This window comes from Cinclus cinclus, chromosome 16, assembly GCF_963662255.1.
Source record: "Cinclus cinclus chromosome 16, bCinCin1.1, whole genome shotgun sequence".
Taxonomy (NCBI): domain Eukaryota; kingdom Metazoa; phylum Chordata; class Aves; order Passeriformes; family Cinclidae; genus Cinclus; species Cinclus cinclus.
The window spans coordinates 2,461,204-2,531,975 of record NC_085061.1 but is presented as its reverse complement, the minus strand read 5'-3'; positions in this window follow the sequence as shown (position 1 = coordinate 2,531,975).

Below are 70,772 nucleotides of genomic sequence, written 5' to 3'. Positions count from 1 at the left end.
TGGGACTGATATGGTGAGTGACCCAAACTATCCCCCACTGTGGGGAATGGGCAAATGGCGTCTCCTGCTACTCTCCAGCAACCCACATCTGTCAAATTTGCAGGAAATTGGTCTCCCCGTGATGCCAAACCCCTGCCAGAGCCAGAGGAATCCAGGCAAGTGGCTCAGAAATTAATGAAAGTGGGGGCCATGTGAGTAGTCAGACACAGATGAGCTTAATTCCCTTAAACAAATTAAAAATACATCACTCCTCACCACCATGAGCCCAGAGCCACAGCAGCAGGAGGGGAGCATGAGCTGTGAGTGCTTTGGCCCTTGGACTCCCCCCACAAACAGAGTAACCAGAATTTCTGTCTGAAATGATCCTCCCATAGGCAGACTGGGAGCTGGGTGCCATTACTGGGTGATGGTTCAACTCATTTCAACAAAAAGAAACTGCTGGAGCCAAATTTTTGCTTCTCTTCCTTCACCTTTTCAGCCCAAACCGCTCTTTGATTGTATAAAATGGCATGAAGCAGAAGTTCTGAGGTTTCCCCATCCAAGCCAAAGCAGACTGCTCACCTTGTTTCAGGTTTAAGATGTTTAATCCCCTTAAGTGTTAAAGAAAGATGCTGTCCCCATTCCCTCCTTCATGCATCTCCCCTTCCCACACCCACCTGGAAACTCCAACAAACCAAACAAACTCCAGACATTCCCTTTGCCAGGGTTCCTGCCTGTAGCATCACCCACTTTTCAAGAACTGGGTTATTTTTACAGATTCCCATAAAAAAGGGAAGCAGCTGGGATGTGGGTCACTGCCCAGGCAGGGATGTGGGGGCTCCCTGCCAGCCCTGTCTGTTGGGATGGATGTTTGCTGCTGTGGTTTGTTTCTGCTGGTAGAGAGCCCCTGGGACCCTGTTTGGACATCAGCTAACAGGGAGAAATTGAATCCAAAGGTCAGGGAAGAAAGGGGGAAGAGGCTGGAGTGAAGCTGGGAGCATGTGGTGGCCCCAAGACCCACTGGCCACAATCCCACAGCAGAGTGTGGGATGTGGGAGGAGGAAAGCCCAACTGGAAGTGCAGCTGGAGCAAGAATGAGGAGGCTTCACCAGCAGATGGGTTTAGTGGGGGCTGCCGTGAGTTCTTTAATGTGGACAAAACTTAAAATCATCACAGGCTGCTCCTCTGCATGGTCTGCTCCAGCCCAGATGGGCTGGCATCCAGGGCAGCCTCCTGGCCTGGATTGCACAGGAGGTCATGGCTATCCCTGTAGGATCTGTGAGCTGGAGCCCGGTGAGGATGGGTGCTGGGTGATGGGAAACTACAGCTTGGCTCCCTCAAGCCAGGGCATGGGACCCTCCATGGGTCCCTTCCTGATGTCAAGAATGCTCCAATGGAAAGCAACTGGCCTGGGCTAGGAAAGTCCAGAGTCACTCTGCAGATGGGCTGCCCCTGTACCACCAGAGACCCCGCTGCTGGCACTGACCCTGGTGTTCAGCTGCCTCTCCTCACACCTTGGTGCTGGACCATGTCTGGCTTCGCTCTGGGATCAGTGTTGGGCTGAAAACAAATCTTGGCTGTATGGAGAGCGGCCATGTCCCAAAGCTGGTAGGAACACACAGGACAACCCTAACTGGGGAGAGAAACTCCCTCCATCCCCTTCTGCTCTCCTTAAAGCCAGGCCTGGCAGCATGTTCTCCCAAGTGGGTGCTCAGTGGGGATGGGTGCTCCTCTGGCCAGTGGGAACAGGGGCATCTGTGGGGACAGAGACAGGATCCAGCCACTTTCCAGCACTTCAGTGCAGGACCTGAGAGCGCAGTGGGTGCAGGGATGGGGCTCGGGGCTGCAGCAGCTGTCAAGGAGCATCTTAGGGTTCCATGATCAACCCTAAACCTGTCCCTGCTGAGTTCTTGTGCAGGGAAGCTGCCTGCAATCCATCACCTCTCATGGAGAGGAAAATAGGCTTGGGGGCATGCAGTATGGGTCCAGGGCAAGCTCTCTCTGCTTGGCTAAAATGACACTAATTAAGCCCCTTGCAGTGTGTAAAAGCTATTCCTACAGGGCAGACAATTAACCTTGAAACTTGGCTTTTAGTGCTTGGAGGGGAGCGAATTTTTCATCCTGTTATTTCCCCGTGCTATTAAGCTAATCCTGGAGGCCGTGAGAGAGAAGCCGTGTGACACGTCTGCAGCTCCCAGCCTTGCCAGGAGCACAGCGTGTGGCCAGCAGCCTCCTGCTCCATCATGCTCATATTTTCACCCACGGTCTCCAACAGCATCATCAGTGCTGGGTAACATGGGGAACCAGGGATTGTGACCAAGGGCACACGGCAAGGCTGTGGCATTACACGATTATAATGGTCAGAAGTAAATCCAACTCTCCTCTGAGTGTGCTAGACACAGTGCCAGCCCAGCCTTGGCTTTTCAGGGAGTTCCCTTGGAGGGACAGCATGTCCCCAGCTCTCCAAGGCTATGGCTGCTGGCATGGCATTTCCTTGGCCCAAGCTCTTTGTGAGAAGTTTTATTTTCCTGGAGGAGAAAGGGAAGGATGAGAGAGGTGGAAAAGAGGGGGGAGACTTCATCTGTGAAGGTCAAACTCTGCTGTGGGGCTGGGGATGTCCCCGGGATGCCCTGTGTCCTCCCCAGAGTTCACAATTCCTCTTCCCCCAAGCTCCCCTCTCACTCCCCCCAAACGCAGACAATTACTGTGCTGAGCTTGGGGACACTGGGGAGAGGAGCTGGTGGCTTGGTCTGATCCTGCCATCAGCAGAGGGGAGGGAAAAAGGAGCATGGATAACCCATAAAACCCCTCCATGGGCTGCCACGTGAGCACCAGCGCACACAACGTATTTAAGCACTAAAAACCAGTCTCAGGATATTTGTTACAACAAATACAGGAGTTCCTGCTAAAAGGAACTCAAGTGTTAATAAATCCCTCAGGAAGAGAGCACTGGGAAGGCCCTGTGAGGTGAATAGATGGGAACTGGGGGGGTCTGTGGGTGCCCCCACTGCAGGAATAAGGATGGAGCATCATGGTGATGGTGCTGCCAAGAAGGAAGGGAAGGGGTGGAAGAGGCACTGCTCCTGGCAGCAATGGCACCATGAGCACATAAATCAGCCTTTGGGTGCCCAGCAAATATGGGGGAGACATCCTTCAGAAAGATTTTCCCTTTCTTCAGCAACCCCTTTCCCACTGGTGGGACCTGTAGACACTGACACCAAGCTGAGCATCGGCTGCTCTGAGCCGCACCCCAAAAGAGCAGCAAACCTCCTACCTGAGCACTCCCCTGAGAGCTTTTTCCAGCTCTAATTGGCCTTTCCATGGCAGCAGGGGAGGCTGCAGCACCCCTCAAGGAGCCGTTTTCCATGTGGGAGCTGTTTCTCTGCAATGGCCTGGTTTTAAACTGCTTTCCTCTTTTTTTCTTGAGGGGGTGGTACATTATGGAGGCTGGATAAAGAGACGGAAGGGAGAGCTGTGCTGTAAAAGCCAGTCTGCTGCTAAAGCTGGTGAAAAAAACGATGCTGCAAAGTGCCTTTGCAGTTGTTTAGTCATTTGTTAGCCTGGCTGAGGGGTGATTTGTGTGACCGAGCACCAGCTGCAGAACATCATGTAGGGCAAAATGCCCTGAGTTTGTGCAGAGACCAGAGGAAGGATCAGGAAAGGAGGATGAGAGAGTACTGAGAGATTCTGCTTTTTTCTAGGTGATGTTTTTGGCTTGTCTGCCTCACTCTCCCTTTTACAAAATAACACTCATTTTCTCCAGGGCTCCCATGAAGGCAAATTCAACTCCTATTGCCTCACAGCTCTTCCCTCCCTGAAGAACCATGGCCATGGAAGTCACTTTTCCTGCTGCCCTGTTGTTTCTCACATTAGCTTTACGAAAAAAAATCAAAACAAACCAACAAAAAAAAAAAAAAAAAAAAAAAAGAAAAGAAAAGAGAGAGAATGTGAGTAGGTGCCTGGGATAGCAGATGGGACTGGCTTGTCCTGCCTGCTGTAAATCACAGAGGAGGTTTTACCTTTCTGGGATGCAGCTATCGGGACACTGATCCTGCCAGAGCCAGCCATGGAACAACAGCACAGCTGGCTGCCAGTGCCATCACTTCTCACTGCATCCTTCTCTCCAGGAGGAGAAGGCAAACCAGCCTCCTGCACCTCTTCTGCAGAAGTGGCCAGGTCCTAATGGGATTTCTAAATCATGGCTGAGCTTCAGAGTGTCCTTCTGCTGCCATAAATCAGCCTGGCTGGAATCGCCAGTGCTGTGCTGATTTACACCAGGGAGCAGCAGGGGGAGATGCTGGAGGGTTCATCTGAATGTCCCTGTCCTCTGAGAGGTGGCAGGAGGCCACAAATCATCTGGTGGCCATGGAAATAACTCAGCAGCCTGAGACTAGGCATGAGGGTGAGGCATGTGAGCCCAAAAAGGGTTTCAAGGTGTATGTGGGAATGAAATGTCAAAATATAGAATAGAATGGAAATAGAAATAGAAATGGAAATAGAAATAGAAATAGAAATAGAAATAGAAATAGAAATAGAAATAGAAATAGAAATAGAAATAGAAATAGAACTATTTTAGCTGGGAAGGATCTAAAATGATCCTGTGGTCCCACTGCCTGACCACTTCAGGACTGACCAAAAGCTAAAGCATATTATTAAAAGCATTTTCCAAATGCTTCTTGGACAGGCTTGGGACGTTGAAGGAAGGAGGCCTCTTCCAAGGTTTGACCACTCTCTCCAGAAAGAAAGAATTTCAAATATCCAGTCTAACACCCCCCACAACACAACTTTGCACCATTCAGAAGTTGGACTTGATGATCTTGGAGGTCTTTTCCAACCTCAATCATTCTATGATTCATTCCCACACATTCCATCTCTTGATCCCAGGGAGAAGAGCACCCCTTGGAGACCTTCCAGGCCTGCTGGAGGCTGGGTTTCTCCAGGATTTTGAGGGTGTTTTAGCACATATCTTGTTTATCTAAAAGGAGACAAAGCCGTCCGGAGCTCGGGCAGCGCAAGCACCGGGGCTGTTCACATCGGGCGGATGGTTCCGAGCGGCTGCTGGCTCCAAAATGGGAAAGGGATAAATGTGGAATGGAAAGTGTGCCAGCCAACTCAGCTGTGATAAACCCGCCGTGAGCGCTGGGCTGTGACAAAGCAGCGGCACCGAGGGGCTCACACGTGAGCTGGCGACCGGAGAGCTGGGATGGGATTTATCAGGAATCGCAGCTGCGGAGCGGCTCCGGGCCAGCTCCGGGCAGCGGGGCTGGATGGAACCTGCCGTGCTGCCAGGAGCCACCGTGTCCTTGGCTTTGACCATCAGCTCTACCTGTCCTCAGCCCCCGGGGAAAAAAAACACCTGCAGCCTTGCAGGTTGCGTGTACCCCTGTTGAGGTGCACGTAAATTACAGCCTGCTGTGTCTCACTGATAAAAAAAAGGCTGAGTTAGATTAGATATAAGGGAGATATTTTTACAGTGAGGGTGGTAAAACACTGGCATAAGTTACCCAGAGAATCTGTGGATGCCCCATGCCTGGAAATATTCATGTTCAGGTTGGACAGGGCTCTGAGCAACCTTATCTACTTAGAGATGTCCCTGTTCGTTGCAGGGGGCTGGACTACGTGACCTTTTAAAGGTCCTTTCCCACCTAAATCAGTCTAGAATTCCATTTTATAAAGTCCATGCAGGACTGTACTGCCTACATGTGCTGAGGTGGATTGGGGCTGGGGAGATCCTGACCTCACAAACAGTATTTTGTGCCCCAGTGGTGCAGGACAGGCTGTGGGACCAGCTCAGTGCAGGAGCGAGGGTTCCTGCTCTGCACAGGGATATCTTGGCAAACTGGGTGCAAATCCCAAGGTTAAAATTTGTCATCGTGCCAAGGACAATGCCTGGGATGGCGTAGGGGCTGCCCTGTGCTGTGCTGCCTGTCTCTTTGATCTCCCATGCTGGTTTGAACTGCTGCCTTCCACCAAAACACCCATGATGGTCATTTGACCTATTTTTATTTTACTTTCCTCCCATCTTGTGCTGCAGAAAACCCAGAGCAGCCTTTCCCTGAAGTGTCAGCACTTTATCCAGCACAGGTCCCAACGTGCTTCCCTAGCACGTTGACATGTTGACGTGCACACAAGCAGGATTCAGCTCCCACGACTCATTTCTATCCCTGTGCTTCCTGATAGCACTGCAAATCCCCACAATGGATTCTCAGGTCATAGCAATACCTGCAGCAGAAATACCTCCTTGCCTTAAGCAGCACGTTTTTATCCCAAGACTGTGTTTGTTTAGTGGATTGTGATTCTAATTCAGCAGATGGTACCAACAGCTGCCAACCCGAGCCTTATCTCCCTCCTAGCAGGCAGCACTGACCCGATCTGACCCTGTGCAGGGCTCAGCCTGGTACCCAGGGCTGTGGGGGTGAGGATGTCCCCTGGCAGGACCCTCAGTCTGGTCAGCACTGGGCAGGTCTCGGCCAGCCTGAGAGTGCTGGGAGCCAGAAGATGCTGTAGCCCCTCCCCGAGGATCCTGTAGTCTTCCAGGAGGAGGTTGAAGCCTCTCCTGAAGATGCTGAAACCTCCTTTGAAGATGCTGAAGCCTCCCCGGATGATGCTGAAGCCCACTCTGAGGATGCTGCTGCCCAGACGCTGCTGCCCGGGTGCTGCCAGGGGCTGCCCCAAAGCCGGGCAGAGGCTGCCACTTAGTGTTGGAAGGGAGCACGGCTGCTGCAGGGAGCTGGCAGAGCACTGCAGTTGGGGACAGGCCACTCCTGTGCTCCTTGGAAGGTCCCCAGGCTCCTGCTCAGCCCCTGGGGTGCCCAAGCATCCCTGGGTGTGGGTGGTCCCATCTAACGATGGCTCAGCTGATAATTGCTGATGGGGCTTGTGCTCTTGCATCCCCTGTTTGTCACTTTGGGGTGCTAGCAGAGGTCACCCCCACCAGCCCTGCATCCCCAGACAGCTGATGAAGGTCTTCACCCCTGCCTAGGCACTGCTCAAATCAGTCACATCGTGATTTCTAACACAGAATCACAGAATGGTTTGGATTGGAGGGGACCTTCAAGTCCACCCTATTCCACCCCCTTTCCACTAGACCAGGTTGCTCCAAAACCTGTCCAGCCTGGCCTTGGAAACTTCCAGGGATGGAACAGTCACAGTTTCTCTGGACAGCCTGTGTTCTAAGATCTACCTGGAGCCGTCTGCTCCAGCCACTCTCCTGGATGTGTTACTATTTCAACAATATGATTTAGACACCTTTATCCTAGAGAATGTGGCACCAAGGCACTCAGGGGAGGCAGGATCCTGCTGCTGTCCTTGGCAAGCTCTCCTTTGCCACAGTTTCTCCTGACTTTACAGTAGTTCAGTGAGAAACAAGCCCTTCAACCAGCTCCCCTGACAGTGGAGCAGAGCTCAAGGACCCTTGGCAATGTGGGGAAACTGAGGCAGGGAACAGCCAAGGAGGGCAAGGTGGTCCTGAGCAGCTCCCACCACCCTAAACATTCTGGTTGCTGTCATCTCCAGCTCTTTCCCCTTATTACAGCCTGATTCCCTGGAGACGGTGGCGGCAGAGCGTCCTTCCCGGTGATGTTATATTAGCTTAATAGCATTTTTCCACTCCATTTGAGAGGGGAATTTACAATGATCTCCGATTAGGACTGCCTTAGGAATGTCTCTGATCAGCACCATCCACTCGCTGGCCACCTGGGATCACCCTGCCCCACTCTGGGTCCAAGGACTGTAGGTGCCAGCTGGCCTCTGGCCACTCATCACCCCACAGAGCAGAAGCTTCTCTGGGCAACCTGTGCCAGACCCTCAGCACTCTCACAGGGAAGAATTTCTTCCCAATATCCCATCTAACCCTGCCCTCTGTCAGTAGGAAGCCATTCCCCCTTGCCCTGTCATTTCAGGCCCTTGTCCAAAGACCCCCTCCAGCTTTCCTGGAGCCCCTTTAGGCCCTAGAAAGGGCTCTGAGCTCTCCCTGGAGGCTTCTCTTCTCCAGACTGAACATCCCCAGCTCTCTCATCCTATCTCTAGAGCAGAGATGCTCCAGTCCTTGGCCTCCTTTGGACTTGCTCCAGCAGCTCCACATCCTTCTGATATTGGAGGCCCCAGAGCTGGAGGCAGCTCTGCAGGTGGGGGTCTCACCTGAGCAGAGCAGAGAGCAGAGCAGAGCAGAGCAGAGCAGAAGGGACAATCCTCTCCTCTGACCTGCTGGCCACACTGCTGCTGCTGCTGCTGCTGCTGCTGCTGCACCCCAGGACACAGATGGAACCCAGGAACAGATCCTGCAATCCCTCTCACAGCCCTGCTTGCAGACCCCCCGGCAGTCCAGCAGGAAGCCCCCATGAGGGCAAGCAGACCCCTGCTGTCAGCAGCCCCATCCCTGGCAGCCCCTGCCCTCCAGAGCACCAGGGACTGCTCAGCCCTGGTCCCCTCCTCACCCTGAGCTGCCACTGCTCTTCCCTCACCTCTGCCACAGACGGTTCTGGGATCACTTACCAATTAGTGTGGCCTGCTCATTAAAGCTCATTATCTGCCAGTGTGAACTTGGATGGGATTGTTCGGGCTTGGCGGGGGATCAAAATATTCCTTTTTTCCAATTGCATCCCGCTCAGCCCCAACGCTCCAGGAACAGCCCCACGGCTGCACCAGAAGGTTGGGGGATATGGTGCTGCCTTTTAGAGGGAAAAAAAAAGTTCCCAGCAAATTAAGTCGAGTCCTCCACACAGCAGAGACCGGTTGCTGCTCCACACGGACGCTGTGATGGAGCGGGATGATGCCTGGATTGCTGTCTTCCACGGCTTTCCAGGAATCTGGGGATGTATGGGGGGGAGAGGGGGGCTGTGGAGGGAATGGCAGGACTTTTTGTCCGCTGTAGGATAATGAGCTCAGTCCAGCTCCAGGATACAGAGCTGGCAGTGATGGGAAATATCAGCTGCCAACCACAGAAATTAGGTTTCTTCTCCATGCGGTACATTGCTGGGAGGGGCTGGTTGCAGAGGTGTCTTGGCTACTTCCTGCTTTTAAGTGCAAGGGTAGGGGGGAAAACACAAGACTGACAAAACCAGTCTTCTCCCACTGCCCGGGTGGCTGTTTGAGTCAAACAGGTGACAGAAAACCCAGTAGATTTTACAGCTTGGATGAAATCACCTCCACTCGTGGAAGGAGACTTTGCTCCTTGGCTGTGATCGGAGCTGAAGGGCAAAACCCTGCAAACCCATCCTGAGCCGTTTGTGTGGGACTGGCTCTGCTACCACCACACACACCCCAGCCTCTGCCTGGCTCTGGGACACTGCCTGGGGGCTGACATCTGGGTGGACCCAGATCCTTAGGCAGGGATGAGAATGTTGCTTTGCAGCCACAGGGACTGGTCCTGGGCGTCCTGCAGCTACAAGGCAAACAAGCCAAAATCTTTCTGTGCTGGGAAAATCAATCCCAAATGCAGCCTGGTTTCATAAGAACCAGGAGCATGGGAGTGGGAGCTGTGTCTTTCAAGTGCCTCCTTCCCCTCTTTCCCAAAGTTGTGCTTCCCCAGGGACACACCAGGTCTGGCTTTCATTAGCGAATGAGCCTGTTTTGGTGAATGGCTCTTGTCAATATTGATTAAATTCCATCTTCCCATGTGCAGACAAATCCTCTCGCAGTCCCTTCAGCTCAACCATCCTAAAATAACTCAGTAACAAGGCATGGTTTAACCCTTCCCTTCTCCTCAAAAAAAAAAACCAAAAAAACAAACCCTAAGATGAAATCACCCACTAACTGCTCCTTTGTTCATCTCCTGCATGGAACCACCCAGTAACAAGACAAAAATCCATCAGCCAGTGGAAAGCAGCTGGTCTAAGTTCAAGCCAAAGAGCCTCAGCTTGCATGAGCCAAAGCTTTAGCAGAGGCCAAGCTGGGAAGGCTGCGCCTACATCATTAACAAAATCCCCAGCAAATGCTCCCCGTGGCATCCAACCAGCTCTCCAGGGCTGCAAATTGTGCCCAGGAGCGTATTCTTCCTCAGCTCCTCCTTGCCAGGGTGCCTTTCACTGCAGACATCCCTCTGCCTGCATCCCACGCTGCCCTGGATTAACCGCCTCTTTTATTGCTGCCAATTACTGGCAGCAAACCTGCCTCGGGGATGGAGGATGTGAGATGGGTTACACCTTCCCGGCCTTAATGACGTGAGGATTTGCAGGCTGGAGCAGCAACCTCGGCTCCCCACGGAGCAAGGGATCAGCACACAGACCCCCACACTGCTTCCCTGCATGTCCTCTGTGCCCCACTGCTGGAAGCTGCACAGGGTATTGTGGGGACAGCTGTATCTCCGAGCTCTGGCATGGATCAGGGGGTGGGAAATGCATGGATCAGGGGATGGGAATGCGATGCCCATCCCTGGTGACCCAGAGCTTCCCGCGTGGGTGGGAGCAGAGGCAGTGCAGGGCTGCAGGCAGCAGACCACACTCGACTGCTGCTGAATGCTCCGAGGCTTCACACTGTGAGAAGAATGAGCAGATAATAGGATTTTCCATCTCTTCAAAGGGCACTCGAGCCAGGCCCCGGCGCTGTGCAGAGCCCTGGGAAGAGCTGCCGGGAAGATCCCACACCTCCCAGCCGGCGCCGCAGCCACAGGGATGCTCCCAGCTGCAGAGCAGCCTCCAGCGCACAAATGGGAACTGGGAATCTGGATTCTGGGAGGGCAGAATGCTGGAGAGCACCACGGGAATTATCACAGTGATACCCAGCCAGGCGAGGCAAGAGGAGGCAAAATGCTGGTGATGCCACCTCGGGAGTCAGGGGAAGGTTCATCTGTCCAGACATGGCATGTTTGTCACAGAATCACAGAATGCTTTGAGTTAGAAGGGACCCTAAATCTCATCTCATTCCAGCCCCTGCCATGGGTAGGGACACCTTCCACTATCCCAGGCTGCTCCCAGCCTCATCCAACCTGGCTTTGAACACTACCAGGGATGTGGCATCCACAGCTTCTCTGGGCATCTGTGCCAGTGCCTCACCACCCTCACAGGGAAGAATTCCTTGTTAATATCCAATCCAAACCTCCTCTCTTTCAGCTAAAAGCCAGGAACAGCTGCTGTGCTGCAGAAGTGAGCAGGAAAGCAGACACTGAGCTTTCCACTTGGTGCTTGCAGCAGCCAAGGGCAGGCATGGCACACTCCCACCTCTTTGGGCACACACTGGCACCAGCCCGGGGCAGAGCCCCCAGCCAGCCCTCGGCCCCTCGGTCCCCACCCGCTGCACAGGGGCAGCCGAGGGACCATCTGGAGCCTCATTTGAAGAGCTCCCACGTCCCCGCTCCATTTCTCCTCGGATGGCTTATCAGCAGTGACTTTCCCGACAGCAATCGATAGAAAACATTTTATCACCTTCCCAGGCGGCAGGATCCGTGGAGTGGGTCTGATTTCTGTTTCTATGGTGACATCTTCCGGGCTTGTGAAAGATTTTGCCTTTCTTGGTTGTTGTTGGGTGGTGGAGATGGGGGGGGAGTGTAGGGGGGCTGGTGATATATTTTTTGTTGTTGTAGGTTTTGTTTTTTGTTATTATTTTTTCCTTTTTTTTTTTTTAATACCATCTTCAGCACACCAAGGAAGCCGCCAGCCAGCCAAATGCAATGCTCACAGCGTAGCCACAGCAATGCTGCTTGCTGGGAGGGGCCCCAGGGCAGCTTTCATCCCCAAAATGCCTCTGAAAGCTATTGAAGCTTGAACTGGGGCCATCTTCCTCCTTCCCTTATCCCAGTCCCCCTTCTCACCCCTCCGGGCTTCTCCTGCCAGGCCTGGAAAAAGCCACTCGGCCACACAGCAGGGATGGCCTCAAGCACAAGTGACTGCTTGGGGCGTTTTGTAGTGCAGCTGATTTTGCTCCTCAGCTCTGCTCCCTCCTCCTTCCCCTTCCTTTTTATCTCCCTCCACCTGCTTTGGTGGAGGGGTGGAGGGATAATTTCTTATCTCTGGGACATCTCCTGCATGCAAATGGACCAGTGCTTCTGCTGAGTTACCAGCACCTGAGGATCTCACCGACTGCCTAATTAATATCTGCAGTTTCTCCTCCGTAGAGCTCCCTTTACCCCATGAACCACATTGCTCCTGCCACCTGGCCCTGGCAAAACAGTCCATGTGCTCCTGCTGGGAGATGGATGGATGGATGCATGGATGCATGGATAGATATACTGGAGAAGGACTTCAGACAAGGGCATATAGGAACAGGACAAGGGGGAATGGCCTCCTACTGTTAGAGGGCAGGGTTAGATGGGATATTCGGAAGGAATTCTTCCCTGTGAGGGTGGTGACGGGACTCCCAGAGAAGCTGTGGCTGCTCCATCCCTGGAAGTGTCCAGAGCCAGGTTTAGATGGGGCTTGAAGCAACCTGGGAGAGTGCGAGGTGTCCCTGCCCCTGGCAGGGGTTTGGAACTGGATGGGCTTTTAGGTACCTTCCAGCCCAAACCATTCCGGGATTCAATGAGTCTATAAATGGATAGAGAGAGGGAGGGAGAGAGGGATGACCTCTCATGTCTGAGTTGCTCTGTGCTGATGCATTTAGCAAAGCAGCCACCACCTCTTTGGCCCCTGTGGACTGGGAACCCAAAGGGAAGCCCCTCTCCTCTACTCCTGAGTCCCCAACAGTGCTGAACCCTTGTCCTTACTGCCAAGGGAACAGCTGCACATCCTGGTGTGACACCAGCCGTGCCACCTGGCCTGAGATGTGCTGCAAGAGCAAGTGCAAGGGCAGGGACTGATACTGAGCAGCTGGGAGGGCCAAGGTGCTGCTGACAGCATCAGTCCAGGTTGCCAGAGGGGGGTTTGGAAGGCACTGCCAGCTTGGCAACGATCTCCCAACACCTTTCCCGTAATGATCAAGCCACACTGCTCTATTTAATTAATGTTTCTCAGTGGCACAGCCTTCAGCTACTCAAATAAGTAAATAAAATAAAACAGGGGTTTCTTTTTCTTTTTTTTTTAAATATTTTTCTTTTTCTTTTTTTTTTTTTTAATAATGGGAAACTCCAAAGCTCGTAAAGTTGGAACTGTGTCCTGGCATTAAGTGACAAGAGGGGATCACTCCTTGCTCCGGGCACAGACCCAAAGCACTTAAAAGCAAGGGCAGGAATGGGTAATGCAGGTCTGCCATCCCCTTACCCAGCCAAGAGAAACGCAGTGTCCATGACACAGATCAGCACCCCCTCATATTTCATCTCAACTCAATGCCCTTATCTTTGACCCAAAATAAAAATTATTCCTTGCTCAGCGATCTCAAAATACAAAATTATCTACGCGTGCACTAATGCCACGTATCAATCAACTTCAAATGCAAATCCCCACAGCGTTTAGCCCTAATTTTACCATAAAAGGATGGGTTCACGCCAAGCACCTCGCTCAACATTATTCTAGGGAAGGGCAGCTACCATCAGCAAATCTTCTCCTGGTCATTGACAAATACTTGGATCCTCAGCTTTTCCTAATGGATACAATCTGGCCAGTCCCTGAGAAAGGGGGAAGCATGGAATGAGAGCAGCACATTGTCTTCTCTCCCCCTTTTTCCGGCCTCCGTCCTTAAAAACCTCTTCAGACCTGGAAGCTGGTCCAGAGATGGGTGCTGAGGGAAGGAGAGCAGAGCCAAATGGGAGCAGCCAGACAAACCCCTCTGCTCTCTCTGCAAGGATAATGGGAGGACCAGCATCATCAGCCAAACTGGGGAGAGCCTGCACCCCATCCCTGCTGACAGCAACGCCGCTCAGAGGGAAACCCGTTTGCCTGGATGTGCCATGGGTAATTAAGGATTTGCAAGGCTGGGCAGACTCTGCAAGCCTTTTTCTTCCTTTTTACAGCTATGAGGGAGCGTTGGTGGGAAAAGGCGCTGTGCAAGCGACAGGAAAACACCAGGGAACGCTTGAAGGAATGTCAAAGTGCAGATCAAACCCAGTCTGTATTAAATGTCTTTGCAGGTTGCTGCAAGGCTTGGTGGGGTGCGAGTGGAACAGGCATCAGACATCAGAGCTACTGCAGGTCCACAACAAATACCAGTACGAGCTCTGGAAAGGCTGAAAGTCCCTGGGCACGGGCCATGCCCCAGCTGCAAGGAGCAGGGGAGCCCTCTCAAGGGGGTTGTTCCACTACCACTACCAGTGACCCCTCCACCAGACACAGTGTTCAGTTCCCACTCTGATGCACTTCAGCAGATCCTGGATCCCGCTGAGTCTGGGATCAGTCCCGGCAAATGCCGGGAGCGTGGCACGCAACGGGTCCATCCAAATTTCCGCCCCACATCCTCGAGGAACAATGGCCTGTGTGTCCCTCGGAGGCCCCTCCTGCCACACGCGGCCGCAGCCGCCCTCCAAACACTCTCCCTCTTGTTCGCTTCGGCCGGGAAGCGGCGGAGCAGCAGGTATTTCCTGCCACCGGCTGCCATCCCCGCCTGGCCGGCCCCACGGGGGACGTGCTGCTCCATCTCTCATCCCTGGGATGCCCAAGGGACCTGCCACCCCTCGGGGACGAACACGCACCCGCAGCGCTTGCTGTCCCTCTGCAGGCAGGTGGCCCTGCTCCAAAGGGACACCAGCAGCTCCACGCACACCCCCGCTGTGCACATCCTGCTGGAAAAGATTTCCCTTCTGCTGTTCCAAGTCCCAGCTAAAATGAGGCTCAAAAACGTGCAAAACTCTGGTTTTGCCTCGTTTCCTTTGTGTGTTTCAGTGTGTTCTGCAAACAGGGCACTTCCTCAGAGCTCCGCTTTGGCTCTCACGTTCGGGAATAAGAGAGAGGCTTTTATTTTAATAGGAAAACAGGATTATAAATTAGCAGTCAAGCTGTGAGAGCACAGAATCTTCCTCTTAAAATATCTGCACACGTCGCCTTGGCCAAAGCTGGGTGTCAGCACTGGGGACACAAGCACGGGGGGGTGGTCCTGGATGCCACCCCTCTTGGTGCACAGCAGGTACTGGTGGCCGGTGGCACATCCAAGATGCTCATGAATAACCAGCTGCCACCACCCAGCAGAGAGGGTTTACACCGGATACCTGAAGGAGAGGAAAATCCCAGGCAAACATCAGGCAGCGCTGCTGGCTGAAGCCAATTTTCCTCACTTAATATGTTTCCTGCATTCATCCCCCTCCCTGACCTCGGCTCCTCCTTGGAGCACGTTCAGCCCCAGACGCACCGCTGAGCACAACCAAGGCCAGCGGGACCGCTGCCATTTCATCCCTCCCCTCTGCTCCCTGGTCAGGGCTCCTGTCACACTGCTGCAGACCCCAGCTTCCCCCTGAAGGTCCCCAGGCTACGCAGAGCGGGATAAGTGGGTAATGATGAACAACTCGTGGGGTGATGGTGCTCCCATGGAATGCTCAGAGAGCAGGGGGTGGAAAGACTACATCCATCCTTTGTGAAAGATGCATGTCCCAGACTCCCATCCAGATGAGGATCTGAATCCAGCTCCAAAGGCAGGTCCAGATGTGGATCCAAATTCAGTTCCAAATACAAATCCAGATGTAGATCAGAATCCAGTTCCAAATCCTGATCTAAATCCAGACGCAGACCCGAATGCAGACCCACACGTGGTGCAGTCCTGATCCAAATGTGGTTTCGAGCCCAGAGACAGCTCCAGCTCCAAACCTGGACCCAGGGCCTGATGTTCGTCTGCAGGGACCTCATCCTGCCCAGTGCCGGCACCTGTTAGATTCTGCCCAGTGGGATGCCCAGCAGCGGGCACTCTCCAGTCCCCAGTCCCAGCACCTGGCAGGTCCTACCTGGGGGGTTCCCTGCACCCAGCACCGCTACCAGTGAATGGTCCCCGATGCCCATTGCCTGCACCCATCAGGGTGCCCGGTACCCAACACCACTTCCACCCTCCACTGTCTGGTCCCCGCTGCCCAGCTCAGCATCTGCCATACAGTTCCTGCTGCTGGCACTCAGGACCCGCTGCCCTGCGTGGAGCACCTCGGTGCTCGGTGTGCCGTGTCCCGGTGCCCGCTGTGCCACGTCCCGGATTCCCCGCTATGCCACGGCCAGCGCCCGCCCCATTGCTCCCTACGCCCGCGTGCCGTGCCCCGCTGCCCGCAGCTCCCGCTGCCGCCGCCGCCGTTCCCGGTGTCACCGGCGGCGCTGCCGGCAGGTGTCGCCGCGGTCGCGGGCAGGCGGCGGGCGCGCGTGCACTTCCGACGGCGCTCGGTCATGCCCCCGCCGTCCCTCCCCTCGCTCCCGGCGCCGCGCGGGGCTCCCGCCCGCTGACACCGCCGAGGCGGCTCGCACGGCGCGGGAGAGCGGCGCGGCCGCCCGGGCATGGCCGCCGGGGCCGCCCCCGCCCAGCGCCGCCGCTGAGAGGCAGCGGGGCTCGGCCCGCCAGGTAAGGAAGGCTCCGGACGCGGCTCCGGGGAAACCGGGCGGGCCGCCGAGCCTGGGGAGGGCCCGGGGAGGGCGGCGGGTGATAGGGGCCGGCGGGGGAAGCGAGAGGAACGGAGGAGCCGGGCTAGCGGGGCGCTGCCGGAGGCGAGGGGGGGGGTGGCCCTGCCCGCAGCCCCGTTACTTCCCCGGGGCTTCGCGTCGCAGCTGCGGCTGAAACCGCGGCTCCCGCCCGGCCCGCTGCGCTCCGGCTGCCGCTGGAGCGGAGGTGGCACCACGAACCCGCCGCCACATCCTTTTCCCTTCCCTTCCCTTCCCTTCCCTTCCCTTCCCTTCCCTTCCCTTCCCTTCCCTTCCCTTCCCTTCCCTTCCCTTCCCTTCCCTTCCCTTCCCTTCCCTTCCCTTCCCTTCCCTTCCCTTCCCTTCCCTTCCCTTCCCTTCCCTTCCCTTCCCTTCCGCCCGCGTTCCCACCGCACTCGCGTTTCCAACCCGAGCCCGTTCCGCGCCCCCCACCCCGAAGCCTCTCCCCCCCCCAAACTCGCCTCGATCACCCCAAAACGCGAGCCTGTCCTTGGCTCGGTGACGTCACGGAGGGGCTCCCCGGCCCCCCCGGTCCCGCGGGTGCGGGTGGTCGCGGTGCTCCCGGCGGGTGGTGCAGAAATACCGAGCGGGGACATGGTGCATCTTGGATAGATAGCCCTGAGCCCCTCCTGTGCCCTTTTGCTGCAGCTGTGAAATTCCATTTAAATTCCTCTGTGTGTGTGTGTGTGTGTGTGTGTGTGTGTGTGTGTGTGTGTGTGTGTTTGTGTGTGCGCGCGCGTCCCCATTCCCACTCTCCCTGGAAATGTGCAGCTGGAGCAGCACCTTGAGCGTGGCGGTGGGATCCCAATGGAGGGGCTGAGCTGCCCCAAGGGTCGGCTCTCGGGCCGGTGGATGCATCCTGGCTGACGTTGTAGACCTGCCGGAGGTTCTCCCTGATGTTAGAGTGGGATGCTGTTGGGGTGCGTGTTTGTTCCCCCACTGCCTTTGATGGAGAATGATGCCGTCCCTTAGATGTGAGCAGATTTTGGCTTGCTGAAATCTCTTGTGGCCACTGACCCCTGCCCGCTTTCCCCTTGGCTGCCAGTGGTGCCCATGTTGGCTGCCCTCAGGTGACCTCGCAGAGTGATGGTGTGGAGGAACAAACCCAACAGTTGGGGTTTTGCATGGGAGAGTGCTCCTAGGGTGCTGTGCCAGCTGAGGGAGGGCATCGCTGGTGGTGCCAGCACCTTCCAAGGGCTCTCCCAGCTCAGCTCCAGCTTCCCCAGCTCCTGGGCATTGCCAGAGCCTCCTTGATGGTGCAGAAATGGCTCCCTGCTGTGTGCCAGGACTTTGTGGAGCGCTCCTGCCCCACAGCTGCCTTTCCCAGGCTGGCAGCGTGTGTGCCCCAGGTGGGTGAGCAGCGCCGTGGTGGCTGTGCGGATGTGGGTGCTGTCACCTATGTGCTGGTGGCAGAGGGTGGGGGGACCCCCAGCAGGCAAGGCACAGGTTGGCTGTGCGTGGTGCCCGCTGGTGCTGAGACTGCTTCTCCTGGTGACTGTCACTGCCTGATGAAAATGGACCTTGAGCTGCTGGGACATGGAGTGGAGAAAGATGGGAAGAAGCCAAGTGAGATGGAGAAAAGGACATGTTCCCCCTGAGTGCTCTTCCCTCCCCGTTCCCTGTGGGATTGAGGTGTGCCTCGAGGCATGGCGAGAGTGAGGACGGTGAGGGGTTCAATGTGGGTCTGTACACAGGACTGGGGGCACCCACACCCTGAGCAGCAGCTCTGCAGCCCAGGCCAGGAGCTGTGTGAAGTTCAAGGCAGGAAGTGAGAATTAAAAAAAAAAAAAAAGGAGAAAAAAAAAAATTACCATGACTGGTAGAAAACACCAGGGAGATTTAGGGAAGCAGCAGTGCTGTGCTGTGGAGCCCAGCAGAAGTGTGTATCCTTGTCTGATGAGGAGCTGCTTGTGCCAGGGACCGCAGACCCACCTCTCCTCTCCCGGCTCTGTCTCCGCTGCAAGCCCCAGGGAACAATTGCATACAGAGTGCTTCGTTTCAGAGCCGCCACAGTCATTTCAGAGACCTTTTAGGCAGGAAAAGTGCTCTGTAGCGTGTAATTTGAAGGCTCTGCTCTGAACCTTCACTGTCGCTCTGCTAAATGATCTTCTGCTCTTCCAAACCTTTGCTGCCTGGAAACCAGCAGCGGTGACCTGGTTCCTGGCCCCGCTGGGTCCCTGGTCTCCCTTCAGCTCTGTGCTAAGGTGAGGGGAGTTGCAGGTTGCAAGGAGCAGCCTGGGGTGGTTCTCTGCCTTGCATGGGGCCTCTCAGATGTCAGAGTCCTGGGAGATTTCAGCCAGTCTTAATCATCTCTTGCCTCTGCCTGAGCTGCAGAGGTTGTCAGAGCACACTAAGGATTTTCCAGCCTGGAGAGTCGAGTCCTATGAGGGCTCTGCAGGAAATCTAGGGACTCCAACTGATTTTCCCCTGAAACGGAGGAGGTGCAGAATTCTTTTCTGTAGCATCCCTCAGCCTTGTCAGCTCACAACCATGGGGAAGGACCGTTTGTTCTGCCATCAGAGGAAATGGCACAACTTTGGTTTAACTGATGGAGGTGTGCCACAGCCTCACTGGGGGCACCAGAGGTGAGCCAGGGAGTGTGGTATCACCTGGGCTTTCCTTGGCTTTCCTCTCCTGCCCGTCCTTGTTAGCTGCCCTACAACTTTGGTCTGCTGGAGGCACACCTGCAGGAGCAGAGTGAGCTGTGCATTTCCTCTCACCATGGGTGCTGCCTGCCCTGCCAGATGCAGGCAGGGCCCCGAGTTCCTGGCAGCCAGGGCGTGCAGCCAGCCTGGCAGGGGGGTGCAGGAAAAGGATACAGGATGGGGAGAAGGAGAAACATTTGGATATGAAGGGTTTGGCTGTCACCTCTTGGCCTGGTGTGATCCTGTGCCAGGTTGGCACACCCGTGTGTCTTCTCTTGCCTCGCGAGGCTTCGCTCTGCTTTGGATTTGCTCTGTTTTGGATTTGCTCCTGGTTCCTGCTGAGGCAGGAGAGTCCCAGCGATGGTGGATTTATGCACGTCACCAAATCAGACACACAGCGAAGGCAGGAGGCATCGGTTTGAGTCTGTCCTAGAGAGCTGCATAAGCAGTGCCAGACACTATCTGGGTCTAAGCTGCTCTTAAATCCTGATGGTGCTGGGGATCCCGCCCTGTCCCCAGGCAATTGCTGCCACCCACTGATGACAAGACTTCCACTTGGCTTCCGCTGCTCGAATCCTATCCCACTCAGAAGGTCGTGGCAGCAGGGCACAAGGCAGAGGAAAGGCAGTTTCCCTTTCTCTTCTTCACCTCTCAGAGGGATCCTCCACAGCTACAGCCCTTCTGAAGAGCAGGCAGGATGCATCCCAGATGGGGTGGAGCAGGCAGACCCGTGTATTGTCATGCCACCATCCTGTCCCATTGCCTGCTTGAAAACATGCTCAAAATCCACCTGCTCGGAATTGCATGGATTTGGGATTTCCCTGAACCAGGAGGACTGGTCCTGCTGCTTAAGGCTGGCAGCAGCAAAGCTTTCACCTGGTGTGGAGGAGGAGGAAGAGGAGGAGGTGGGAGGCAGGTGCAGGTGCTGGGGTTCCAGCATCACATCCAAGCACCGAGCAGTGCTCACCACCTGCAACCACCAGCACCCAGCTGGCAAAAACCACCCATCCCAGCAAGCCAGAGGGCCACCACCAGCCCTGCAAGATGGAGAGTGGCTTTCTGGGGCTGGCAGTCACCCCCAGTTCCCCTGTGGGAGGTTGGGATTGCTGCGGGAATGCCGCTTCACCACGGGAAGGTGGCAGCTTGATTTTTGCTTTGGTTGCACGGCCTAGTTTCGAGAGCTGGAATATGCTCAAAGCTGGGCTTTCTGAGTTGCTTTTTTTGGTTTTGTTTTGTTTTAAATGACAGCATTTCCCCTTTAAATTTACATCTCTAGCTGGGGAACACAGAGCCTGGTGAGAGAGGGAGTGTGAGACTTTTATAAAAAGAACGAGTCGGGTTTTATTATCCCTTTGAGACGAGCAGGGAAAATCTATACTGAAGGCATGAAATAGCAATAAAAATGGACTTTTTGCCAAAGCAAAATTAATTGAGTGAATCTCAGTCCTCAAGCCTGAGCTCTGAGAGGCTTATGAGTTGGATATGAACCACTCTGCCCCCTTCCAGGCTCTCATCCCCCAAGGAGGAGAGGCAAATCCTCCCTCTGGTCTTCGGTGTGTGATGTGATCAGCGCCTGGGAGCAAAGGACTCGTGCTTGGGATACAGCAAGGCTGAGGATGCCTCCAGCCCTGACAGTCCCCGGAGCAAGGACCTTCTCCAGGTCCTTTGGCTTGGGGATGCTGGCGGTCATTCAGAGGTCATCGCTCCAGCGTTTCCATCACTGTGAGTCACGGCATCCCATCTGGACTGTGGATTTGGGAGAGTTCAACAAGAAGGAAGAGGAAGACTGGACACAGGCTCCTTGAACCACTGTGGAAGAGAGGATCCTGCTGTCTTACCCTGGCCTGGGTTTGCTCTTATTGAACATTTTCTTCCCTCGTCTCTGCAACCTGCTTCTGTCATACTCTGGGGTCTGGCTCTCCAAGATGCTTTCTGGGCAAATCCTTCACAGAAAAGGAAACCCCCCCCTTCCTGGGTTTTGTTCTTCTCAATGTCACATGCGGTGGCACCAGCTCTGCTTTCCCCATTTTGGGGGGGAGGGTGGCAGGAGGAGCCGCTGGACAGAGCAGCAGGGGAAAGGCAGATTCTTTTCAGCAGATGGTGCAAAGAGGATGAAGCTGTGTAAACCTCCTGAGTCCACTGGAGAGACGGAGATTAAATAGTGAGAGGGCCGAGAGGCAGCTCCAGGCAGGAGAAAGAAGGAGAAAAAAGGAGAATGGGGGTGGAAATGGGATTGGAGAGTGGAACTGGGGAGAGGAGTGTTGGTTTGAACCGGCATCCCTCTCCCACTTGATGTCTCCCCTCCAATTCGGAGGGCCTAGATTCAGTGCCATAAAAATATAGCCCTTTTCAATCCCTTATCTTGCAGGAGCAGAAACAATTGGCCTGCAAAGAAGGAGAAAACAATCTGTTTGACTGACAAACAAAACCACATTTCTGCACAAAAGGAGGAGGAGGAAGAGGCAGCTGTCTGGCTGCTGCTTCGGCTTTTTTCCTTTCCCCTCCCTCTCCTGTCCCCTTGCTGACGGTGTCAGAGCAGAGCCTCTACCCTTGCCAGCAAAACACCCGCCGTTCTGACTGGCTGGGTTCAATGTCAGGCTCCTGCAGCAAATGTCATTGTCCTCCCTGCTGTCCCCAGCCACAGTGGAGATGCACCAGCCCTGCTGTGATGCCCTCGTGGTGCTGGTGCAGGCAAAGGTGGCACCCCGAGATCACTGGGACAGAGCCCAGCTGTTGGGAGAGGAGCTTGCTGGGTGCCAGAGACAGAAAGTGATGCTCAGGAGAGAGACCAGGGCCAGCAGCTGAACTGGGGACAGAGGGGACACAGGAGATCTCTTGTCAGGGAACCTTGGGAAGTTCAGCCAGGTTGTGGGTGATGCTGATATCACAGCATCTATGGAGCAGACTAGTGCTGCATTTGGAGGTGCTGCTGGAGCCTCGTCCTTCTCCAGAGCCAGCCCTGTGCCTCAGTTTCTCTGTCTGCAAGGTTAGCAAAGTAACACACAGATGATGTGGGAGAGCTGGGGCATAGAAGTGCCCTGTGCACCTGAAGTCATTATCCCAACAAATTGTTATCCCTAAAAATTCATTACAGCAACCACTGTACCAGCCAGGTGGGTGCTGGGAGGAATCCATCAGACAGGCAGGAGCAGAGCCCATGGGAATCTCCATTCTCCATCTCTCCGGAACAAACTCCTCACTTGGAGGATTTTTTGAAAAAAAACCCTGATTTTCCCCATGTGGTTCCCTGACCAGGAGCAGCAGCAGTTTCCTGCCTGTAACAGTTTTCCGAGGGGACTCTGCTCTGTGGGGACATGTGAAGCAAACACCCACACTCTGAAAACAGCCAAATGCAATAAATACCCAGTGCCTGAACCTGGAAAAGCAGGGACTGGAACAGGGCAATCTCTGCAGGGGCTGGTAGTCCTGCCACAGAGAGAATCAACAGTAAATAAAGGGGCACAAGAAGCAAACACTGAAGCCCCCAGGACACTCTTTTGATGCAGTTGCTGGTGACCTACTAGAATCCACTGGAAAGATGATCCTCCACTGGTGGGTGATTCACTTTTTCCTTTTTTTATTTTTTGAGGAGCTCTTTCACTCTGGTGCCAAGTAGCAAAATAACATGTAAGAAATCAGAGATTCCAGGTGAGTTAATAGCAAATAATGAGTCTCTCAGTTCCTGAGTGGTTCTCTGGTTGTCGCAGTCCAGGTATATAACAACCAGGCTTTCCTGAGCATCCTCAGCCAAGCTTGTAGGAATACTGCTACAGATTGATAGAAGCATCCTGAATTCAAGGGAATGTAAGAGATCTGGCCTCTACGTTCTTAGATTGCCAGAACAGAAGCTTTGGGGAACATTTGACCTGAAACATAGGAAGAATTTGATTTATTTTTAATTCCTGCACCTAAAATGCAGAATTTTCTGCATTTTTCTTTCGTTTTTCATTTCAAAGGAGGAGAGGAAGTATCCCTGCTTGCATCAAATTCCAGGAATGAGAAAATACGAAAGATGACTGGACTACTTTTTACAACTTTGGCTCTTGACTTTCCTCCCCAGAAGGGGAAGATGCACTGTCAGCCTGTCTTATGATCAGGCTGTATCCTTTTGTTACCCTGATAAATGTCAGCTGACCAAGCTGGGATGTGAAAAAGCTCCATCTCTATGAGACCTTTGCTGTTCTTCCTCACTCACTATTGGGGCAGGGAAGGGCCCAGCATCTCCCCACCTGAGTGGTGCTTGCAGATTTTGCCTGGCCCCACAAGGTCCTCCAAACCCCATTTTCCTTTACCTGCTCCTGCCCCCCAAATTCTCCCTGCCTCTCCCTTAAGATCCTTATTCCCAGCTGGAGTCAACCGGCAGTGGTGAGTTTTTGGCCTCTATGCTTATTGCTGGTAGGTGAAGTGCTGAGCTTGTGCTGTGATAAAGTAAATCTAACAAAGAGGCGGATTTTGGCTCCTGGGCAAAAAGGACCATTCAGTTTTCAGCAGATTCCTCTTTCTTTGGTCCTACATGCTCTGATCATGACCATGGGAGCTGCTCTCAGCGTGAGGCCAGAGTTTGGCTCAGCCAAGCATTTGAAGGGAGGTGGCAGAAGCAGAGTGGGTTCTGCTGGAGCCTCATCTCTCAGCTTCAGACCCTGGGGATACCTGGATACTCACAGTCCCTGGCTGATGGGACAATATTTCCCATGGCAGAACCAGCACCTGATGATGCAGCATCCACCTGTGCTTAATCCACACCGACCTGGAACCTCTCTTTTCCCACTCCTTCCACCATCCACAATCACACAGAAGCTCGTCCTTGGTGTTCCTCTGTGCTTGTGCCTCTTGGGATTTGGCCAGCTTGTGTCAGAGCTCCTCTTCCTCTCCAGCTGCTCTCCGCTCGGCTGCGTCACCCGGAGCATCCCTTCCTCCTGCCCGGGGCTGCTTTAACATCCTGTTTCCCGAGTTATTTCACCCTGATTTTACCAGGTCATGGGCGTCTTGGCTGTGGTGGCACAGCCTCTTTGATTAGGTGTATCTCCAAGCATGACTTCCATCTGTCCATCAGTCTCTATCTCTAATTCCTGCAGCATTTACAGCCAGGCAGGGGCTTTGGTCATTTGGAATAGTTACTGCTGGTGGTGGCAGGACTGTGCTAAATGATCTATTCCATGCGTTTCACTTCTTTTCTGTTTGCAAATTGTTGGTGATTTTTTTTCTGTAGTTGCATTAAGTATTCCAAGTGACTGCGATTTCCCCCATCGTATTCATTATTCAAAATTGTTCTCCAGATAATTTCTGCAACTAATTCGCAGTCTTTGCTCTTTTGTGAATACTTGGTCTCAAGAATGAGAGTTGTTTTAATTGGGATCTCACATCACATGATGGGTTTTGGCTTCCCGATTGGGCAGGCTTAATTTTTAGACTTGAGGTTTGGGGAGGGAAACTGTTGCAATTAAGGATTTGAAATTCACTTTCTTCCAGTATCTGTCGTTGATGCTTAAAATTAACAGTCTGTCTCACTTTTTTTTTTTTTTCCTTCCCCTTCCTGGCCAAAAATCCCTGCCGGTAACTTGTTGGCAAGAAACACTGGGAGAATATAAACAAAAAGGTGGCACCAAAACAGCTAAATTTAACATATCTAAAAACTGGAATGATGATTCACGGTGGTTTTTTGTGTATTATTCACCTCACTCTGGTAAAAATAATGATCAAAATAATTTAGAAACATAAAAAGTCACATAGCAGGGGGACATTTATAGCACTTGGTTTCATAAAATCTTCCATCAGCTGCTCTCTGTGTGCCTGAGAACATCCTGTGGGCTGGCTGGTGTGTTGTACCCTGGCCCTCAGTGCTCCAGCCCCGTGCTGAGGCTGCTGCCAGCTCGGTGGAGGTGGAGAAAAGGAAGATGCAACCATCCTGGCACCCCACACTGCCTTGATCTGCACCCTCAGCAGGCAAGACTCCAGTTGCCTCGCGCAGTGCTCAACTCCAGGCATAGGTTGACTGTAAGTGACTTGCCCAAGGTCACACTCCAGCTCCGTGGTTCAGCTGGAAATAGCTCCAAGGTCTCCTGATCCCCCCAACAGCCCCCTGGCTGCCAGGTGAGACGGAAAGGTGCAGAGTTCACGTGTCTTCTCTGACAGACAGCCTGGCTCCTGACACCTCACCTAAAACCTCAAACCTCCTTGGCTCTGTTTTCTGCCCTCCCTGCTATTGGGATGAGTCAACACAGCCCCCTCAGCCCTCCTGAACAGCCCAGGTTCCCGTGGCATATTTATGCCTCTGGAGTGGAGCGTTATGCCGGTCGTGCAGCACCCGCACAGCCCGGCTGCTCGCTTCCACCAGCTGCTGCTGCCGATTTCCCTTAAAAATAAAACCCCTCTAAAGGTACAGCAGGGACACCTTAAATGCAGAGCCGTGGCGTGCAGTTAATCATATCCTCTTAACGGGTTTATTCGCTCATTAAATATTTAAGACTCGTTTCTCTTTATCAATAGTGTGGAGGCGTGCAGGCCCCGGTGCAAAGATTTATGCACACAATAGGATCGGTGCATTTAGATTTGTTTGAAGGGATGTGAGAGCCATTTAAACCCCGACCGAGGGGGACGGTTGCTGCTGCTGCTGGTTTCCTCCAGCGAGGTTGGTTTCTGCCTTTTCTGCCTCCTGACTGTGGTTAGGAGGTGGCAGGAGGTGAGGTTAGGGGGCACAGACTGAGGACTGCCTCTGGTACCCCCATAATTCCTTTTGAAATAGCTGTGCCCCCTTTTTGAGGGATGCTGAGGTCTTGGAGGGGGACATGCTTGACTGTCTTGTAGTGATGAGGATGGTCCGTGGAAAATGGGGTGTGTGGAGGCAGGACCCAGTGTTGGGAGTGTGTCTGTGGAAGTAGTTTTGATCCCTGCTTCTCACTGCTGTCGGTGGGAATAGCTTTGCTGTTGTGTCTCAGATGTGAATTCCAGCTCGTCTGGCGCCATTCGGGAGCCGTCATGCAGGTGCAACATCTGTTCTTCTTCTGTTACTACCTGGGCTCTGCTCTTCACACAGGTGTAGGAGCAGTGGTGGCCTTTTTTGTTTGTAGGATGGGAAGGGACAAAACCCATGCCATTCATCCTGCCTCATCCTCCCCATCATCTGCCCCTCTGCCCACCACAGCTTGCCATCCCAGACCTCCATCCAGAGCATCTTTATCCAGTACCCAGCATTTCCCACCTTCCTCATGCCTGGTTCCTATGTGGGGCTTTGTGGCTTCCAGCTGCTGCCAGATGTGTCACTCATCCTGGGTGCAGGGAAGCAGCTCCTCCCACTGATGTGTGTACACCTGTTCCCTGAGCTCCAAGGGCTCTGGGCTGTGATGCAGGCTGTGGGACATGGACAGAGACCTGAGTGTCCTGTGCAGTTGCACAGTGTGACCCATTCTGTCCTTTCATGGAGAGCATTGCTGGGGCTTGCAGGGACAGCAGGTCCCGGCATGCAGGACTCAATCTCCATCTCAGCAGCCTCTGCTTAGATCAGGAGAGAACATCTCATGCCAAGACCTGTCCTCCCCAGGCTGCTGCTCAGAGTCAGAGATGGCAGCAGCTGACGCCCATTTTTTTTCACCCCCTGTGGCATCCTGGCAGGTTCTTCCTGCAGCTTTGCATGCAGCCAGACATGCCTGATCCAAAACCTCCTCTCCAGGAGATGCTGGGGGTGGATAGGAAGGGTGAGTAGCTGCAGTGGCAATGGGCAGAGCTGGCAGCTGCCTCCTGAGGGTGTGAGAAATACCCTGGCTGGATTATTGACAGACAGCCCAGAGCATGGGAAGTGCGTGCGTGCGTCAGATATTTACCCAAACCTCTCCTGCTTTGCAACATGCCTACAAAAAAAAAGGATCTGACAGCAATAAAACTGTCGGGCGGCTGCTGCTGCTTTTTTTTAAAGTTCTATGATAGCTTCTCCCCCCGCCTTTTTTTAATAGCTAATGCATCTGTCACTACTTTCCTAATGAGCTTTCCGAAAAGGGCCTTGGGGACCTCTACCTATCCATGTGGGCTTGGATCAGAGCGTACTCAGGGGAGGCAGAGAGAATTCAGCTCCCTGTTTCACCCTCATCCCCTCCCCAAACTCCTCTCTGAGGGCAGGTTGTCCAGAGGGAGGGGAAGGCAGCAATATCTCAGCACTCGGCGAGCTGGCGTGCACCCCCTGCAATCACAGCCAATAATGACAAAAAGACGGGGCTGCTGCCAGAGATAGAGAGCTGAGCTCCAAGCGTTACAGCAATGTCACAGCCTTGGGACTGCTGCTGGCTGCTACTGGAAAGAAATTTCCTCACAACAGGCAGAGTTATAGGAAGGAGCCATTGATTGCATTAAAAAACACCCTCCCCACCTCTTTTTTTTGGCATGGATTTTCAAGGCTTTTTTTTTTTTTCCTTTCCTCTCCCCCCCTTTCTCTCTCCATTTGCCATTGAAGTTGCGTTCAATAAAACCCATCGCCCGAGAGCGTCTGTTCGCATGTTCTCAGCAGTACAATGGGCAGAGGACTGCAGTGTGCAGAGCCCCAGCCAGCCTCTGCAGACAATGAGGGGCTGGCAGCGGGGCAGGAGGGGCTTCTAGTTTATTTTATTTAATTTTTCCCCCACCTGCCAGCCCCCACTACTAATTGTAATCACAAAAGGCAAATGGGAAGGGACTGGGGGAGCAAGGCTGTGGTTCACTGGGGTCATGGTCTCCATCAGTCATTCTTCCAGCCTGTTGCTGGGTAAAAGCTCGGCTCCTTGGTTTATCAAAATGACTGTGCAGTAAAAGCCTCTTTCCCAAACCTCCTCCCCCTTGAAAAAAAAAGCTGTTTACTGACTCAAAAAGCCTGAATTTCCCATTACCATCCATGGGAGACTTTCCGTTGACTTCTCTAGGCACAGAAGGGAAAACAGAGGGTTTGGTGACTCAGGCACAAACCTGGGATCTCTTCCTCTTGCTGATGCTGTTGGCAAATCTTTTAGGATTTAGCCAGATTCATCCAGGGACTGATCACCACCATCCTTGTGCCACTGATAGGGCACAAGGGGATGTACCACTTGGCAGGAGTGAATTCCTAATTGTGCTGTGCCCGAGTTCCCCTCAGCTGTGAGATGTAACGGTGCTCACCCTGTGCTGCATGATGGTGGAGAAGCTAATAGCTGTTAATGCCAGAGAGATGCTTCCAGATCTCTAGATAAAAGGTGCTCAAGGAGGGAAAATTATTATCATCATGGGCCAAAGAGCTACGGGGGATTTGAAATCTGTTTGTGTTTGTAGGATGTAACCACTAAGGAGGGAGAGACTGGGACAATGGAGCATGCACAGCACTAATGGAATGAGCGTAGGAAAGAGGATATCTCTGGAGACCCTTAGAAACCATTTCCCAGTGGTAAGATCTACTTGGGTTGTTTGTTCTTCTTCCCAGATGTGAGCTGCAGTCCTGGACGCTTTTATCACTTACGAGCTGGACTAGATGGAGGCCAGAGAGCGCATTGTAGGGACGAGCCTGTGTGGCTCTCCAGTGGGTAGGTACTGATTTATCCAGTCTCAGCTTCCATTTCTGGCTTTCAGAGCTGTGCTTTATAATAGGGGAGCTTGGAATGGACGTTTCAGGTCGGTTTTTCAAGCTTGTGGGATGCAGGTTTGGCCTCTGGTAGAGATGCAATGGCATGACGTGGGCATCTTGAGGCTGCAGCAGAAGGGTTATTCATGCCTTGGGATACAGTTTGGGCTGAGGTGTGGGTTTGGAGCGGCTCCATGGTAGCATGTGGTGGTTCCTTAAAGACATTTCACTTGGAGATTCACTTTTTCCAGCTGATTCACGTCCCCATTTCTCGCCATGGTGACAGTGAAGCTGGCTGAGGCTCTGCGTGATAACGCTCCTGTCCAGGCTAGAGGCTCCTAATGGGCTCTGAGCCCAGAGGGGCCAGGGACTGTACAAACACAGGTTGTTCCCTTGAGATTAAAACCCAGCTAGACAAGCTATTTGCAGTCTGTGGTCTGGCAGTGCTGAGTACACTGCTGTGCAAAGTGTTGGGCAAGCAGGTGAGACACAGGCAGCATCCATCCCAGCTCTCCTGGAGCGTTCATCCTGTTTGCTCACGGACCTCACTTCCATCCTGCTCCAAAATCACCATGTCGCCTTCCCTTTGCTCCCTGATACAGCCCCATTTTGTGCTCGGGGGAGATGGCAGCCTTTCTCACTGAAGACCTGCAGCACACCATGCTCTTTTTTTCCTCCCCTGTCTTTTTTTTTTTTTTTTCCCTCTCTCCTGGACACTTTACTTAGCTTCTTTCTTCCCTCTTATTTTCTCTACCATCAAATGAAAGCCATTCAGACCAAAACGGTTCAGTCTGCTCTTTGTGTCTGGAAAACAGAACACCAAAGACAGCTGGACCTACCCGAGATGGCCACGGCCGTGGCAACAGTGGCTCTTTGTTAGTGCTGTTGTCTCTGCCCCTATCTCCAGTGTCTGGGGCCCTGTCTCTTTAAAGCTTTAGTGTGCTGTGTCAAAGCCAACAGAGAGTTCAGCTTATTAATGGATTCGCTAGGTTAATATCCCAATAGTTTGGTGTGGTGTTTTTTTCTTTGTTGTTGTTTGTTTTTTTTTTTTCTTTCCACCAGCATAATTTAGAAAGAGGGGGAGGGGGAGAGAAAGATAACCCAGACCCATTTCTGGGGAGGAGGGCACGGCATGGCTCATTGCTTTGGAGAAATGGAGCTGGAATGGTTGGTGGGGCCATGAGAAGGTGGTGGCCCAGCCCTTTGCCTTCCTGTCTGTATGTACATCTCTCTCCATCTCCTTCTCCTGCGGGGTTCCCTGCATCAAAGCTTCTTCCAGTTCTTATGCTAATGAGGTGCATTAATGCTTAATGACTGTGAACAGGCTTGTTTAATTGCACCTATCTGAGCAGGAGGCACGTTGCTGTATAAGAGGGAACGACCATGTAAGCAGCTGCATGCCCTCCTGGACAGTCTTAATTACATGTAAAACTGATGTGATCTAAACCACCAGGCTGGTGATTAGTTTAGTGAGGCAGGTGGTACTTTGCAATTCAGTGCCTCAGAAACTCTAGAGCAAGTGAGATCAGATTCTTTCGTAGGCTATGGAGGATAAGGCAAGCCCTGATCATCCTTGAATTTGATGTTGGGTGGGGACAAGCACGGCATAGTAGATTAATTTAATTAATTTATTGCAGTTAGTTTGCAAAGACATTATCCGCCAGCGTCTGTGCAGAATACTGAGCAGTCCCATTAATGCAATGCTATTTTGCCTGTAAATCCTCTCCCCCCGCCCCTTACAGGAGGAATGAGCTGCGATGGTCTCAGCTTTCTGCAGCGTTATCTTGGGCTGGTTGAATGCAACTGATTGTCTGAACTACAAAGGGGCCCGGCTAATGCAAAGCCATCCCTATTGGCACCAGACCTAGATTAATGACTCTGCATGCATTGACTTGGCTCCAAACTGGATTTCCCTAAAGCAGCTCTCTGCTGTCTGCACTTCCATATCCTGTAGCTGGGCTGGGATTGTTGGGCTGGTGAGATCCAGGGAGCTGGGAGCCTGGGAGCTCCGAGTGGGAAGGCTGTGGATTAGGGGTGCACAGGTATGAAGGTACCTGTTATCACCAGCCATCTGCTGCTCATCACCCAGCTTCACTGCTTGGGGTTATTTGTTTTGCTTTTATTCACCAGAGGGAAGGTTTTTTTAAAAAGAAAACAAACAACCTTTATTAGAAATTGCTTTGGCAGGGGCATAAACCGAATCCAACAGGATTTTGGGGTCAGTTGTTCTCCCAGGATAGGCGTCTCCCAGCACACCACTGCCCAAGTGGATGCTCACACCTTGCCCATCCCCATACTGGACTCTTTGCTGTCCGCCCACTGGACCCTTCCCCATCCCCTCACTGGACCTTTCCCTGTTCCCTCACTGGATCCTTCACCGTCCCCCCACTGGATCATTCTCTGTCCCCACACTGGACTCTTCCACATTCACACACCAGACCCTCCCCCATTTCCACACTGGACCATCTCTGTCCCCTCACTGGATCCTTCATCATCCCCACAATGAACTCTTCCCTATCCTCACACCTGACCCTTTCCTGTCCCCACACTGGACTCTCATCAGGCCATTCCCCATCCCCACACCAGACCCTTCCCCACACTGGACCATTCCCCATCCCCACACCAGACCATTCCCCATCCCCTCACCAGACCTTTCCCCATACCCGCACTGGACTCTTCCCTTGGCTCATCTCCCTCGGGCTCTTCCTCCCTGTAGCCATCCCATGAACTCAGCTCTCTCCCCTCTCCCTGCCCTCCCAGGTCCCAGCCGAGGCTCTTCCTGACGTTACTCCCACAACAACCACTTCCTTCCCATCCTGGCACCCCAGCTCCACAACCGTCCCCGCTCAGTCCCGGCCCTTCGCTATCTCCCTGATACCCCTCTCCTGCTCCTCTCCTTCCAGTCACCACTGTTTATTTTTTAAAAGGACTAGGAGATTGTTTCTCCTGGAGCGAAGCCGATGGCGGAGCTGCTGGGTGGGGGTAACTCAGCGTCTCACTTGCACCACAGAAGTTTCCTCTTGGTGTCCACAACAGCTATGGGGTTTTGGGGTTAGAAACACAGCATGTGGGACATGTTTTTAGCCAACACTCCAGCACCAGTTCCCCCACGTGAAGCATCCCCACCATGTTTAGGCTCAGCAGGGGGGGAAGGCCTGGCCATGGCCGCCGCCTGCATGTGATAGGAAGGTGGCAGGGCAGGAGCTGGGGAAGAGGCAGGCGAGGTGTGTGGTGGGGATTTAAAGTTCTGTGGTATCTTCTTTGGTGTCTTTCTTCCAGTGAGCACATTTCAAGGTGGCAGAAGGCTCAGCCGTGGCGGGGGCAGCACCTGAGCAGAGGGGGCGGCAGAGGGGAGCACAAGATGGAGGCAGCTTTGAGGGGGAGAGCAGGGACCTGCCTGGACTTTGGTGGGAGCTCTCCCTCCATGCGAGCTAGCCCTGTTCCTAGGAGCCACAGCTGCCTGGATCCCCACAGGAGGAACAAGCAGCTCCACCACCATCTGCCCTCCCCTCGCCCACTCCATGCTGTCTGTTCCCCCATTGTCCCACCAAGATGTTTTGCTGCGCCAACATTTGGCCTTGCAATGGCCTCGAAGCAGATTTTGGGTGGAAAAGCAGACTTCTCACAAAAGCCACCTTGAGCACATCTCCATGGTGGTGGCACCAAGGCAGGCCCTGACCGTCGTGGTCTTGCCGCTGCCAGGGACTACCCGAGACCTCTCTGTGGTGACAGTGGCGTGGCCACCCTCAGTGCCATCTCTCTGAGTGGGACAAGCACCCTGAGACACATTGTCACTGTGAAATCAGGAGCGTTTTGCTCTCCTGAGAGATGCTGCAAAACCAGTGCCACGTCAGGGTGCATCCCCTGCGTGGGGGGCTCAGCCTTGCCTCGTCTGTGGGCGAAACACCCTCGCACTGAACCCCCAGCCTGAGCAAAACCTTTTTTTAGCACTCCCCTATTTGCCAAGCGTACTTCCTTTCTTTTGATTCTTACCACCTACATACAGTCTGACTGCAATGGTAAAAAAAAAAAGGGGGGGGGGGAAGAATTGCAACATTCAGTCGAAGGCTTTTCTGTCTAATGACGTTAAATTTATTAACCAAAACTCCAGCTGCACCAGGCTGGGATCTAATAATATTCAGGCTATGGAGACATCAAGTAGAAAGAAGCTTAAAGCCCTTTTTATTTCACAGTAAAACTGTCAGTAAATAACTGGATTGTCTTGAGACTGAGAAAATGGGGATTTATCTTCCTGAACATGAAAAGTGTGCTTATTTTTTTTTATCAGCTTCAAAAAGCCCCAGCAACCTTGATTTTCCTTCCACACCGTTCTCAGCAGCTCTGCCAAGCCCCAAAACCACACAAATCAAGAGACAGGCTCTAAAGATATTTTTAATTAAATTAATTCCTTTTCCTTCCTTCCCCATTTCTCCCTTGTCCCCTCCTCCATCCTCTCTTTCTCTCTCCCTGTGTCCCCAGCTAATGACTTCTAAGCACTGTGACATTTCAGCACTGGCTGTCACTAACACCACACCTCCGTGCTGGTTATAAATTGGGCACAGAGACATAAAATTCCCCTCAGAAGGTCCCCGTTTGATGATATTCTCCGAGGTAAATCTCCAATAGCTCCCTGTTTTCTTTAATAACGCTAATAGGCATAGATTAATTAAACTGTTATATTACTTCCTTCTTTCTACCAGCACCAGTTAGAAATCTTATTACCTGCTCCTCTCTGCTTGCCTTTTCCCCAAGGTGGTTATATTCCAACCAGTTACCAAGGTTTCTCAGAGCCTGTAGCACAAGGTGAAACGGCAGACAGCATCTCCATGAGGCTGGATCCTGCTCCCAGCCCTTGGCTCCCAAACCCCACCGACCTCAGCAGAGCCCGGGCGGGCGTAACCAGGGTCAGGATTAAGCCCGGGTTTGTCTGAGGAGGTTCTGTCTTGAAAGCAACAGCAGGGCTATTGTTGAGTCTGGATGCCCTCTCTAAAAGGGACCACAGCTGTAGGAAAGGGAATTGTATACATCCATCAACTCCTCCAGGGCCTCAGGATGTATTAGTTAAGATTGCGGGATAGCATGTCTCGGCTCCACTGAAGGGCTCCTTTGAATGACATGTTGGATATACTGTTGCACATCTGGCCACTGTATTATTGAATTGCTCTACGGTTGCATTTTCCAGACCGCGGGAATGTGTTGGTTCAGGAGTGTAGGGGGTGGAAAGGATGAAGGGGACAACATGTGGGAAAATTAGAGGGATGCATCCCGCAGGGTGGGGTGGGTTTGGATGGAGCCGCGTGGTGGAGGCAGGGAGGGAGCAGGGAAGGGGGGGAGCGAGGCAATGCTTTCACACAAAATGCCGTGTTGCCATTTGAAATCCACTCCAGAGCTTCCTGCTCTAATTAAATTTGTCACCATCGTTACTATAATGCCTGCCATTCCTCCGGTGCTTTTTGTTCTCTGGGATCCCAAAACATGACAGAGGCGAGGGCAGATCCTCTGTGTTTTCTCTGCAGGAGCTTTTTCAGAGCAAAGCAGGGAAAATGCAGTTGCAGGAGCTGCTTGGGGTGGGAATGCAGCCACTCCTGGTTTGGGGACACTGGAGTGAGGGACACTAAGTCTGAGGAGTCTGGGCAGCTCTTGATGGCCTTTTCCAACCTTAATGATTCTATAAGGTGTCTCCTGGGACTGCTAATTTGCAGGAGCTTGGGTGAGTGCCCTGGGAAGGCCTGTTGAGCCCAGGAGCCTTTCTTGGGTTCTCACTTGGCTCATCCTGTTCTTGGCCCCTTTGGACCCGCACGGAGGCCAGTGTCCCCACAGCCACCTATGCTCATGACACCACATATACCTACTGGCCACTGCCAGCCTGCCATGAGATTCCTGGTATGGCTGCTGTGTGCCACACTGGGGCAGGAGGAATTCACTAATTACTCGCAGCTCTTAATATGGCCCCTGAACACTGCCAGAGTGGCGTGAAGGGCTCCAAGCAGGAGACACAACCTGCTCCATCGTGTCTTCTGTGTCAGCTTGCAGCGAACTGAATGCAAAAAGGCTGTCTGAGCTGAAAACAGCAGAGCCCTTGGAAATTTAAAGGTGCAGAGCACAGAAAACAAAGGCGTTTGTGCTGCTGAATATTCATCCTGGCGTCTGATCCTGCCAGGAGCAAAGCCTGCACAGCTCCTGTGAAAGCTGATGGGAGGAAACCTGGGTCTCAACCTCATCTTGGGCTCCAGCCCAAATCTGAGGGGGGAGAGCAAATTAGTCCTTAATGCACATATATCTTAGACTAAAACCTGATAAGGGAACTCTCCTATGTTAATTTACCTGAGTTATTTACTATACTGATTGCTGAAGGTACTCTGATTAGTGCATGAAATATTTCTATACCTTCGGTCTGATTAACCCATATCTGCAAAATAAATATTTGTCTCATTATAGTTATACGATCGTGCAATCAAAGACCCTATCATAATGGGAAAGGGAGAGAGTATCCGTGTGGAAAAGGCAGGGAATGGCGACACAGAACAAGCAGGTTGGAGAGCAGGGAGATGAAGGGCAGGGGCATGGCTGCAGGGGGAGGCTCAGTGGTCCCAGCCTCTGGCTGGGGGGATTGAAATGCCAGGGAGGGCACAATTCTCCTCCCGTTTCACCGGTGCTAATTGGGACTAATTCCGTTTGACTCGGCAGCGTTGCGCCAGTCCCAGCGAGAGGAGGGTCAGACCTTGGGAATCACAGGGGTGAGTCCCAGCAGGCTCCCAGCCTCCAGCTTTTTTGAAACAGAAGCAGGGAGTTCCCGGCAGCGCGGTGCGTGTGCCAGTCTCCCAGACGAGCTCTTAAAATAGCCCAGCGCACCAGGCTGTGGCACCGGGGGAGAGCGCAGAGGATGAAGTGTTCCGTCTTCCTGGCCCAGATCCGGGGAGAGGAGGGGTTGGCAGCTCCCTGCCCAAGGCAAAGGTGGCTTACAGTGCCATTTGGGGACGAGGGCAGTTGTTACCCTTCGACCAGGTGGCAGGGAGCAAAGGAGTCACCATCCAGCAATGCCGGCTCTGTTTGAGCATGCTGGACATCCTCCTTCAGCGATGGGAGCTGTAAGTCATCTGGAGGAGAGGATCCCCCCTCTGCTGTTACAGGGCTGTTTTGCATATGCTCCGTTAGGAAAAGAGGAGTTTTATTGTGGCTGTACAGAAGAGCTAAGTCAAGAGGTTGCTTTATGGCTGGTGGATCCCAGCGTGGAGAGGCAGGCGTCCCAGATGCAGCATATAGCAAAGCCTGGCAGCAGTGTAGAGCACTGCTGCAGCGCAGAGCAGGGCTCAGAGAATGAGCTGAAGTAATTTTTCTTCTAAGGGCAGGGGGTAGTGGGGAGGAAATATGAAGGCAGCCCTGTTGCTAAGGAAATCTGCTCTTTGTACGGTCGTACATTTAGGTAATGCTAATGAAAGGCCATATAGTAGCGAGGTGCGGATGTCAGCACTGTGCACTCCTGGATATTTGATTAGCATTTCTTTGACTTTGCCTCCTCTAACAGAAATACCTGAGTACATGGATATTAGGAAAACAAAATCCCCCTTCTCCTCTGCCAAGAGCCCGGTGTTACACAGAGAAACAAAAAGCCTTACCAAAATATGACACTCCATAATGAATGTGTTTTTTTCCCCCCGCACACACACTCTGGAGAGGATGAGAGCAAACATGTGATGAGAACAGAAATAGTCACATCACTTAATGCATTGCTGGACGTTACCCAGCCGGCACAGCGATGAACCTGGCGTGAGACCCAAGAGCAGCAAACCAGCATAGCATCCCATTTAATGGCTGATGGCCCACAGATGTTTTAAACCTCGAGACTGCATCTCTCAGGTTTCCCTTTCAACTCGAGCATCAGCAGGCAGCTTTTGGAAGCAAAGGCTGTGGATGCTCTATCCAGGGACCCAGCACATCTTTGGATTGGCTGGTATGTGTGTGTGTGTGTGTGTGTGTGTGTGTGTGTGGCATCTGAGCCCAGATCTGGTGATCTGGCTTCGGAAGCAGGAGAGGACCCACACTGCTGCTACAGAGCACGAGCACCGTGTCCTGCTCTCAAGCGTTGCTGGAAGAATGAGTCAGCCTTTTTCCTTCTCCTGGGGGTCGAGTGGCTGCCCCTGTTTGAGTGTCACTAATGAAAGCACCCAGGAATGGAAGAGCTCTGTGCTTGCATGGTGTGCTTGCAACAGTCTTAAAGACCAGCTGCTCTGCGTGAGACTTCCAGAGAGAGAGAGTGCTTGAATGAAGCCCTTATATCTCTCTCTCTTTTTCTTTTTTTTTTTTTTTTTTTTTTTTTTTTTGCCACACAGTGCAGCGTGGGTTCTATTCCTCCTTGCCTTTTGCTCTTGCTCCCTGGGGCAGCCCGCTGTGTCTCAGAGGCATGAGGAGTGAGCCCTCCCGGGAGTCCTCCAGCTCCTGTGAGGAATGGCCCCGCAGGGAATAAATCCAGCAGCGCGGCCGAGGTGGCAGAGATATCTGTGAGTGTCTCTCCTCGATGACAGCAGCGCCTGGGATGGAGATTTGGAGGTTTGCACGCCTTCACTCCATCCCTGCCAGCACCTGCCCCTCCCTTTCGCCGTTGTGCAACATCCCAAGGGCAATTACAGCAACGCTTACGTGGAGGAGTGATATTGGGAAAGTATTTAGTCATTTTAACTGTTCTGCTGGTGGCTCCCCTCCCTTAAGGTGGTTCCTATTTATTCTTTTCCCTCTCCCAGCAATTCGTGGCAACTCACAACTATACCCTGTGGCCCAGCAGCCCTTTTTGGTGCGTCCTTGGGTACTGAGGGCTCCTCTTGGCAAGGAGGAGTGGAAAAGCCACATTCCCATCCGGTAATACTTTTCCTTTCCTTTCCTCATCCCTCCTCTGCTTACTACAGTGATTTGAAAGCTTCCGCCCCTTGACAGTGATGCAGGAGGTGAGGTGGGGGAGATGATTTTGTAAGCAAAAGTAAGAGGCAAGTGTCTGAGGGGCTTCTCCTGCTCTCAGAGGCTTCTGGACGCTTCTGTGTCTCCATCCCTGGAGTGATTTTCCCTGGGCCCAGTGTAAACAAGGCAATCCATTACAGCAGTTTGAGCGTTACTCCACAAACACGCTGCTGGTCCCTGCCCCCACCACGGGCTCCCTCTGCTCCTGCTCTTCCTGTGCTGTGCTGGGAGCCTTGGTGTGGCACTGGGGTTATCCAGATGCTCATCCACGTGTGGGAGTGACCTCCGAGCATCCGAGGGTGACCGCGGCTCCAGCAGGAACTGGAGTTGAGCCTGAACAGCCCCACTGCTCGTTCTGCAAAACTGGGGAGTGTTCAGGGGAGTTTAGGGATGCGCTGCCAGGGAGGGACGTGGAAGAGTCATGGATATTGTTTATCCTAACAAGAGAGTGAAAAGAAGAGCCTGCGGTAAAAGGAGATAAGCTCACATGCGCACAAGAGCAACACTAAAAAATACATGATTAAGGTTACAAAGTCAGGCACGGAGCGTGTAAGAAATCCTGGAATTAAGGACATCTGAGCAGCTTATGGCCATGGAATGCCATGCATTCATTAGGGGACAGCCTTAACTCTGTTCTCAAGGTGTTTCCTCTGCAGTGTCTCTGCCTCAGGGAGTGTGTGGGATGGATGGAGCTTGGTTAAAAGCAGCTCAGTGTCCAGTTTGTGACTGTCCCCCAGTATTCTATCTGCAGCCCCAGTGCTTCCTTCACTGAGCATTGTGCAACTGCTTCTTGGAGGTTGAAATTGTTCCTCCTGGACTTTCTAAAATGTTAAGCCTGCTCTTGCCTGTGTCCTCTTCCCTCTGTCCCACCTCCATGCTGCCTGGTGGCTGGCAAGGGGGAATAGCAGGATCTCCCCTGCCAATAAACCCTTTTGTGGAGGTCTGGCTTTGCCCGGGGACCCTGGAGCAGGAGGGAATACACTGTGCAGCACCAGGAGGGCTGATGCAAGTGCAGCCCACATGCTTCACACTGCCAGCATTTGATTTTCCATCTGTTTTTTGTTTTGGTTCAGTTAAAGGCAGAGAGGAGAGGTGGGTTTTGGTGTGAACCTCCTGTCTGTCTGCATGCAGTGTGTGGGACAAAGGCATCTCAGCACGGAAAGCCCCAGAAGCACCCCAAGGAGTGGGCTGGGGGACTTAGAAGACACCGTTTCTCCTGAAGCTGTGGGAAAAGTGTATATTTAGGACAAGCAGCCTTGCAGCCTCCTATATGCATTCACTGTCTGAGAGCCGAGCCAGCCAGAGTCTGGAAGGGACAGATGGAGGAATTAAGGACATCTCAGCTGGGCAGCAGGACCAAGGGATGCTTGCAGGGGAGCTGGCTCCCACACCTGAACCACTTTGGAGACAAGGCTGGGAGTTACCAGAGCTTTTCTTAGCAAGAGAGCCCTCCACCGGAATAATCTGTTGTGGACATAAAAGGAGATCTGGAGAGGGAATATTTTCACTCTGGAAGCTGCTAAGGAACTTGCATTTAGCTGCTAGCAATCTGTTTCAAACTGGGTTCCTGTCCCAGGAAAGAGAAAGCAGCACAGTCTTGCTGTGTGGACCGACTGTAAATTCTTTCTGGGGAAAAACAATGTGCTCTCAGTGAAAACTTCCCAGAAGTCCAGGACATGGGTATTTTATGTCAGCCCTTTGGAGAGAGCAGCTAAGGAAACTAGTCAAGGAGATCCCCTGACTTATATTTACTGGCAAGTTAGTGGAGTGGCTGGAGAAGGACAGAAATGCTGCCACCCTCACCAAGATGGGCAGGTCATGGTGACACATGTGTGACCCAAGGAAAGCATTCCTGAGAGAAGAGATTTGAGAGGAGTATGTCTAGCAGAGCACAAAACTTAAAAAGCCGTGGTGAAACTTTGCATTTAGGTGCCTGCAGCAGCAGCCTGGGGAGCTTTCCAGGAGGACCGATACATTTCCTGCCTCACAGCATTTGCTTAGAAAGAATTCATAAATATATCCACCACTACTAACCATCCTTTTCTGCTGGGAATGCTATTAGCAGTTAAATTCAGTGTTTTACATATAAAGAGCACCGAGACTTAATTCTGTGCAATGCTTTCCTCAAAATCTTTGTAGGATAGACAGCTCCAAGTTGGATTTGGGCTGAGTTACAGCGAGGTGTTGGGAAGCAGGGATTGTATCAGTGCACGAGGTGTGATGGCAGCACCCAGGAGGTGCACGTGGTGCAAGATGAGATGTCATGAAGGATGGGGTGTGTGACCCTGAGAGGGACCTGTCAGACCTGTGAGTCGCTGCACATGGAAGTAGCTTTCATCAAACATGTACAAATGACACTCACTGGGAGACCAAAAATGGACGGGTTTTCCTGGATGTGTCAAGAATCCTAGAACCACAGAATGGTTTGGGTTGGAAGGGACCTTAAAGCCTGTCTCATTCCATCCCCTTGCCATGGGCAGGGACACCTTCCACTATCCCAGGTTACTCCAAACACCATCCAACCTGGCCTTGGACACTTCCAGGGATCCAGGGGCAACCAAAGCTTCTCTGAGCAACCTGTGCCAGGGCCTCACCACCCTCACAGGGAAGAATTTCTTCCTAATATCTAATCTAACCCTGCCCTCTGGCAGTTAAGAAGCACATCCCTGACTCTAATTATCCCATCACATTGCAAATCCCTGCTGCAGCACCGGGGGCTGTGTGAGATGTTCAGCCTTTTGGATAGGGAGGGAGATTCCCTCAGCTGCTTTCATAGCAGGAGCTGGACTTTCCCAGCCAAGGTGGTACTCCTGCTGAAAGGAGCCTGGAGCAAAGGTCCCCGTGGAGCTGCTTGTTTGGAACGGAGATGCAGTCTCATGCTCTGGTCTGCGGAGGAGTTACCAAACACAGGGAATTAGGATGGGATTTCAGTGGAAGCAGATTATCCCGTTTCTCTCTGAGCACATTTCTGCCTCTGAATCAGCACATGACAGGCAGGGCAGCTGGAGCAGCCAGCGGGGCATATCCCATGCATGCCAGAGGGGACTGAGCCCAGCACCAGGGAGGGTTCCCTGTGTTCCCAGCATGGCTGGAGCAGGAGCTGGGATGGAGGGGGAGCAGACGGCGGGCACGGAGCTGTGGTGCTGGATGGGCGGCACAAAGCGCTGTCAGAACAGCAGGGACTCGCACTGGCGACGGCTGCAAATGGAGATGGAAAGAGCTGGAAAGGAAAGGACTCGACACAGCTGGTCCCCTTCGGCTTTGATCTTGAAAGCAGAGGGGTGTTGGCCACAGAGCAGGAGAGGGGAAGAAGGGGGATGACTCATAAAAATATTGGTGTTTCCATGAAGATGCTGCTACCTGAGGACAGGAAGGAGGAGGAACCTTCACTGCAAATGTGGAGGGAGCTGGAAGAAAAAGTCCCCCTTGTGTAGAAATTTCCAGCCTGCTTAGGAGCACGGAGCTTTTTGCTCTGGAGCCAGCGGGTTGGCTGTTTGCTGGGAATTGCTGGTTTTGTGCAGAGCAGAAGGTGGTTTGTGTGCTTGTTGCTTCAGGGCAAGAAAAAAAAAGAAAAATAAAGGAAGAGCTGGTTTTCTTGGAGGCCTGTGTGGTGAAGATGTATTTGGAAGAGGAAAGAGAGCTCTCCTTCCTGCTCCTGAGTGTGGGGTCAAGGGGGATGATCCAACCCCACATAGCTGGGGAGAAGTCAGACACTCCCCAGGATCTTCTGTCAGTGACTCTGGCCACGGGAGGGCCGAGGTTTGATCTCTCTGCCCACCACAGGGGTTGTGCTGGGGAGAAGGTTGTAGTTTACTCGCAGGGACATAGATTTACTCCATGTACCCATCCCTTCCACTCACGAGTGACAGAGGTGGCTTGTCCAGCCCAGGAGGACACGAGAAGGATGGATGGACACAGGTGATGCCAGCTCTGTACCCAAGCAAGCTCAAACTTTCTCTCTCTGCCCCTCCGTGAGCCCTTGGGGGATTTCAGTTCACAGAAGCCATACATGCAGCATCGGACCAACTCTAATTTTTGTCCTGGAGGCAAAAATCACTGGAAATAACGCTTCATCACTCTGAAGGTCCTGACACCACCCTTAACCACCACATCACAAACCTCCTGTCGCAATTGTGATCTGCGTATGTGTCAAATCTTGCCTCGCAGATAAAAGCTGCTCCGCAGGCACCTTTTGTACTAAAATACGGAGCCTTTAAAATGTGAAAGAAACAACAAAATGTAGGACGCCACACAAAGCTGACCCACTGGGGACTGGGGGGGGTGAAAAACCCGCAAAAAGGAGGGCTTGACATACAAAAATTGTTTTGTTAACAAAGCATCATTGTTCCACTCTGAATCGGTTTGACTGGAGTGGTAGAAACACCCCATCTGGAGACAGATGGAGAGTTTTCTGGCTAAAGAGACGGCAGGAGGAGGGCCGGCTGACAACCCAGCAGATAGCATTGTCTGCTGCTACCTTGGCAATGGAGAGGAGAAAGGGCGGGTGGCAGATTAGGAGTCCCCTGTGCCACCCGCCCGGCACACCAGATCCTTCTGCACAGGGAGGTGTGCACCCAGGTTGGCTGCTTACACCTTGGGATAATCCTCCCTCTTTTCTTTTGGGGCTAGTTAGGTGTTTGTGGGGACCAGCTAGGTGTCTGGGGAGGCTGCAAGCCACCGAGTTCCTCTCTGAGGTGTTCTTGGTGAGATGGTCACACTCCACTTGTGTGCTTGGTGTGGTGTGGGTTTAGCAGCACTGGGGGACTAAAGTGCAAATGTCATTCCAGAGAGAGCGTGGAGGGCTTGCTCCTGCTCTTGCATGGGTTTTGCCACTAACTTCTAGGAGAGCAGGGTTTGGGCTACTTGGACGATGCTGAGTGGAAACCAATGTGGTAAGAGCTGTAGGGAATGAAATTGGTGGGAACAGCAAGAGTTGAAGCATTGCCAAAACGCCCAGGGATGGGTCATGTGTGGGGTGCTCTGGTTGACCCAGCAGGCCTGCAGGATGCCTGAGGGTTCATGGAATTGCCCTGGTCACTTTGCTGATGTTGGGAGTGAGTGGGGGAAAAAAAATCTGTGTTGAATGCCCAGGGCCTTTGAGCTACAGGCTAAACGTGAGGTGTTTTATGGCATCAGGTTCTGCTGGCACATGGTGTCTGCTCTGCTCCTGAGAGCTCACCATCGGCCCCTGATCCCTCTGCTGCCTTCCATGCCTGATGGGAAACTCCAGGGTGGGTAATGCTCCTGCCAGAGCTTTGAGGGATCGTATCCTGCCCACCCTATCTGAATTCCTGATGACTTGCTAATTGCTTGACACACTCTACTTGCAATGCAGGAGACAGGCTCACGTCATCCTCTGTGGTTTGCCAGGGGAGAGTGTGAACCTCTTTTTGACTTGCCTTGAAATAGATGAAAAAGAATAGAGCTCGATATGATTAATGTGAAAACTTCAGCTTGGTTTCCTGCCTTGGCATCTGGGCTTTGGTCTTCTTAGTATCACCATGCCTTGTTTTTTGAGGATTGGCTGCACGTGGGAGCATTTGATGGTGCTGGCTGTGCTGTGGTGGTCTGGGGGCTCCTTCACAAGGTCTGTCCATAATCCCCAGCTCCTGGAGACATTCCAGGTTTGTGCAGCAGTCACTGAAGGATTCAGGTGGTTGCCTCGAGGCACTGCTGAGATAATACCTCAAGGGGCTCCTATTCAAACCCACTAGGGCCTTTACAATTGCATGGTATGTAATTGCATGTATCTATTCAGATACACCATGGCTTTTCGGGGAGCCAGATGAGCAGCCCAGCTTGGCTACTGGCTGTGGGCAGGTGGTTGCCTATGCAGAGTGGACCAGCATGGCTTTGATACACCCTGTGAAAAACTGTGGAATGATTAAAGTAAAAGGTCTTTGAGCCTCAGGGCTGCAGATGCAGCAGCGTGGTGGTGGAAAAGGGTGTCCTGATGCCCTGGTGTCCCTAGACACATCCAGAGTGTTCCCATGGGCTTGCAGATCTGGATTCAATTTTGGCTTCCCTGCCTGGCTTACTGGCTTTGTCTTCTGCATGCCCTGCTCTGGGATGGATCCCACCTGATCCGAGCAGTGCTGAGCTGGTCCAGAGGGATGTGGCTCAGGGAGGAGTGTGAGGTTGACAGGAGAGTCTGTGTCACATCCTGCTGTTCAGTGCACGGGGTCCCCATGTGTTTGCATCCGATGTGGCACTACAGGTGACTTTGGGATGAAGTGGCCTCAGGGGGAAGAAGTGAATGGGGTCGCAGAATGCAAGATGGAGTAGAACAGGATGGATCTGTTCACCTGAGCTGTTCTACAGTTTGTTGTGGTTGTCCCAGAGGGAAAGGACCTGCACTTGGGAGAAGCAAAATGCTTGGACAGCCATCCCCTGCTTTTGCAGCAGCCATTTGCCTGCCCTGAGCTGCTGGGGACACCGTTCCTACAGCCTGCTCCAAAAAAACCCATCCTTTTGCTGTCTCGAATTTCAGCCCTGCTGCTGCACCAGCTGCACCGTGCTGGCAGGAGAGGAGAGGAGAGGAGAGGAGAGGAGAGGAGAGGAGAGGAGAGGAGAGGAGAGGAGAGGAGAGGAGAGGAGAGGAGAGGAGAGGAGAGGAGAGGAGAGGAGAGGAGAGGAGAGGAGAGGAGAGGAGAGGAGAGGAGAGGAGAGGAGAGGAGAGGAGAGGAGAGGAGAGGAGAGGAGAGGAGAGGAGAGGAGAGGAGAGGATGGGCGAGCAGCTCGGCTCGTGCCTGCTGCTGTCACAGGCAGCGCCCTTGGCGTGGCGCTGGATGCCAGGAGCCAGCCGGGGCACGGACCCCGCCGCCGGGCACTGCCTGCCCTGGGAGGAGGAGACGGGGTCTGGATTGCCGGTGATGCATCAAAGCATCCAAGAGTGAGGTCTGACACATGCCTGCCGGCAGGTCAGGGTGCTGTTCTCTTTGCCCTACCGCTTGGAAAACAGAGTGCTTCCCTGGGGAAGTGCCATCCACCCCATCCCGCTGTCCTGGCATCTCGCTGCGTGGCGCAGCGTGAAATCTTTCACCTTGCTTTTTTCCCCTGTGCAGGAAGGGGAGGCAAATTCGCATGCGAGCTCTCCCGGGAAGCGGGAGGGGATGGATTCACCTTGCTGAGAGGCGAGTGAGTCAGTGGGAAAGAGGTGCTGGAATAAGCGCAGAGCGGATTAACCTGCAGCGGCTCCGCTGTCGCCAGTCCCCGGTGTGGAGGGAAGGCGCCCGGGGAGGTCGGGTGCGTTCGGGCGGCATTGTGCTGCTCTCTCTGCCTCCCAAAACGCCTCCTGCGCCGGGCTCTGTGAATCAGCATTTCTGCAGTCGGAACGAGACAGCGGGGAAAGGCAGGAGGATGTCAGGGCACGGGGAGCCTGGCGGGGAGGAGGATGGGGGGGAACCTCATTAAAAAGGGGCAGCCCGTGAGTTGGGGGTGGTCTCATGCCGCGGCTCTGCAATCTGCTCCCTCCAGGTTTTTTGCTCATTACCGTCGTACACCCCTCGTGCCCGGTGCTGAGGTAAACAAGCGCTGGGAGCGATGCCTCTCCCCTTCCCACCAGTCGCCTCCCCGCCGCCGGCGACAGGGGAATGTGACAAGCTGGCACTGGGGGAAGGCATGAAAGCGATGTGATCCGCCGCAGCTCCTGTGCCGAGAACCTGGGGAGATCCAGTTACAGCAGCGGGGTTAGAACAAAAGAGATTTGCCTCCGGGATCAATTCCTCTCCATTTTTCCGGGCTGTGCACGTGTGTGTGCGTGGAACGGGTTCTGTCGCACCGGCAGCCCGGGGCCCGGCTGAGCACCAGGGCTCTGACGCTCCAGAATTCTTTTTCCCAAAACAGGGAGGGCAGGGTAATCCCCTGGGACAGGCCTAGAAATAGCAAGGCCAGGCCAGGCTTTGCAATGCTTGGAAATCAGGAGCCAAGCTGGGCAGCTGGTGGTTGCTGGAGCTCCAGCCTTTGCTCTGCCAAGGGCTGAGCTCTGGGTTGGGATGTGAGACCACCCCTGATTTAAACCCAAGGCATTTCCAGGTGATGCCTCCTCCCCTCCATCACAAGGCTGGCCAGCAAGCAAAACCCCAATCTCTCAAAAGCCTTTTCTGCCCCATAATGGCTTTGCCATCACCTCTTTATCCGAGATGCCTTTAACCCTGGGCCCTGGTGGGGCTGGGGGAATCATGAGCCTTTCACGTGTGCTGCAGAACCGGCTCAAGGAATCAGCAGGATCCTGCACCCTGGGATGCTTGTCACTCGTTTGAGGGGGGGGGGGAGGGGGTCGGGTGGCTTATTTAGGGGTGGGTTTTTTTTGGCATATTGCCTTCTCCCAAATGCCGCTGGGGATGAGCCATGGAGTGCACAGATGTGCATCCCGAGCATACCACAACAAGGTTCCTGATTTAAGGACTGTGATTAACCTCTTTCCGACAGTTGCTAACCAGGTGCAGGATTGTAAGGGGAAGAGGAGAAAGCTCAGTGAAAACAGCCACTTTTCCTCCATCACCTGGAAATGCACACGGATGCCATTTTCTGTCTGGAAATCAGGCAGATTTTAGGATTTATAATGGGTGCAGGGACACCCTGTTTGTGTCAGTACTGACCTGCAGCTGCTCCCTGGAGCCTCCTCCTGCTTGGGATCCCACAAACAAGGCATCGGTGGAGTGGGAATCCAGCACAGGGCATGCTGGTGTGTGGGATCATGGGCTACTTGGGGCTATGCATGCAGGATTGCTAATAGGGAACTGGGCAGAAAATCACCCTGCATTTGCCCACTCCAGGTTTTCCTGGGATCTTGCTCTTTGAAAAGCTGGGCATCCAGAGGAGAAGTGGTATTTCACAGTTAGGCATGAAAAGGGGAATGATTGCAGCTTGTGTTTTGCAGGCAAGAGTTAAACCTAGGAGCTGCCAAAGTTGCTCATTTTCAGGAAATCTGGTATCCGTGGGATTCAGGGCTCCTCTGGCCAGGACTACAAAAGCTGGAGAGGGACTCTTTCCAAGGGCATGGAGTGACAGGACAAGGGGGAATGGCTTCACATCGACAATGGGCAGGGATAGACTGGAAACTAGGAAGAAATTCCTTCCTGTGAGAGTGGTGAGGCCATGGCACAGAGAAGCTGTGAATGCCCCATCCCTTGAAGTGTCCAAGGCCAGGTTAGAAGGGGCTTGAAGCAACCTGGGATAATGGAAGGGGTTCCTGCCCATGGCAGGGTGTTGGAATGAGACAGGCTTTAAGGTCCCTTCCAACCCAAACCATTCTGGGATTCCATGACTGCCACTGGCCTCCCAGGTTTGGGTTTCATGTGTATCACTCACAAATGCTGTATCTCATCCCAAATAACCCTCTGGCATCATGGTGGGTTTCAGATCAGTTTCAGAGTTCCCTGTGGGCTGGTCAAGTGCTGTGGTGTGTATTCATGGATCACCTTCTGCACTTTGTTTTTTGGAGAGCCACACTCTTAGTGCTTTTCCAGACCCTGGCTGGATGGTTTTAGGACCTCCTCACTGTACCTCCTCCCCTTTCCAGCTCCCTATCTTCTTAGGTTTCTATCTTCCCAGTGTTTCATACTGGGGCTCCAAACACTTTGCAGAGTCAAGAGCTGTTCCTTGAGGGAGCAGCTGGGAGAGAGAAGGATGAGGGCCTGGGCAAGAGGGCACCCCCTAAAGTGGGTGAGTAGAATATAGGTTTGGAAAACTAGAAGAGACAGAAAAATTTATTAAAAACACTTAATAGCTGCTCCAACGAAGGATTTAACCTGAGACCAAAGCCTTAGGGAGGGAGGAAATGAAGTGGCATATATTTGTTATTTTATTGCTTAATATTTTTATTTTTTTTTAATATGATATGCTAAATGCAAATAAGCATTTCTACCAAGCAGGAGAGGGAGGGGATGTAAGACATGCCGGGAAAAGTGAGTGGGATCTAGGTTTTGCATCGTTCGCTGAATTACTGGCAGGTCTTTTGTAACATCTGTTAAAAATAAAACAAACATTCATTTCCATTTCTCGCTGCCTGAGATGGCTCCTGCAAAAAAATTTCAACCTGTCCAGGAATTTGTCTTGAAAGTTGCCCTCCCTCTCCTCACGCCTCCTCTTCTCCAGGGGAGATTTCCTTCCTGGACTTCCCAGGGGCTCCATTAGCCCCACATTAAAGCCTTTCTACTTTGCTCTAAAACTCTCCATCGAAGTAAAAGGAATTCTAATAAACCACTGGGAAGACTCTGCTATTCACTCTTTCCATGGAAACACGGCGCTGCCTCGGAGCAGAGCTCCTCTCGATGGAGCCTGGGTCACGGCAGGAGGAGACCAAGGAGGGATGCAGAGATGGTTTCCATTATAAGAGACCTTTTGAGAGAAATAATCACTGCTCTCCCACCAAGGAAAGCCTCTGAGATGTCAGGGGGCCTCAGCACGGCGTGGGAGAGGGGCTGGGCTCGGAGGGGGTGGTGGTGGGAAGTGGGATGTGATGGGCGCTGAGAAACTCATTAAAACATCTGATTAGTGGAAATTAAGACACCCAGGACTGATTCCTTCCTCCCAGTGGGAGGGATGAGTCCAGGAGGGTGGATGGACCCTGCAGGAAGAGGCTACACAAAGGGGCTCAAGGCTGGGGACGTGGGGTACAGGGAGGGCACAGGGTCACAGGAGGACAGTGGGGGCTCCACGCCCAAGGCTGTGCTGCATGGACCAAACATCACACCACAAAAATACATTTTTCAAGGCCAAAAAAACTCTGTTTGCTGTGGGAGGGGATTTCTGGCTGTTCCCTGGGTTCCCAGACGGGAGCTGGACAAGGAGTTCAGTAGATGGATCCCTACCTAAAGCCACTGTGATATAATTAATTTCCAGCCTCCTCGCAGGCACGGTCATCCCAAGTGTTACTGTTCTGACACCACGCTGCAAGATGAAGGATTTTATTTTATTTTATTTTAAGCGTGAGGAAGCTTGTTAGAAATAGCCCGAAGGGCAAAGTTAGGAAATGAAAATCCATCGGATCCACTCGGAGCAGATGCATGGAGCTTGATGAGAGCTGGGGCAGGGCTGCTGCTCCCTGCCTGCCAGGAGCCAGCACACGTGGGGTTTGTGGAACCCGGGCCAGGGGAAGAAAACAACCCATTGGGGTGGCTGGGAGTGGGGCTGAGAGAGAAAATCTGCCAGGAAGAGGGATGAAAGAAAGATGAATGAGAAAGTGCCAGCTTAGAGCATCCCGTGTAGGTACTGGGGAGGTCATTGGACTCTGGGAATCAAGTCAGTGCTGGATGAAAGGGGAGGCTGGTGGGGAAAAGCTCAGTTTTCTCAGAGTGCCTTATCATTTAGGTCCGAGTGGTGAGACACCCAGGGAGCCAAGAGTGCCTTTGTTTTAGCAGCTCCAGAAATAACATTGCTATGAGTCATTATTTTTTTGCTTCTCTGGGGCAGGAGGTGTGGGGTTATGTCCAGGGAAGCCTCTGACTTTGATCAGCAAGGTGAGCCTGCAGGGAAGATGGGAAGAGGCTTTTTGATGCTGGTCATGCTGGTTTGTGGTAACTCAGGGTGAGATCTGCTACAGGATGCTCTGGATCTGGATTTTATCAAGGGGATGGAAACTTTTCCATCTGCACAACTGAGCAGCAGCAGCATCCTCTATGAGCTTGGAGGTTTTAATGAGTAAAGTTAATTGGTGTTATAGGTGGTGGTCTCCCACCCAGGCAGTGGTTGGGCTTAGATAGACATGACCGTGTCATGCAAACAGAGGTGATGTGGGTGTTGACACCTCAGAAATGCTGAGAAGTCATGAAATCAGCCTTTTTGAACCCGTAAATCGTAGGCACAGAACTGTGAAGGTTCCAGAAAAATAGCAGTGTTTAATAACCAAATGGTTTGGTGGTGATTTAATTTGCATATGGAGCTCTCTGGGGCTTGTGGTTTCAACCTTTCTCCCCACCATGGTGAGGTCAGGGTTGGAGGAGGGCAGGGTTGAAGTCTTCTTGAAATCACAGGACTCCTGGAGGTGGGGATTTCAAACATACCAGAGCTGGGGAATAACATGGACAGACCAGATTGTTGAATTTATTGGATTGTAGTGTAAAAATAACAAATCCTTTAGTCTTCTGTCAATCCCAGAGGAGAAGCTGGGGGTGACGTCCTTTGGGTCCATCCCACCTTGGCTTTACAAGGGTGGCAGACACGGCTTGTGAAGCCAAACAGTGCCAGGCCACTTCCTGTGTGAAGGGCAGGGCAGATTGGTGATTACAGGGAATAACACCAAGTCCCTGGAGAGCCATGAGGTCCCTGCTTGATTTACCATCCTGCAGAGAGCCATGTGTGAAGCTGGAGGTGGCTGGGAGCATATTGTGGTGTTATTACCTACAAGCAGCCAGGCTGGGTCTGCGACGGGGATGGGGATGAGGAGGAAAAAGACAGGGGAGATGAGAACAAGCATTTCTGCTTTTGCAGGTGCTGTGTCCCCTTGTGAGGTTCGGACCGGTTTGCAGCTTGATGCCTCCTATCTCGAGTAATTAACAGGGAAAAGAGAGGGCCTGGTTATCCATCCTTCAAGAGCAAGGGGTTGAATTGAAAGGCAGCGCCTTGGAAGTGGATCAAATAGCTCTCCAGTCCCCCGCGTACGGCTCGGAAACTTGCAGCCGTGCTGCGTTATCAAGGTGAACAGCTTTAGTTCAATTAACGAGAGGCTCAGAGCGGAGTCGTGGGAGGAGGCAGGGCTGGGCGTTTGCGCCCTTCGGGCATCAGCGGAGCTGCACGGCAGCGATCCCGGCACCGGGGCAGGGCTGGCGGGGTGTGCCGGGGCCGCCACAGCTCTGCTCCCCCCCTCCTCGCCTCTGCCACGGGTTTTATTTACCCCTTGGAAAAATTCAGTGTGCGTGGAAGGGGGTTGCTCTTTGTTATCACCTCCCTCCCCCCCGCTAATAATAAACCTCCCCAAAATCAATCGCTCGCAGCGATGAGTTGCCATCAGCTCACCGTGCACCTAAATCCCCGCAGATGATGGTGCTGGGAGCTCGCGCGCCTGGATTTTCTTTTTTTTTTTTTTTTTTTTTTAATTTTATTTTTTTATTTTTTTTTTTTCCTGCCGGTCGCTGCCTGGGCTGCAGCTGGCTCCGGCACGCAGAAAGCTGCAGGTGTGATTTGTTCATTTGCCTCCACCTCCCCCCTCCTTTCCCCCCCGCGCTGCCTCCCTCCTGCTCTGCTTCCCTGCCGAGCCCACCTAGCTCATCCCACCCAGCTCATCGCGGCGGCCAGACCCGCATCCCACCCTGCGCCGAATCCGGCATCTCCCCGGTGCAGTGCTGGCGGAGGGTTGGGATGGTTGGGGCTGGAGAGAGAGCGTGTGTGTGTGTGTGTGTGTGTGTGTGTGTGTGTGTGTGTGTGTGTGCGAAGGGGAGGGGAAGGGGGGGTTTAATCTGATCCTACGAGGTTGGAAGAGGGAAAAAAAAAAAAAATCAAAACTATAAAGAAGGCAGCGGCTTCCTCCTTTTTCCCCCTCTCCCCCGCTCCAGAGGATTAAGCCTACAAAAAAAAAAAAAAAAAGAAAAAAAAGAGAAAAAAAAATGTCTGCAGCTTTCTGTTGACCCTGCATGATGGCATTTTTGCGCTCTGTGTGCTGCCTCTGCTGATTGCTATTCCTGGCACAAACACACACACGCTCACACATACACACACACACACACACACGCAGCCCCAGCACTGCTCACACGGGCACGGCGAGCCCACTCCAAAATCCAAAAAAAAAAAAAAAAATCCAAAAAAAAAAATCCAAAAAAAAAAAAAAACAACCCAAACCGGTGCCGCTCGGTGTCCCTGGCCACCCTGGTCTCTGTCGGGAGAGCTGCCAGCACCCGCTGCCGCTCACCCTCTCCTCCACCCCACTTCTCACCTCGGTCCCCAGCTCCAGCGAGCACTTTCTGCCGGAGCCGCCCGCAGCCAGAGCCCTCCACCACTCCTACCGCTGGCATTACATTTTCAGGCTGGATGCTATAGGGCCGTTTCTAATTACCTTATATCCCCTAGTGGTCTATGAATAATGGTTAGTGAAGGAGCTCAGAAGGGCTGCTGAGAAGGGAAGCAAAAAAAAAAAAAAAAAAAAAAAAAAAGGGAGAATTGTGCTATTTCTCACATTTTTTTTTCTAAGGATCTAATCTGGCTACTGTGCTCTGGAAGAGGAGGAGAGCGAGCCAGCAGGAGAGAGAGGAGAGAGCGAGGACCATCGCAGGTATTGTTGCAAGCTACATCTTTGTGCTTTTTTTTTTTCTTTTTTTGCCTTTTTTTTTTTTTCCTGAAGCCGCAGCAGAATTGGAAGGGGAGGGGGGCGCGAGGGGGGGTGGTGGGTGAGGGTGTGCGGACAGAGCTTTTTCCGGATTTATTTTTCTCTTGTGCAACTCGTGTGCTGCTGCTGCGATTGAATGGATGCACGGCGCCGGCATCGCGGAGTTTTGGGAGGGAGGGGGGATTATACGTGTGTGTGTGTGTGTGTGTGTGTGTGTGTGTGTGTGTGTTATGTGTTATGTGTTGTGTGTGTGTCCTATTTGCAGCAGCAACGGAGGAGCCGGGGGGCGTGTGGGGGGGGGGGTTGTTTTGCTTTTCTGGAAGTAATAAAGAAATTTGCAACCGGTCCAAAACCCCTCCTGACTTGCCGATTGATGGGTGTCTTGAACAAAGATACAGCTGAGACTTGGAAATGTTTGTGTGTGGAAGGGGTGGATTTTCGTTTTGCTTGTCCTGACTCCCTACTTTTGCAAAGTTAAAATAATAACGGGCACGGGGCTGTGAAAGCCTCTGCAGAGGGAAGTCTTCCCGGGGAGGCTTATTTAATTGAGGAGTTATGGATGTGCGTGGTTTTATACTTCCAAAAGTTGCGGCGGTGCCGCGGGCGGGCGCCTGGCTCTCCTTGCCGTTGTCTGCACGTGAGAACGCTGACTTGATGGATTTTCTTTCTTTTATTCGGTGGCTGGCGGGGCAGGAAAAAATGGATCTAGCAGATAACCCAAGGAATCGTGGGGTTTGCACATCTGGCTGCGCCTTTGGAAAGCCCCTCGGTGGGACTTTCACCTCCCGCTCCCTTTCTCCCACGGCAAAATTTGCCTCCAAATCCTCCGTTGACATTAATAAACAAACAAACCAGGGAATAGCCTCGGAGCCCAGTGAGGGGGCTCGGAGCGCTGCCCGGGGGTGGGGGAGCCGTGTGCTTTTGTTTTAAATAACGAAACGGCGATGATTGAAAACATATGAATAGGATGCAATGCAGAGCGGGTGTGTTACGGGGCGGGTGGCGAGGGGGGAAGAGCTGGAAAACTGCTTATACGACAGAAGCAGAGCTTGAATGAGTGTGGTGAGATGAAAGGAGAGGGGTCCGTCCCTCTCCCGGCTTCGAGGAGGGAGCGATTCCCAAAGGCAGAGGAATGATCGCGGGGTGGGGAAGCTCACTGGGAAAAAAAAGATTTAAAAAAAAAAATTAAAAAAAAATTTAAAAACCCCAAAACACCCAAAAACCCAACCACAAAACAAAACAAACCTGAAGTACGTGATTATGTCCAACTTTGCCGGTTGCGGCGTTAATGGAGTTAATTGTCCTCAAAAAGAATAAAACCAGGGGGAAATATGAAATATGCCTGTTTGTGGAGGGGGGGGGAGATGTATGGGGAGCAGAAGCAGGTCCCAAAACCCCACAGGCTCCCCCCAAAAAAGCACCACAGAGGTGGAGGGATACCGAGGCGGCATCCAAACGTGGCCGGATTGTGTTTATTTGGGCGGAAATAAAGAAGGAGCAACTGCCCTGGGGAAGGCTGTAATCCCCCAGGGAAGGGCTCCCAAACCACGCCGGTGCTGCCCTTCTCTGCCTGCCCTTCCTGGCTTTGCTTTTGTGTTTGTTTGCTTCCGAGGAGGGGGCAGAAGGGAGCTGGGGGGGACCGTGAAGGCGGGGAGAAGCTGTGAGGGCGGAGAGCCGATTTAAATTGGACTTAATGGATTCCCAGGGCAGCTCTTTTAGATGAAAGTCAAAATAAGAGCCAAAGTGAATCTCAGCAGACCTGTCTGTTGCATTAGAGATGCAGCCCTTCCTCTCCCTCCCTCCCTTTATTCTTTAAAAGAGAGGGGGAAAAAAAGTGTTATCCTTACGGAAGACAGCGTGGAGTTTCTCATTCCTATAATGTGAGCTCTAATTGAAGAACTTGCAGCCTCTTGGGAGAGTCTTTACTGATCGCTGCTTTTGTTATTCATGCCGTGCTCTGTTTTCTTGGGATTTTTTTGGGGAGGCTGGTGCTAGTCAGTGATGCTGTGTCCCCCCCAGGCTGGCTCCGTGGGCTGGTGGTAGGTAGGACCCCCTGGTCCCCTCCTCAGGGGGTCACACCGGGCTCTCCTGGGTAGGTTGTGCTGTGCTGGAGGAGGAGGTGAGCAGCTGAAACCCCCTGGGAGCTGTCGGGGTGAGATGCTGCAGCCTGGCTGCGGGTGGCTCTCGTCCTCACAGGACCCCCTGGGACAGATCCTGCCCATCGTGGCACATGGGAATGGGAGCAGAGCGGGGTTTCTGCCTCCTGCCTGTGCTCAATTCAATGATTTTGGGGTGCCGTGGAGTGCCACAAGCCTGCTTGGTGCAGAGAGCACAGTGCAGCCCTGCTGTCACAGCTCTCCTGTCCCACGGGGGTCGACGGTGTCACCTGGAGGGGACAGGTGTTGTGCCAAAGCCACGTGGATGCTCTGCCCGCCCAGGGTGAGGAGCAGGACACAGCCACTGAGCCTGCAGGACCTGTGCTGGGTTATTTTCTCACCTCTCCTGCCTTTTCTGTTGCTCAGGAATTCAGGGGTGCGCAGGGAGACTGGCAGATGAGGTTTCCCCCTGCAGAGATCTCATCACCCCCACTTCCCCTCCCAGCCCCCTTTGGGTGTCTGTCCCCAAGCACTGTGTCTCCATGAGGTCCCGTGGTGTTGCTGCCCATGGCATTGGGCTGGTTTGATGTAGCCAAAAGCTCCTAGGGGACAGATCCTTGTTGTCCCTGTGTCCCTTTCCCAGCCTTGGGCACCCATTTGAGCTACACTTGAGCTCTGCATGGATGAAAACAAGGGCCACAAGCCCCAGGGCTTCTGTCGGTGGCATTTGGTGGCTGTGGGGTGAGTGTGGCTGGGGGAGAGGATGTGTGAGCAGGATGGGGCTCTGCCAGCCCATCGGCTTAGCAGGGAGGCGAAGCAGTTAACCTGGACATCTGATCTCCCCGGGAATTGTGTATTGACCCTGACAGCGATGCATCAGGAGCGACAGACTCTCCATCATCGATCCCTCTCCTCCCATCACCAGGTGTCGACACTGACAGTCGTGGAGCCAGCTTTAATTTCAGGCCTCTGGCTCCAGCACGTAACACTTAACCATGGTCCCAAGGTGCCACCAGGATTTGCAAACAAACACTTCCACAGGAAGGTGACCATCTCCATTTTGTGGCAGGGATGGCTCTTGCTGTGGGTGGCCAGCTGAGCTGGGGACAGGGCTGGCAGGGGACCAACCCAGGGCCGTTGGGCAGGGTGACATCGCAGCCTTTGGTGGGGTATCCAGGGATCACCTGAAGTGCCTGCTTTGCCAGTCTTTGCTAGGAAAACCCTCTGATCTGGCACCCCTTGTGCCATCAGTATAGAACAGCAGAGGATTTGCCCAAGCTGGGGTGTCCCAGTCCTTTTGCAACCTCTCCTGGGTGACCTCATCTGGCCTGGGATGTGTCTTACCTTCCCCATCTCTAAAATGGCCACTGCCAAACCTGCTGGGTGGTCAGGTGTGTGTGTCACCCCGCAGAGACCTGCTGGGGAGCGTGGTGGGTTTCTTGGGTGCCTTGATTCTGGGCAGGACACTGGCACTGGTGAGGACTGGCTGGCACATCGCCTCTCCTCCTTCCGAGCATCTTGAGATTTCTGAGACGCACGCAGCCAAGCTGAGGCTGAAAAAGCTGCTTGTGGTTCAAGAGCATCTCCTCGATGGAGGAGAGAGGGAGGCTTTTCATTCTTCCCTTTTTTTTGGAGCTATCCAAGCTCCCCTCACCGGTGCAGGCGCTCTTCCCGCTCCCCCCTGCAAGGGAACATTAAAAGCCAGGGGCAGCGGATATCTTGACACCCCGTCAATCCGAGCCTTTTACAGCAGCAGTCTCTGAAGGCTGGCACTGCTGCACAGAAGAAAACAAGTGAGAAGAGGGGGGGAGGCGAGAGCAAGCCTTTGCAGCCGGCAATCGATAATTGTGGTGTCACTCACTGCCTTGGAAGTTCCCGCATCCCCACGGTCGCTGGTGGGGGGAGAAGGGGAGGGTGAGAGCTGGGCTCTGCCCCGCCAGCCCCGGGCACGGGGCAGGGAGGATGGCAGAGGGCGAGAGCCCAGCCCCGAGCAGGAGCCTCCCGCTGCATTACTCACCACTTGATGTAGCTTGAACCTTTCAACTCCCTCCCCTTGGGGATGGAGCGGGCTGGGCAGAAGGTGTTGACGGAAAACGCTCTCCTTTCTTAGCTTTGAGGGTTTTTATTCCCCTTTCCTTCTTTTCTTTTTTTTTTTTTTTTCTCTTTCCCCACCTCTCTCTATGTGCATTTTGGACTTTAATAATCCCCAAAAAATAGAAAAGAAACCCAAAAAACCCCCAACCCACCTCCCCCTCATGTGTGTCTCTGTCTTAGCAAAAGCCGAGGCAAAAGATCAAGGAATTCTTCCTTTTGTACAGCTTTCAAGACCAAAGATGTGCCGGTGAAAAGGGGATGCTCAGAGTACCAGGCACACACAAGTGTTAAAGGAGAGGCTTCCCTTTTGTCTCCAAGGCAATCAGCCGGTGAAGGGATCCACAAATTAATTAAAAATTGCTCTGTCTTGATTGAGTTATTCCTGCTCGCATCCCACCTGCCTATCAAAAGACTGGGAATGGCAGGAGGAAATTCCTATTTCTTTCCCAAACAGCTCAGACACGTACCACAGTCTGTCTCGCTTGCCTTTTATCCCAGGCAGCAAAGGAAATAAAAAAAAGAGAAAGGGCTGGCGCGGTATCCAAAGAGATCTCTCCCAGAGGATGCGTCCCCTCTCCTGTGCTAACAAATGCTGCGGTATTTGGACGATTTGGAAGAAAAATGAGCAGATTTACGTGTCAGGCATGGGCCAAATTGTAGTTGTAACTCCATGAAGTTGATGGAGATCCATCGGAGATTAATTTGGCCCCAAGTCTGGCGCTTGCTCCGCAGGGAATAGGCTGGATCTCTGCCTTGGTTGAAACAAGAGGTATTCAAATGGGTTTGTTGTGGCTGTGCTATGCCCAAGTGGTAGAGCCGAGCAAAAATCCCAACTGGTTGTATCCCTGGTGCCAAAGCACCATAAATACACCTCGAGCTGTCAAAGTCCTGCACAGTCTTTACCACATTTACCACTGAGAATGCTTTAAGGGGGTAGATTTATCTGTAGGGGCTGTTCACAAGTCTCCCTGTGTGCTTTGCTTAGAGGCTTGAACTCCATCCCGGTGTCCTGATGGGGGAAGCCTTTCTCCCCTGCTGTTTATGGGATTTCCACCCAAACCGAGCCTGTGCTGAGGCTCAGCCTGAGCCTCAGAGAGCCCAGCCCTCCTGCACTGGGCTCAGGCTCTGGTTTGGGGGGTCATCATCATTCAGTGCCTCTGAGCAGGATTTGGGGGGGTGGTTTGCTGCTTTGCAGTCAGACCTTGCTTCCTCTGCTTTATTGTCATCTCCGCTCTTAGTCACCGCTCGATGCCTCACCAGAGGACACAGCTCCTGCTGCATTTATGGCAGCCACTAAAATTGGCTGCTCTGACAGGGAGGGACACCGAGCATCAGGGAGGCTCTGCCCTGCTCCCTTATGATCCTTGGCATCGTGTGGGGAGCGTAGGGGAGCTGCAGGGCAGGTTGATCACCAAATGGGTTCCCTGTGATGAGGATGGAGCTCCAGCTCCACTGGGTCCCTCCAGCTGATGAGAGAGGGAATATGGGAGCAGTGCTGGGAAGGAGCAGCAGTGGCCACGTTCTCAGGTGGAGATGGCTGGCGTGTAAATGAAAATGAGATGCTCAATAAAGTAGGAAAGCATAATTAAAAACGTTCACGGCTGCTGGCTCGCAATGCGTGGGCACTCAGTGATCCAGCAAGGCACAGCCATCCCCCCCTCCCCAAACCCCACGGCTCTCAGCTCTCCTCGTCCTGTAATAGCGTGTCCTTCACATGCCTGTCGCTACATGATCTATAGAACAGGGCTGGCCTCTCGTACCACTGCCTTCCACCAGGCCAGTGACTGGATTCTCCAGAGGAGACTCTAGTCCTATCATAGCATGTCCTTCACCGTGACTGCTGCTGCACAGAGACACGGCAGCACGGGGCTCTAATACCTTGTAATTCACTGTGACTGCTGTGGCAGGACCTGCACCGTGCTGTGCTGCCGCAGCCCTTCAGACCCCTTGGCTTTTGCATCTGCTTTTGGGCTTCAGAGCAAGGGCTGGGTGGGAGGGGATGTGAGGTGGGGGGACCTTGGAGATATCCAAGGTTGGTCCCCGGCTCCTGGTGGGCATGGGAAGGTGCTGAGTATCCCCTGGACATGGTCCCATCCTGCCTCTTGGGTGGTTTAAAGGAGGGAGTGCTGAGGGGCCGAGCCGTGCCTCGGCAGGGGAGAAATCCCTGTGAGTGTGCCAGAGTGAGAAATGGCCCTTGGATGCAAGGAAAGCATCCTTCCTCTGGGTGGTTTGGGCATCATAATAAATGTCAATATTTCTGTGCACACAAAGGAGAAGGGGACATTTGGCTACTGAGCGCGTTTGTTCCAGGAGCTGATTTACTTTGAAGACTTAAAGGGTTCTCTGATACTTCTCTCTCTGCTGGTTAACCTTGTTCCTTTGCCAGTTGAATAGAAATGCAGCTGCCATCAATAAAGCCCTTCTGGAGGCTGTTCCATGGACGTTGCCACACGGCTCCCAGTGCTGTGCTGGACACTGCTCCCTCTTCCACTGGTTTAGTTCCTCCGTAGGCAGGAGGCAGCTGCACCTCTGAGCTTTTGCTGCCCTGGTAAAGTGAGAGTCCCTGTGAGGGGTGAGGGTTTTCCAGCCAAGTGATGGAGATTCCAGTGCTCACAGCATCCCATTGGAGCCGTGCTGTGCATGGAACAGGGTGTAGGTGACCATGGCTCAGCCAGGAGCCGAATTTGGGGTTGTTGTTTTGTGTTGCTGGGTTTCCTTTGGAGGGGAAGCATTGGAAAGCCTGGAAGCTGAGCCTGTAAGAAGAGTGAGGATGTCTTGTCAGGGCTCCCAGGATGGGAGAAGTGCATGTTTGGTGGTGAGATGGACAAGGGAGCAAATTTTGGGAGCTAGTGCTTCTCTGCATCATGATGCTTGGCTTATTTTCCAAAGAATACAGAAGTTGACATCTCCTGTTTTGCTTCCATACAAATCATTAACCTTGTTGTTGCTCCTGCTTGGACTGAGGAAGGAGGAATTTGGCCCAGTGGCTTTTTTTTCCTCCTGCTTCCCCCAGCAGCCTAGGCTACAGATCTGCAAACAGCCGTAAGGAGAGCAGAGATCATTAGCTGGCAGGATCAGATGAGATAGTTTCTTAAAAGGATTGTCTGATTTCTCTATTGATCAGCCTGATTTAAAAGGGGGAGTCGGGTCAGAGGGCATAAATTATCATTGAAAGAGGGGTGAAGGCCTCAAAGGCTGTGCTGCACTTAGCTGCAGTGCTGAGGAATGTGTCTCTCGGCGGGGACGTGCAGAGCTGAGCGCCGTGGCTGCCGGCCAAGCTGGGTCTCCTCTACACTGAACTGAGAACCGAGTCAGGGGAGGTGCATTTAAACTTGGGTAAAGAGCCCTTCTCTCTTCACCAGACCGGTTTCTGCAGTCCCCACCGTTTGGGGTCACAGGGGGAAGGGGTGCAGTGTGTGGCCCCTCCAGTGGGTGAGTTTTGGGGTGCGGTGATGGGTTGGGGCTGCTGTGGGGTTCTGCTGGCTCTGAGCTCCCTCCCTCTCCAGAGAGAGGATGCTCTCACCCCGCAGAGACCTGCGACCTCTCTCTGGCTTTCCCCAGGCTCCCTGTGTGGTCTCCAGCAAGATGTTGAACCACAGGAGGTTTCTGCCTCCCTGGCTGTAAGATGAAGCTAATCTGCAACCTGAGGTTGCTGCTTTCCCCGTTCTTGTGATCGCTGCCCAGGGCTCCTGCATCTCCTGCCACTGGAGTCACGGGACTTGCAGGCTTTGCACTGTCCCCCCAGCTCTGGATTATGGGAAGAGGAATGGGAAAACATCCAGGGAAAATAAGACACCATCCACATTGATGGCAGAGGGTCTTGTTTTGGGGACATGGCGCATCTTCCACACCAGCTTGTTCTGCTGCAACATGGTTCCTTATTCATTCTTCCCTCATTCTCGTCCATCCTCATGTTGGAGGAGCCTTTTGTGCCTAGGTCAGTGTCCCATCTCTAAGTTCTCCCAGATTTTGCATCTCTCACAGCTATCTGGGGCAGGACTGTGTGGATCTGCAGTGGGGTTGTGTCACTGTGACAGGGTTGTGTCACCCCAACAGAGCATGAGCTGGAGCCAGGACAGGCTGTCTTGACAGGGAAAGCTGCAGGAGCACTTGTGAGGTGGCAGATCATCCTCTGACTGGCATTTGTGCCCTTTCCAACCCCAGTGGAGCTTGTTCCTCTTGCTTCTGGCTGTGCTAAAATAAAACAGTGCAAGAAGTGTGATTTCTGGAGTTGTGTGCAGGTCTGAGGTGCCCTGGTGAGCGCTGGGCTGGAGCATCTGCCTGGGAGTAGTGCCATGGGAGAGGCTGACATGGCCACGCTGCTGGTGTCCCCACGCTGGGGACATGTCCTGAAACTGGGGACATGTCCTGAAACTAGGTCCATCTGCCCTTTCCCAGTGCTGTTCCACACACCAGAGGTGCAGCCAAGGCTGCTGCCTGTCCCAGTGCTGCCTGTCCTCCTGTTCATGCCCTCCTGCATAGAATCATTGAATCACAGAGTCATTAAGGTTGGGAAACCTCTCTAAGACCATCAAGTCCAACCATTAACCCAGCATTGCCAAGCCCACCACTAAACCATGTCCCCAGGTGTCAACATCCACATTTTTCTTTAACACTTCCAGGATAGAGGAACACTCTACAAATACCCTGGGCAGTCTGTTCTGATGCCTGACCACACTTCTGGTGAAGATATTTTTCCTAATATCCAACTTAAACTGCCCCTGGCTCAACCTGAGGCCATTTCCCCTTGTCCTGTCACTTGTTACCTGGAGCAGAGCCTAACCTGTACCTGGGTGCACTTTTCTGTCAGAGAGTTATAGAGAATAAGAAGTTTGTCCCAAGCCTCCTTTTCTCCAGGCTGAGCCCTCAGCTCCCTCAGCCACTTCTTGTGCTCCAGGTCCTTCCCCACCTCCGTTGCCTTTTTCTGGACACACTCCAGCACTTCAGCATCTTCCTTGGAGTGAGGGGCGTATCCCCATGTACCCCAACCCTGTGCACTGTGGCTGCTGGGGACAGGAGCATGGTGGTTCCCCATGACGTGTGGCTTGGAAGGAGATGAGCCAAGTCATTATCACGGATCACTTCTGCCAGCTGGAGAGCAGGGGACCAGCATCCCAGCCCAGGGCACGGCTGGGAGCGGGCAGAGGCTTCAAAGGCTGAGCCAGGGCAGCAGAGGCTCGCAGCAGCCCCACTCCCACTGAGGAAGAGAACATCTCTTCCAAGCATCCACCAGCATCATCCTCCCGGCACCGCTGTGGGAGCAGCCACCAGCATGCGGCAGCTGGGCTGGCATTATCCTGGAAATGTCACCCGAATGCCAGCCCGCCGGTGAGAGCCAGGACGTGGCAGGAGGCGGTGACTCGGTTTGCCGGCATTGGCTACCATTTTAGAGGAAATGTGGAGCGGCGGGTAATTATTTCTCGTCCTTAATTGAAATTTCAGCCTCAGTGGTTCGCGAGAGCAGGAGCACAGGCGAGCGTGGCACGAACGCAGGGCTCGTTGCGGGATGAGGGGGAGCATGAGTGAGCTGAGCCTGTGGGATGGCAAAGCATCTCCCAGCTCACGCAGAGTCCAGCACTCCAGGGAAGGAATTCCCATAGCCCACAGCATGGCCTGCTCACGGTAGCAAAATAAAACCAACCCCCAGACTGCCAAGATTTTATTATTTTTTTTTTTAGCGGGGGAGGACGCTTTATTGTTTCTTTATTCCTGTATTTCTGTTTTGCTTGGGATGAAGGGCCAATTAACTGGAATTAGGCGCTGCAGCCTGGCACCCCGCGTCGGCTCGGAGCAATCAGGTGTAGCGCAGCATGGCTGATGAGAGCCAATCAAGATGTATAAATGAGGTGTTGACATTCAAACAGCAGGTACCCACGCCGCCCGGCCGCCGCCGCGCTTGCGCGCTGCCGAGCCCGCGACACCGATCCGGGCACGGGGAAGGGCCGGAGTCCGGTGGGACAGCTGGCTCTGCTTTGGCTCCAAAGCATTTTGCGTTAAGTTTGTGATGGTGGGGACACACTGAGCTGCCCATGCAGTGAGGGAGAGTAATGGACATCCCTGCCGGGGTCTGTGTGCTGGCAGTCTCCGTGCCCAGCGCTGATGCATCCATCCCCTGCTCAAAGCCCTTAGTGCTGCTCCAGCCAAGCAAAATATTGTTCCTTTGGGGAAACTGAGGCACGGGGCAAGATGGTGGACAAGGTGCATAATTTTTGGGGTCTGGTTTCACCCCCAAGGTATTGTATTTCCATTGCCAGGGGCAGTTTTGCCTTCAAGTCCCTGACTGGTATTGGCACACATTTGTCCCCCCACTGTCTAGGGACCATGGATGGGGGCCTTGGCGTGACCACCATACTGGGAGGTGCAGGGCCAGCACCCTCCAGCAGTTCGTCACTCTCAGGTCCTGGGTTTGCCATAGCTGCCACTGTGGGACACCCTGGGAGGTGAGAACCAGGGCCACCAGTGGCCGTGGCAGCACCGCACAGGCCAGAGGAGCTCAGAGCCATTCATCCAGGGGGGAGAAAGCAGCTCCGTGGTAAGCAACCTCATCAGCGTTTCCTGTCTCACCATGGAGAAATTGCATGTGGTGAGAGGCTCTAAAAATAGGCTCGGCAAAACTTTTAGCCACATTTGCAGATGTTAAAGGTAAAGCCGGAGCAGCCCCGGGGGAAGAAAACATCTCTGGCCATGCATCCCTGGTGCTAACCCTCATCTCTGCCAGTGGCAGGGAGCTGGCTCTGAGGGCAGGAGCCCCCAAATGGGCAGTGGGGCTGAGCCTCTGCCTCGTCACGTCGCTCTCCTGTGCGTCCCCATTAAGTGTGTGGCAGGAGGACATTAGGAGCAGGAGCACGTACGGGCAGGCTCTGTCTAACAGTGCTGCTGCCTGACCCTGATTTGTAGCAGGGCTGAGCAGGGAGGTTTGCTGTAGTGTTACAGCTTTTCCTGTGGTAATAGCCGGCCACGCAGCACTCGCGTGGCACTGCCAGTGGCACCTGGAGCCCACAGTGGCATGGGGAACCCACTGCTGGGGTGGGTGGGGTGGGAAGGAGATGCTGTAGCTGGATCATGGCACATTTACTTGCCAGAGGTCTGAGGGGGCATGTGGGGACACGGTGTCGCTGCTGGAGTTGTGTCTCCCCATGGCAGCAGTGCTGGCGCCCAGCATGGTAGCAGAAACACAGCTGGATTTGCCTGTCCTTGTCCCAGCCCTATGACTCCCATGTCCAGTGGCTTGTCCTGCACACTGCAGTGGGTGCATGAAAGTGGTGCTGCTGTCTCCTTGCCTCCTGCCCCTGTGTCACATCACCAGGGCTGGTGATGTGGGGACATTTGGGGACAGTGGCCAGGGCTGCCAGGTCCTCTCCCAGCAGAGGTGTCAGCTCCCTGATGGCACTCAGGGGATGTTGTTTCATTTCTCCTGTTTCCGCCGTGCCAAGGGTGACAAACCATCAGAGGGTGCCAGCCCTGTGCACACAGTGGCCACAGCAAGGTCCCTTTGTCCTGTCCCTGTGGGGATCTCTGTGTGGGGGTGGATGCATCCCATTGCCTTGTGTCCCCAGGGACTTGGAGAGGCAAAACTGACCTGGTAATGGAATGGGAATAGAAAACCTGGAGGGTTGAGGTGAGCCCCAAGGTTGTGGTCCTTGTGGAGGGCTGGCAAGAGGCATTCTGCCCACAGAAGATGGAAGAGGCAGCACTGCCTGCCAGCATCACTCTGTAGTGCCGTGGTCCTGGCCTCTGCCAGCCCCGCAGCCCCAAGTGGGCGATAGCAAGAATCTTTAACCTCACAAACATGGAAGGTTGACTCAGACCATCAGAAAGATGAAAGAGACAGAGAGAGGGAACGATTAAAGGGAAGAAATTGAGATTCCTCAGCTGCCTGCTGCTTGATACTGACAACTCGCTCTCGGTACCTCTCACATGCAGCTTGGTGCTGGGGCACGGGAGGGCAAATGACTTTCTCCTCAGGAGGGAACTTCCCAGGAAGAGTTTAATAGTTGCTGTTGGTGTCTGGGGAAATCCATTGCTTCCTGTTTGCCATTGCCTGGCTTCAACTTCTCCTGCCATCAACTGATGCATCCTCACCGCTGCATGTGGGGTGATGGTTTGGGTTGTTGCCAGCCTTCACCTGCAGCCCCATAGGGGAAAAACTGCCCCTCAGAGTTATTTAACTAAAATAACCCAACCCAAACGCAACCCCAAACGGGTGCAGGCTGTGGGGTGCCTCATGGTGGAATGACCGGGATGCTGGGGAGCAGCACTGGTACCCAGGGATCTCCACTGGCCACATTGAGATCAGTGTTTTGGCAAAAGTCATCACCTTGCCAGTAGGAATAATAGCCAGGAGGGGGAGGGGGCCAGGGCAGGCAGACAAGCAAATCCGTTTTATCAGACACCGCATATTTTATGAAAGCACATTTCAGCTCTTCAGCCTTGGAAAGCTTTTCATACCCTTTAATTTTCTAATAAAAAGGAATTACGTTTGCTGAAAAGCCAGTAACAAGATTCACTGTCATTGTCTTTTGTACAGACCATAATTCCTGGCTTGGGCTCCTGCCTGCAGCCCCATTGTGTGGTCCCAGGTGTGGGTCCGGAGTGCTGGCAGTGTGGGCAGGGAAGAACTTTGCTGGTGGGAGTTTGTGGCAGGTGCCCAGGAATGACAGGGGGTGAAGGTGAATACCACATTTGTCTGCATCCATGCACCACAGTGATGCCTCTCAGTGCCCAACACAGATCCCTGAGAAAGCAGCATCTGGTTTTGAGGTGGTTCCTGCTGTCTGTGTGCGCCAGGCAGGACAGCCTTTGAACCAAAAATCAGTTTAGTTGCCTGGTCATTGGCCTTGTAGCCATGAGCACGAGAGATATGTGAGGTCCTGACGAGGCTGATGGCTGACAGACAGCTTTCCTGGTCTTTGATGTGGCTGGGACAGGCTGTGGTTACACGTATGTTGGAGCAATGGGGTGCCTGTGCTGAGGATAACAAGCTGGTTTCCCCTGGCCTTTGCCAGCCCTGCAGATCTGACTGGTGAAAGGTTCAGCTGGGCAGCCAGCAATTCCCAGTTATCCCTCACCATCCCTGGTATCCTTCCTGCAGTCTGCAGGATCTGGCATGCAAACATGAGATCTCAGCAAGCCCAGTGCACTCCCAAAATCCAACCAACCACAGGCTCTGACAGCAAGCAAAGCATCTCTGGGTACCAGCACCGAGAGCCACCAACCCCTCCCTGCTCCCCACAAACCCTGAGCACATCCTGGCGGTGTTTGCAGCATGGAGAGCCTCACAGGCTCGCTCACACCCCACTTTCCTCCAGGGGTGCATCCCCCCTCTGAGTGCTGGAGCTGCAGCTCTGCCCAGGCTCCCGGCTGGCTGCCACGTGGCGCCGGAGCCACGATGCCGCAGCCGCTGGCGCTCCGTCTCCTTCCGAGTTGCTCATTTGAAGTTTCATCTTGCCGGCTGTTTTGGTGCAGGTGGGATTCAAAACCAGCCCACAAACACCAATAAATATCTTCTGTATTCTCCCCCCACCCCCCACCCCCTCTTCCTCCAATTCTCGTTTTCATTCTTACTTCCCAGCTGGTTTTGGGGGGGAAAACGGGTTTTCAAAGCTTTCCGTAAACGTGTGTAACAATAGGAAGCGTTGCCTTTTAGCCTGCGGCCGGCACAGTTTTAAATGAGGTCCCAGGTAGTCATGGTTACCTCTCCTCTTCAGTAAGAGATGACTTTTATTTCCTGCCTTTTGTATTTGCACATCTCAGATATACATTCTCCTAAACCATAATTGGTATTCACGGATAGACAGGAACGCAGGAGCGAGCTGCCACAAGAGGGGAAGAGCCAGATGGACGCAGGGGGTGTCAAGGTCTCCAAGCCCCCAAACATCAGGAAATCTTAATTTCAAGTCATTTTTCCTCCCCTGGCAAGGGTGGGGAGGCAGACCTGTCTCTCCACAGCCTCAGGGCTTGTCCTGATCCCACCTCCCTTGCAGCATCCTGGTTATTCTGGTTGCTGTGCCAGAATTTGGGATTTACCCTCTGGTCCTACAAGCCTCTCCATCATCCCGCATCTTCCCCAAGCATCCTTTGATTGTGCTGAGCTGGGAAGGTGAAAAAGGGGCTGCCCTGTGCCCTTTGTTCCCAGGCAGAGTCCTGACCACTCTGAGAACTTGGGGGGCCAAGCCTGCACCCTGTGATTTTTGGAGGCACGAAGGGGAAGCAGAGCTGTGGGGCTGTACGCTAGCAGCGGGCACAGCCCGGGGAGCGGGCGCGGGAGGGAGAAGCGCTCGGCAATGATTGATGAAAGATCATAGCCTCATTCCACGGGATCATTGCTCAGAGTGTGGGCAAAGCTGCGAGTCCCAAGGGGACCATCGCCTGGATGCATGCGAGCCTGCGATTCAGGGCAGAGGGGATGCAAAGCCACATATTTTATGCCTTTTTTTTTTTTTTTTCTCTTTCTCTTTCTCTCTCTCTAAAGCACCAGGAAAACAAAAACCCAAGCTGTCTAATCAGAGACAAGCAGATTCCACCCACTTCCTTGGAAAACTTGCATTTGCTAGGAAATCATCTCGCTGCATTTACAGCAAGCAGAGTGCCCCAGCGGTAGCTCGTGCCTTTCTGGCAGGATGATAACCAGCGCTGAACAATTATTGCGCTGGAGCAGGAGCAGCAGACATATTGGCTTTTCTCAGCCAGCAGGAAAGAATTTGCAAAACTAAGCAGGCGACTGGAGCAGCTCGGATTTGCAGCGTTGGATGCGCGGTGCCGCGGATTCACAGCTCACCAGATTTGCTGGTGGCAGCATATCAGGGACTCGCACACCGCATGCACCTGGGCTCCTATTTACATGTTGGTTTTTTTGTTGTTTTTTTTTTTTGTTTTTTTTTTTTTGTTTTTTTGTTTTTTTTGTTTGTTTTTTTTTTTTTTTTTGCAAGGGAAGGGTTTGTTTTTGTTGCCTGGAAAATGCGTCTGATTCTCAGCTTCCCTCGTGGATGCGCAGCCCCCCAGGTGTGTGCTCGGGTAGTGGGAAGAAGTTGTTTGCTTTTGTAATTTTTCCTTTTTAATGAGAAAAATGTGTACTTGTCACAGAATCATAGAATGATTTGCGTTGGAAGGGACTTAAAGACCATCCATTTCCACCCCCTGCCATGGGCAGGGATGTCTTCCATTAGACCAGGTTGTTCCAAGCCCTTTCCAGCCTGGTCTTGGACACTTCCAGGGATTCACAGCTTCTCTGGGAACATGTGCCAGGGCCTCACCACCCTCACAAGAGGGTGTTCTTAAAAGAAATTCTCAAACAATACTGTCAAAATTGTTGTCGAGGAGGTTGTCCTTAAAAACCAATGCAGGGAAAAAAGGCAGCAGTTCCAGCAGGATCCTGCCCCATGCCAGCCTGGCTGCCTTTAGCATCACCAGAGGAGCAGGATCTGTTTGAGGGTTCCCATGGGACTCCTCTTGGGGCACAACCACAAATCCCCAATCAAGGCAAAACTGCTTTGCTCAGTTGTAATTTGAGGCAAAGGTGTATGGGATTGCTGGAGCAGCTCCCATCCCTTGGAGGCTTTTGGTTCTTCCACAGGTAAAACTCTCCCTGATTGCAGGTCCCACATCTGCCTTGTCTTCTCCATGGGCTGGGCAGAGTGGAAGCAAAGAAATCCCTTCCCTTCAGGCTTGTGGGGTTGGATCTGTTCCAATTTCTCTCTGCCCACTCACAGCACTCACTGTCTCTGCTGGAGCATTTCTGAACGGGATGCTCCAGTGTGAAGTGGCGTGGTGAGGTTTTGGTGTGGATCTGAACTGTGGGTGCTGTTTGGCAAGGACAGTGGGCAGAGCCTGGCCTGGGATACTCTTCCCAGCCTCACTCAGGATGCAAACTGTGCATCAGTTGCACCAGCAGCTGATGGAGACTCCAGTATATTAGCAGCATTAATTAAGTTACAAAAATTATGCATGTTATCAGTTATGAGACGACCTTTCATAAACTCCGTTATTAAAGCAATAAAGCATGACCCGCTGGTCCTAACCAGTCTAATGGCTGGCTAAGAGCAGGGTTTTTCACATAATACTTTTAGCAGGTCATTAGCTGAGCAATAAGATAACGTAGAGAGCCAAAGTGATGTGCGGGAATGGCAGTGGAGGCAGAGACAGTGCTTGATGAGGGGACTCGGGGCTGGGGGTCACCTGTCCTCCCACATGGCTTGTGCATGGCTCTGGTGGTGGCTGTGGTGGGTGATGATGGAGTGGGGGGTGGTACCAGGGTGCTCCCAGCCTGTGCAGTGCTGAAATCCCAGTGCCATGGGACAAACCCAGCCTTGGGGCAGGTGTGGGGCTGGTGTCTTTCCCACTGAGCCCTGGTTTCACTGCCAGAACCCACCCTCCAGAAGGGAGATGGGATATTGTGATGTGGCCATCCCGACTGCAGTCTCTGAGCTGTAGGATGAGGATGGAAACCTTGACCTTCCTTGAGGCCAGGGGTGGGATGGAGAGGCCTGGGCTTTTTCTGCCTCAGTGGTCTTGGTGTATGGACAGTGCTGATCTCAGCATATGATTGCTGTTGGTCTCTCTGGGCTGAGACCTCAGTTTGGGGGTAAACACGTTGGTCCCCTCCCTGCTGTGCCTGTGGGGACATGCCAGGCATCCAGGGCCACCCAGAGGAAGCCACCAAGCCCTGGCTCTCCAGGTCCTGCTTCCTCCACACACTGGTGCAGTTATTGAGCACATACCAGCTAAGTATGATGCCCTCCCTACCCCTGGCTATGCCATGAGACCTGGACGTGCCAAGGGCTGCGCCACAATCCAGCACCCCCAAAGCGCCTTTCCTGGTCCCCGCCAGCCGTTTCCAAGCACTGACCCTCTCCATAAACAAAGGAGAGGGAGAGGGAGGGTGGCTGGCATGTTAATATACTCTCCCCCCCTCTTTTCCTCCCTTCATCCCTCTGGGAAAGGCCTTTGCAGATATAAGCAAACCTTGATTAAAAGCTGCCTGACAGGCAACGGCAGCAGCAAGCAGCAGGCAAGGAAGCTCTCCAAGTCCAAAGGGAGCTGCTTCTGCTGCTGCCGCTGCTGCCTCCATTCTCAGATGTCCCTGATCCTTTAATCAATCACAGCCGTGGAAGAGAAGAGCAAACACCCGTGCCGGGGCAGAGGTATGTGCACGCATTCGTTCCAGCCGCAGCCGAGGCAGCAGGGCGGCCGCTCGCCTTCAGCTGCAGGCACGGATCCGTCCCCGCGCCCGGAGCTGCTCTTTCATCTCCCGGAGACAAGCAGGGGCCGTGTCCCTGCCGGTGCCTCCGACAGCCCCAAGGAATCCGGCATGCAGGATGGTACCCCACGGGGTGTAGGCAGCTGGAGGAGCCTCTTGCCCTCTGCCCAGGTGTTCCGAGATGCGTTGCCGGGTAGAGGATTCTCCCAGCTCCCATCCCATGGGCTGTGCCACACCAGCGCTCATGTGCCTGGCTAGCAGCGGGCAGGGAGAATGAGGTGTTTGCAGATGTTGGGGAGCTCTGGGATTGGGGATAGCCACAGAGAGGCAGCCTGGCTGTTGTGTCTAACACGGGGCTGGCCAAAACCCATCTGTCCTTTGATGGCACACCATGGCTGGGTATGGGGAGCAGCGCCCGTGGCTCCTGGGGTGTCTCTCTCGTGGGGCAGAGCCCCATCCTGGGCTGTGTGGGGTGGGCAAGGATCTACTCCAGCCCTGGGAGGACAAGCAGGGCCTCACGCCAGCTGTGGCCATGCCTGGAACCACCAGCATGCAGAGAAACCGCCCACCCCCGGGATGATTTGTCACCAAGTCCTGTGTGTCACCGCGGGGCTCACTCCTCGGAGAGGCTGGAGATGGGGGCGGAGGGAGGGGAAAAACACGTCGTTTTAATAAAACCCAGCAAAATCCTCTCGTTCCTGACGTGCTTCCCCAGCTCGCGTGCAGCAGTGGGAGCTCCTCCAGTGCGAGGCCGGCAGGGGCAGGCAGGGACTGCGATTTTCCTGCTTATTTTTGCTGTTGCTTATTTTTAGCGCCGCATCTTAATATCTTGTGACAGTGCCCTGGGACGTAGCGCGCCTCTGGTCGCAGGAGAAGGTGTCTGGGGCAGAACTGCTCAACGCCAAGAAGGAGTTGCAGCCAATTTCTGGCACAAGGCTGGCTAACGAGGCACCCGCCACTAATGGGGACACCGGGGAGGCCGGGGGGAGTGGTGGGGATGAACCTGTGCATTGAATTGGTCGGGGCTCTGCGGGGAGGGACTTGCTCTTGGGGGAGTCATGGGTTTTAATATGTTTTTTAATTAGGCAGTTCTGGTAATGACGGGTTGGTTGGGGCCAGATCTGGTGCCAGGTGGGTGCCTTTGCTGAGATGGTGTCTGTGCAGACAGGGACATGGATGGTTTGGTGTGCCAGGTACCTCATGTGTGCTGGGGGACTCCAGTGCTGTGCTGACTTTGATCTCCTTCCCTGGAGCTGGTTTTTAGGAGGGGTTCAGTGGTTTCTATGCCAAGACGTGCCACATGGTTGCCTTTTTGGGCCTTCAAGTGGGTTTTGATGCAAGGCAGAGAGGCAGCTGGCAGAGGCACAGGATCTTACCAGAATCAGGTGAGATCCCACCAAGCCAGAGGTTGCCAGCAGTTGTGCAGCTGTGGGTGTAATTCCAGTGGGGATGCTGTGTCTGTGGGGGAGATCTGGGTGTGCTGTGGTGCTGGGTTTGGCAGCAGGAGTTTGCATGCACAGGCACTGGCTGCCCCAAGCCCATTAGTAAAAGATCTTTGTGGAATAACCCTCCTCATTAAGGCGAGCTACTCCGTGTGT